This window comes from Tenrec ecaudatus, chromosome 11 (genome assembly GCF_050624435.1).
Source record: "Tenrec ecaudatus isolate mTenEca1 chromosome 11, mTenEca1.hap1, whole genome shotgun sequence".
In the NCBI taxonomy this organism is placed as follows: domain Eukaryota; kingdom Metazoa; phylum Chordata; class Mammalia; order Afrosoricida; family Tenrecidae; genus Tenrec; species Tenrec ecaudatus.
Genome location: NC_134540.1, coordinates 138623190 through 138695278, shown reverse-complemented (window position 1 = coordinate 138695278; position 72089 = coordinate 138623190). Strand labels below are relative to the sequence as shown.

Below are 72089 nucleotides of genomic sequence, written 5' to 3'. Positions count from 1 at the left end.
CACTCTGTCACTTACAATCAATAGGAATTGAGTTGCTGGCAGTGTGTTTGGATTTTTTTGGTTTGTGTTTCAAATGGAATGTAAAGAGTCTCTAATGGGTTGTGTCAATGAGCATGCAGCTACCTTTCCAAAGATCGTATAGCTAATATTATACCATGCTATATGATGTGGATAAATGTAGCTGTTGAGTACAAATGATATGGTTTTTTTTTCTTTGATGCCTGATACCTCAACCTTTCATATCATATCATTGACTGCACACCTCCATGATAGGATCGCTGAAGACAAATGGTGCAAAAGCAAATGTGGCGAAGAAAGCTGATGGTGCCCAGCTATCAAAAGAGATAGTGTCTGGAGCCTTAAAGGCTTGAAGGTAAACAAGTGGACATCTAGCTTAGAAGCGACAAAGCCCACATGGAAGAAGCACACAGCATGTGCGATCATGAGGTGTCAGAGGGATCAGTTTCAGGCATCATCAGAACAAAAAAACATATCATAGTGAATGAGGTGGGGGAGTGTGGAGTGGAGACACAAAGCCCATGTGTAGGCCACTGGACATCCCCTTACAGAAGGGTCTCAGGGAGGAGATGAGCCAGTCAGGGTGTGATGTAGCAACAATGAAACATACAACTTTCCTCTAGTTCCTAAATGCTTCCTCCTCCCCCATTATTATGATCCCAATTCTACCTTACAAATCTGGCTAGACCAAAGGATGTACACTGGTACAGATAGGAACTGGAAACACAGGAATCCAGGGCAGATGATCCCTTCAGGACCACTGGTGTGATTGGTGATACTGGGAAAGTGGAGGGAGGGTGGGGTGGAAAGGGGGAACTGATTACAAGGATTTACATGTGACCTCCTCCCTCGGGATGGACAACAGAAAAGTGGGTGAAGGGCGAGAACTGACAGGACAAGATATGACAAAATAATAATTTATAAATTACCAAGGGTTCATGAGGGAGGGGAGAACAGGGAGGGAGGGGAAAGTGAGGAGCTGATGCCAGGGGCTTAGATGGAGAGCAAATGCTTTGAGAATGATGAGGGCAATGAATGTACAAATGTGCTTTACACAATTGACGTATGTACGGATTGTGATAAGAGTTTTATGAGCCCCTAATAAACGATTAAAATAAAAAATGTAACTGTTGAGACTTGAGCATTCATTAAGGGATTATTCAAATGTCAAACCATTATGGTATGGTAATTTATGCAAGTATGTCTTTATTCATTTATGTCTACATTTGGCCTTAATTATTGAAACAAATCATTTGTGAGTGTACTACTCATATTGAAAGGCATACTTTCAAGAAAAAATTATTTTCAAGATTCTAGGTATCACTCACTGAACTCACTACCATTAAGTTAATGCTGACTCCTAGCAAACACTACCAGCAGAAAGTATTCTAAATGATAATAAAGATATTCTATGAATCAGTTTATACACACACCAAACCCGTTGCCATCAATTAAATCCAGCTCATTAAGACCCTACATATGTAGGTTTCTGAGAGTATCAATCATTACAGAAGCAGACAGCCTCATCTTTCTCTAATAGAACACCTTGAAGCACAATTTTATGCTTAGCATATACAAATTATTTTTTATTTATTTCTAAAATAATTGTGCCACATTCTTTGCCAGGTTTGTTCGCTTGCCTTGCTTCAATTAGCCAATTTCTGAAAGCATATTTGATACAGTTTGGGTTTAAGTATAACCAATCAAATAGTTACCCATTCTTCCTATCCCCTTGATTTTTTTTATTCCTCATGACTAATGACCTCTATAATGTTAGATGATAAACTATTATAAGTTGTGAGTTTTCCAACTTATTTTGTATTTTTCTTGCATTCTTTGATTTAATGATCCTATTGCTTTAGGTAAAATCAAGGCTCATGAACACCCCCTCACAGCTATCCTTCCTGTTCTCATCATGGACTTTAGCAGGTCAGCCACAACCCATCCTCGTGGAGGATGCAATCACTCGTGTAATTTCCAATGATGTTGATGCACTCAAAAATAAGTGCATCTGACATCTCTGTTGAGGTCCAAAATCAAAGTATGCAGTAACTCATTTTCTTTAGTTTTATGACGTGAAACAGCAATCTGTAGGAAATAGAATATTGAAAATTACACGTGCAATTCTGTATTTCAAATGTTACATTTTATACAATCTTCGTGTTTCTTGAGTCTCATTATTCAACATTTTCATGCTCAAAATAAGATTTTTTTTATTATGTTGTACCTTGTTTTGGATCAACATTATCTACAGAAACATAAGAAGAGATATAACCAGTAAAAAAGTAAAAATGTTTATAGAAAATACTTAATACTTTTGTGATTGTGACGATTGGCAAGTCCACCACTTATAGGCCAGGTCGCAAGCAGGTTACTGGATAATGCAGGTATGAGAACCTAAATCTGTAGGGAATTCAGAATACTTTTGTGATTGTGACGACTGGCAAGTCCACCACGTATAGGCCAGGTCGCAAGCAGGTTACTGGATAATGCAGGTATGAGAACCTAAATCTGTAGGGAATTCAGGAAATGGAAAGAGTAAAGAGATAATGTTCCCAAGCGAACTGTTTATAGTCTAAAAGTAGAACACACCCTGAAACAAATTCTTTCCAAATGATTGCTTTTATTCTACATTACATTGCATATGGAAGGTCCCTGTGCTGTGCTGGGCTGTGTTGCATTGCTTTGTATTGCACTGTATTACACTACATCATACTCTACTATCCTACATCACATTACGTATATTAAATTATGGAACAGAAACTAATCTAGTATTTGACCAAACTAATGAAAGCACAGCCTCACCAAACTGACTAGATTTCTGAAAAGAAAATAGCATAAAATATGAAGAATGTAAACATCATTTTAAACACAAACACACCTAAAATGCACAAAATTCACAGGGCTTATATATTGAACTTCTTCATTGTTTTGGATATATATGTACTCTAATCAGTACAGAGGGAAAGAAATCCTTAATATATACTTTCCAGATTTGAATGAATATTGTTCAAAATGAAGAGTTTTACTCGTTAATACAATTAATTCAGTCATCAATGTCAACTTTTTTTAATTAGAAGAGTGTTATATTAAAAAAAATAAAAGTAGTAACCACTCAATTGAAATTGAAACACTGTTGTGATAAAAAAAATCCCAGTACAACCACCACCAATAATTTAAGAAATAAAGTAAATGAAGATATTATGCATTTTTTCTTGAACATAGTGATGCAAAATACTTTTTTATATCTATTAACTATCACCTTCGTATATGAAAATGTCTCATATTCTGGAAAATTGCTTTTCCTAGGATCATCACCATATGCCCCTTCTTCCCGGCCTCCTTCAGGACTAGCCCCATGAAAGTGCATCCTGTGCTCTTGCATGGGATCTGATGATTTGTCAGTCCTGACACTGGATCTAACACTGTCATCAGATTGAAATCTTTTTGAAAAACTGTATATTTTCACGTTGCTTTGGACATCTCAAATGGTGTAAACATTACTGCTAACGTCTTTTATCTATTTTATTTGTTCACAACTAAAATCCTTTTGCCACGATCAGGGAAGCAGTGGACTTCCCAGCACAAAGTAAGCAGGGCAATCCCAGCTGCCACACTTCTGAAGAAAGACGGGTAAGCTGCCCTGGTAAAGACTTAGAGCCTCTGAAACTCCATACAGGGTCACTACGAATGATCATCTTCTCCATGCTAGAGGACTGTATTTTGTTTTGTTTTGTTTTTAGTTCAAAACTAAACTTGGCCAAGTATAAAAGAAATACCTTTCAAAGGAGGACAAGAAAGCTGGCTAAGTTAGAGTATTTTTTTTATCATTTTATTGGGGGCTTGTACAACTCTTATCATAATCCATACATAAATCCATTGTGTCAAGCACATTTGTACATCTGTTGCCATCGTTATTCTCAAAACATTTGTCTTCTACTTGAGCCCTTAATATCGGCTCCTCATTCCCCCATCCCTCCCCACTCCCCCCTACCTCATGAAGCCTTCACAATTCATAAATTATTATTATTTTGTCATATCTTACACTTTCCGAGGCCTATCTTAAGCATGTTGAAAGGATTTGAGTTCTGTTTTGATTAAAAAAACAAACAACAACACAGAGGCTGCAGTTGAATGCATTTTGTAGAAAATTTAATGAAGAAAGTCAAAAGACCTCTGTCCAGTTTGACTTTTCCAATAACATTTACAGAAACTTCCATTTTAAAAGCAATACTATAGGAGATATTAATTTCCCAAAATGGAAACATTTTTTACCACAGGAAATTTCTATAACGTGCTTTCATGTTTCTTTCAAATGTTGCATCCTGAAACATCAAAGTCTATGAGTTGGGGAGCTAACTGCAAAGTTACAGATTTGAAATCATCACAACTATCAGGGGAAAGATGAGACTTTCTAGTCCCATAAAATATTGCATTCTGCTCCATCACCACCTGGGTTACAGCTATACCTCTTCGTTACGTTATCTTACCCTTGATCATTCCCTACCAGGCCTGCCACTCCCACCTCACCACCAATTTGGATCCCATGTTGTTCGCTTGTCCCTGGGTTTGTTAACACCACTTCCTTATCCTCCACCTCCCCCTATCCCAAGTGCCCCCGGAACTGTCGGTCCCATTGTTTATCCTCCAGATAGTTCATCCAGCCTAACCTTATTTAGACAGACCTGTGGATATAATAGCATGCACAAAAACAAGACAGAGGAAAACAAAGCAACAGTATACAGGAAAACAACAACAAACCACTGACAAAGAACAAAAGAAAACACATCAAGAAAGAAAAGTTTGTAGTTAGTTCAAGGATCGTTTGTTGGCCTTTAGTTGTGTTTTTCAGTCCAGTCTGTTGGTGCACCATGCCCTGGCCCCATGTCCATTTTCAGCATTCCCTGGGGACCTTGCCACTCCATTCCCTTGCTGTTCTGCTGCACTCCCGCAATGCTTTGCCTCGGTGTGGTGGGATCAGGTCAGGCGCAATTCCCACACGGTGTCTCTGGTGCTGTCCCTTGTGGCGCTATGGGTCAGTGAGGGACAGCATGTCTCATAGTGGGGCCAGCCATGTTGTCCTCTCTGTAGACTGGCTGCTCTAATCAGTAACATCATCCTCACGGCCTGGTGGGCCAGGCTGTGCTCCACTCTCTCCTCCTCCCCGTTCATCTGCTCCCGTGTGCTCTGATCAGATATGGCCCTCTCCGGGAGCTGCAGAATCAATGTTGTCCTTTGAAAGAAATTCTTCTCAGGGGAGGGGCAGGCATCAACTTAATATTTGGTACTGGGACCAGCCTCCCAGACCTCTCTACTGGTTCCCTACTCCACGCCGGAATGTTGCATTCACACCTTGAGGCACTGGGTTGAAGTCTGGAGTGGGGCAGGAGGAAAGTCAAGGGAAATAGAGGAAATAGCTAGGAGGCAAAGGGCATTTATAGAGGTCTAGACAAAGACATGTACATGAAAAAAATATATATGAGGGTGGGGAAATAGATCTATGTGCCTATATTTATAGGTTTAGTATTAAGGTGGTGGAAGGACCTTGGGCCTCTACTCAAGCACTCCCTCAATGCATGACTACTTTCTTCTATTAAATTGGCATCTATGATGCTCACCCTCCCGACACAACTGCTGAAGCCAATGCGGGTGAACAAGCAAATGTGGCAAAGAAAGCTGATGGTGCCTGGCTATCAAGAGAGATAGCGTCTGGGGTCTTAAAGGCTTGAAGATAAACAAGCGGCCATCTAGCTCAGAAGCAACAAAGCCCACATGGAAGAACACACCAGCTGTGTGATCACGTGGTCCCGAAGGGATCAGTTATCAGGCATCAAAGAACAAAAAAATCATATCATTGGGTGCACAACTCCATGATATGATCGCTGAGGACAAACGGGTGCATAAGCAAATGTGGCGAAGAAAGCTGATGGTGCCTGGCTATCAAAAGAGATAGTGTCTGGGGTCTTAAAGGCTTGAAGGTGAACAAGTGGCCATCTAGCTCCGAAGCAACAAAGCCCACATGGAAGAAGCACTCCAGCCTGTGCGATCACGAGGTGTCAAAGGGATCAGGTATAAGGCATCATAAAAAAAATCATCAAAAAAAAATCTTACCATAGTGAATGAAGTGGGAAGTGCAGAGCGGAGACCCAAAGCCCATTTGTCGGCCACTGGAGATCCCCTCACAGAGGGGTGTAGTGGAGGAGATGACTCCGTCAGGGTGTGAAATAGCGCCGATGAATACAGCTTTCCTCCAGTTCCTAAATGCTTCCTCCCCCCCACCCCCCATACTACCATGATCTGAATTCTACCTTGCAATTCTGAATAGAGCAGAGGTTGTACACTGGTGCAGATAGGAGCTGGAGGCACAGGGATACCAGGGTGGATGATACCTTCAGGACCAGGGGTGTGAGGGGCAATACTGGCAGGGTAGAGAGTGAGTGAGTTGGAAAGAGGGAACCGATTACAAGGATCTACATGTGACCTCCTCCCCGGGGACGGACAACAGAAAAGGGTGTGAAGGGAGATGCCAGATAGGGCAAGATATGACAAAATAACAATTTATAAATTATCAAGGACTCATGAGGGAGGGGGGAGCAGGGAGGGAGAGGAAAAAAGAGGACTTGATGCAAAGGGCTTAAGTGGAGAGCAAATGCTTTGAAAATGATTAGGGCAAAGAATATACAGATGTGCTTTATACAATTGATGTATGTATATATATGGATTGTGATAAGAGTTGTATGAGTCCCTAATAAATTTTTTTTTAAATTAAAAGGAGTTACAATCACTTAGAAGCTATATATATATATCAGTCTGGGAAGCCTGCAGGGGCAGCTCTACTCTATTCTGCAGGGTCTAGGGTCACTATCAGTCACAATCGAGCCCATGAGAGTGAGTTTGGATTTTCAGGTGAGGGTTCATAGGTGGCCTGCGGAATGTCTCTAAAGGGAAGTGATATGTGTGAACAGGCAGCTGCGACTTGGAATCAACTCGATGACAGTGAATTTAATTTGGGAACACTAATGGAATTTCCTACTTAAATTTCATTTCCAATCTAAATAAGGTCTTTATTTTTGTGTAGAATTATGGCTAAATTACAGGAGAAAGAATTGGTTGAAAACAATAGGTTTATTGAAATACAAATATACAAAAAGAAATACGTTGATGAAATGGAAGAATTGAACAAAAACATCCTCTTTCCCCTAGTATTAAGATGGTCTTAAATTTAGGAATGAAGGACATTTTAGTGTTTGCTCAAAGGTAGGAAAAGACAATAGAATCTTAAAAAATTACAAGGCTGCTTTACATGTGTTCCGCTAAGGACTCTAGTCTCTTGTACTTTCAACATGTGCCTTTCCTTTAAAGGAAATGATTGCCATGTGGTTTTGAGTCATGAACACATAGCTCATAAAGTATTACATTTTAGAATGTATTTGATGTCCCCAGATCCACTGAGTCTTTTTATGCATCATTTATTAAAACCAGGAAGTTACAATTTACTAACATTTGAACTGACATACCAAATGTTTCATCGTTAGTTGAACACACACAAATCTGTGAATGGATATATATTGCAGAATGATGTTGTATATCTATTTTCTTGCTTATAGGATTTAATCTACCATGCTTAGTAAAGTAGGGAGTTGAGGGAGTATTCCTGTAGTCAGATTTGAAACTTTTTGCTGGACTATATGTTTGCTCAGTTTAAAAAATTTAAATCTTTTTGTTTTAATTGTCTGTGGTAAACAGGAAGTGCAGCCAGATCCCATTTAGATAGTTGGTTCTTAAGCCTAAAGATAACATAGATAGGAGGAGAGGTTGGGAGAAAATCATGTCAATGAGGATTGCCTCCTCAAATTTGTCATGGTTTTCAAAAAGCTACCTAATTATTTCCCTTGATAATATATTAGTGTCATTTTACCTGAAGTCATGGGAAATTTTCTGACAGTGTTCTAGAAAATACAAGCAAATACCTTAATTCATTTTTTCTTAATAGCTTTGTGGTTTTTTCTTTGAAACCAGTACTGGTAATTGTCAAATATTTTATCTGTATTTTAACTTTATTTAAAAAATCATTAGAATTTAACTTCCTTTCTTTAAGCCCCCACAATCATAATAAAGATGATATTTAGAACTAATCATTGGGAAATGTGTTAAGATAAAAACAAGAGTGCTAATACATTTAAAATGTAAATGAGATATTCTAGAAGCAGAAGTACTTTAAATTCATATTGTGTACTAAATAACTAGAAAAAATTATAACCTTAAGATTAAACAAGATTCTCTTTCATGCATGGTAAACTATAAATAGTCTACATAAATGATGACTTAGGCCATCTGACAATTACTGGATCTTGAAGAGTGGTGTTATTAATAGTCTGGTCATCCATAGCAGCCTAAGTACTTCAGTGTGATAAATCAGTTGTTTTCGTAACCATGTTAAAGGAATATCATTATCTACATAAAGTCTTTAAAGCATGGTATAAAATATAAGTTAAAACAATAAAACCCATAAGGAGAATTTATTGGCATTTTTGAAATATTTGATAATTTAGGGCACATGATTTTTTTCGTGTGAAGTTGAGTCATAACCTGAGAGCACCTTTTGTCTTGTTCTCCCCCGCTTAGCTCCCCAGCAACAATGCAAACCACAGAGCATTCCTACCAACTCACAGCAACACTGCAGGACATGTACAACTGCCCCTTCGGGTTTTCTGGTGTTTACATTTTGACAAGAGCAAAGGTCTCATCTTTCTTCCCAGGAGGTACTTGTAGGTTCCAATGACTAACCTTGATGTTGGCAGCTCCATTCATAACACACGACACTGCCTGGCAGTAATGTGTTCATGGTTGCCATGACAGCGACAACAATAGCGAATAAATAATTGCTGGAGGAATAAGTTTGCATTAAGCAATAAAATGAAAAATATAATCATCACTATTGTACCACTAATATATATATATATACATTTATAATATATGCTAGACTTTGGTTTATGTTTTTAGCTAAAACATACAGGAGGATGATTATATTTAATATTTTAAATTGTTTTGTTTTTGAGTCTATTCACGGCAAAACATACACCAATTACATATACCACTCTTTTAAGTGGTTGTCATCAATTTTATCCCCAACAGAAAAAAAGCATAATTCTCAAGTAAGACAGATTTTACTAGTCATGCTAAATTATTCTTTGTTTTCAAGAAGAAGGAGATCTTCTAGGTTGAAGTTACAAGACTATCTCGAGGCAGCATTGTCAGGGATTCATCCAAACTCTATGGCTCGAGGAAGTTCAAAGTGCATGAGAATTTGAACGCTTGTTCTGTGTTTTTCTGTTTGATCAGAATTTCTCTGTGGAATCTTAATTAAAATGTTGGTAATTATCACCAAGCGTCATTCAGGTTTTCCAATTTCCTGGCAAAGGAGGCAATGCTCACGAAGGCAGTTAGTGAGACACTCCATAACCTCTTGATATTCGTTACTCTCTTTTTTCCTTTCTGGTTTGGTGAATTACTATTTTTAATAAACAATGTTTAAAAATATATTTAATAAAGATAGATATGGACATGAAAGCCAATGATTAGATTTTCATATCAAACTTAAAATATAAGAGAAGTCTTGAAATAATAGAAATTTTATGGATTAAAGTAGACATCATTAATTTATATCTACTCCAAAATAGATCATAAATCCAGAAGAAATAGGATAATTTCTGAAGTTAATTCAAAACAAAGGTCAAAAAAATTAAGGATGCATTTTTCAATGATACTTTTAGTAAAGTCAGATTGTTATATAAACTGTCAATTTTGGGTTGGTTTTTATAGTATGGTGATGATGGTTAATTTTGTTTTCCACTGGTCTAGTCTATGAGTCCAAGTATGATGGGAAAATTAGACTAGCTGCTATGTTAGTGGGTCATCTTCCATAATGTAATCCCTCGATCTGTCGGAAGTAGGGTTTCTTTAAGATTTGGTCTTCTGCAGGCTATAAAGGGGTTTTGGTGGAACTCAATCTCTTTTTCAGCTCTATATGCTTCCAATACCTGGTCTTCAGATTAATCTGTACAATCTGTTTTCTGGCTTACCGATTTGGGTTTTGCCATTGCTTATAGTTGCATAAGCCAATTCCTTGAAATAAATATATAATTATATCTGTATGTTGATGTCATTGGTTATATTATGTTTCCCTACAGACACCCAAGACATAGTCTTTGTGTCACTATCTTGATTGTAAATTTTACTGAGCAAATAGTGATTTTTTTCAATTTGAAAATCTGTGGAACTCTACGTATGTTAGTGACAGTCGAAAATCCCATCCAACCCAACACTGTAGAGCAGATTGCAACTCAAAGTGACCCAATATAGGACAGGTAGAACTACTCGATAGGTGTCCAGAGATCACAAATCTTTACATGAGCCTCATATTCTTCCCACAAACATTTAACCAATGTTTTGCAGCTGGATGCTCAACTCATTGTGCCACTGGGGCTCTTTGCAGCAGATCACCTCCTTTCCTCTGTCACAGAGTCCATTTCAGTGCGTAGTAACCTCTAAAGACAAAACAAAGTTGCTCTCTAGGGTTTCTTTGCCATAGTAGATGGCTCCAACCTTTTGCTTCAAAGTGTCTGGTGAGTTGGAATCACTGTTAGCAGCCTAATGTTTAACCTGATGTGTGCCCAGGACTTGCTTAAAGTAGCATTGGAGATGTTAATCCATAGGCGAGAAAAAAACAAAAACTAAAAAAAAAAAATCAGAATATAATATGGTTCTGTTTGTTTAAAAAGACTGAGTTCTATGAAGTAGCACTGAATTAAATGAAAAACTTAATATAAAATTAAGTTTGAAATGATTATCATGCGAATGGAATTATTACATTTGAAAGTTTTACAAAATTATTATCGATATCACACACATACCTATATTTCTCTTTTCATGAACATCACCTTTTAAAGTTATCTACTTTGCTTTTTTACTGCAGATTAGTTATCTTTGAAAAAATGAAAGGAAATATATACTTATGTGAAACAATTATGAAATAATTTGGAGATGATTAAATATATGAAACAGTTGAATTCGTTTAACTTTTCTCAGGACATTAAAAATCCTTTCATTCAGTTGCAAATGATTTAAAAATGGTATTTTTTAGCATCTATAACACAGAAACACAAATATTTTCTTCCTATTTCTTTTTTAAGAGTTAGAAACAGTATCTATAAAAGTTTTACTTTTGTGCAATTTTTATATAAGACATCTAGTTATAGATAAAAGAGTTGTGCTGATATTGTTATGAACAAATTATGACACAGAAAATATAACATATTTTGTTGTGGTTGGCTTTTGCACTTCAGCTTTTTGGTCCCTATAAACAGATTATAGATTCGGCAAAGACTGTTAACAGTCAGCTAGAGACTGGAAGCAAGGAGCTTAAAGAACCCCTTGTATTTCTTCTGAAGGTAAAAATAAGTTTTCTTATATTTCTCCCTCACTAGAGGGAGAAATGTACCTTCCCCTCTTCAAAGCATGTGTCATCTTAAAAAGAAACAAAACAAAAACCTCTGAGCAATGTGCATTTGCACTCCCAGGAAAACATGCAGCACTATTGCCTTCAGACACACTTCTGCTTTCAAACCCTTACTGGACTCTCGACCAGCATGTTCATCTGGATCCTGTAGGGACCGCAAACCACACACATGCATTGCGATGTTGGTTGTTTCTTATTTCCATAGGAAACACAGGACCAATGGTGTGGTCTGACTATGACCATTTCCAGAGGGCTGAGCAGTAGTCTCCCTCTGTTTTCAAGCATCCTCATCCATTTGCTGACGGAGGAGACAGCTAGAATTTAGTAAACTTGAGGATGGAGGAGAAATGCTAAATACGTGGACCATGTGTCATAAACTTACAAAAGCACTTACACAGAAAAACACAAACAAAAGAGAAAAGCCCTCAGATGTTGTCAATGCACATTTTACAAAAGTCTTTGTTGTCTGTTTTAAATTGCTGAAAATAGCTTAATGTGAATCAAAAGCAATTCCCGAGTAACTGCTGCAAACTGTTTCTTTTTTTTGTTTGTTTGTTTCTTTTAAAATATATATATGCAAGGTACAAAAAGCATCGGCTCAAAAGTCCCATGATGCAGGTGTGTCTGGTCACATCTGTGAAATGATCTGCCGTCTGCACGTCTGTCAGGTCAGTTGTCCAGAGGGACTGCAGACCACAGTCGGCTCAATCTCACAAAACCACATGAGCCACGAGCACGTCACGTCTTTGTCACCATGCATCATGACTGCGACTGTCACGTGTGGAGCTTGTCGTAGGCCGCCTGGAGCATCTCTTCCCGGTGACTCACCAGATTTGTGCTTAACTTCTGTCTTCTGAATGTTGTCTGGGAATGGGCAGAGCTTTGTAAACTGGAGTCGTTCCAAGTAGCTTTTCATTTTCACTCACTTTTCTTGGAGGAATGGCACACGGACAGGAAAACAGGCCCAGAAGTGCCTTAGAAGTTCTCCGGCAGCCACACACAGATGTTTCAATCCGGACTGAATGCCATTTGCCACCCACCATCTGGCTTATGGCTTCCTGTGCCCCTCCCTGACTAAGTCTAGGTGACAGGGATGGGATGGCATTACTAGCGGCACGACTTGAGAGAACCTGAGTTAATTTGGGTGTGTAAGTTTCCATTCCTTGTCCAGATACGTTGAAAATGAATTACGGTAACACTGTCCTGACTGGTTGCATACTGAAGTACTGGATTGGAGTTGGACCCTGAGAATACCTATCTGACTTCTTCAGCTTTAGTGCAATTTTTTGATGGAATTAATTTTTTTCCCAAGTCTTCGTGTTCAGTGAACTCTTGTAATCTCGCCCCTTTGACTGCTGGCTGAAAGCAGCCTGCATTTCAGCAATGTCCATCCACGCTGAGGCGCTCACCTTTCTGTTCATTGTGTGCTTCTTGTTTCCGGAGACCTGCTGCCAACACCATGGCACTGGGGTGGTTAAATCTCTTGATAATGATGCCATTACTCTTCCCCTTGGACTTAGACTTGGAAACAGACGGCACAGAAGAAGTGCCACCGCCCTCGTCTCACGGTCTATTACCCAGAGCTGTCAAATCCAGGGGTGGGTTTTTCACTCCCAATGAAACCATTGTTGTAATCCTTTCTCATCTGTTTCAGGCACATTCTGCAGAGGCCTTGTGGCCCTGTTTTTAGCCTTTACCTGTGAAAATAAAGGGACCGGAAGAAACGTGTCCAGAATTCCTTTTCTGTCGTGCTGTGTGGGGAGTGGGGGACTTTTCTGCATATTTCATTTTTACAGCTAGATGGGTCCTAAATATGGACTCAGTGCTCTCGGTGGTGAAATGGTGTCTCAGATCATCAGTTTGAGGCTGGACATCAACCTGATATGCCAATGTGCTGCTTCTGATCAGACGCGGAAGACTGTCCGCTGTTTCATTTTTAAGCCATTGGCCCAGAAATCCTCATTGCTGATCACTGGACTCACAACAAGGTCTTTATGAAGCTGAAACCAAACAGGGTCTTCTCGCACCATTCTGTGTTTTTTCTTCCAGTTTTTTATTTTCTTTCCTCTGGAATTTGAGAAGCAAGAGGAGGAGAAGGTCCTTGGCGGAGTCTCGCCCCTTCTCTGCCGCACTGTCATTGAAATGTGGAAGTTTGTTGTGTCCCGTGCAGGCAAGGCCAGCTGAAGCTAAGTGTTAGGTTTTCCTTCTGGACTGAGTTTTCTGACATTGAATATCCGCGGACATATGGCCAATTGTAAATCTACCGTTGCCTTCAGGTTCCGAAGCAATTCTGTCAGGAGGCGCAGTGCTCCGTCTTGTGTCTTTGGCCACTCTCTTTACATCAGTAACGCTTCTTCAGATGAAGTTATGATGGCGGGTGAGCTAGGGCTCAGGTCAGGGTCAGGGACTGCACGCCACTGCAATTAGAGCTGCTGCGAGAAGTCCAAGGGCACCTTACTGGAAGTACTGTGGTGGGCTGGTGGAGCACGTGGCGCAAGCATGGCTGCCTTGAGACCTTCCGCTAGCTTCCTCCTGATCCCGCCCCTTCCCACCTACGTCATTTCCCCTCCCGTCTCAAGTGGTGACACTGGGGATGGGTCTTGGGAGCCTGGCTGAACAATCCATTTGGCCCAAAGCTCCTCCAGTCCAGATTGGCGTCGCATTTTCTGCCCTCCAGGGACCACTGTCTGTAGGCCATCGAGGTCATATTTGCAATGGGGGCCTTTTGCTTCCTCTTGCTTAGATGGTTGCTTGTCAGCGATTTCTTCGACATAGCACACTTAACCCCAACATGGTGCTACGCCAAGGGAAGTTTTCGAACTTTTCTTTTGAATTTCCACGCTACAGGGAATGTATCTCACAAGTTGAGGCAGAGAACTAGCTAAGGCAGCCACACACCAGCCTGATCGTCAGAGAGCAAGAGAGAGGGAGGTGAGGCTCCTGGAGCAATTTATCTCTTTGTCCTCCAATCAAACTACAACTTGATTAATCCCACATGTCCTTACTGGCCCCGTTGGCACAATAAACCTACCTATCACACATGGCTTATATGTTTTCAATCTATAGTAACAATAAAAAAAATAAAGCCTGCGACATGGATGCTATTCTTAAGGTTTATAGAGTCAACATATTTTATAAAATCACCGACGTAGATTATGGAATCAATTGTAAGCATAACATTTATGATTGGAGAATTCCAAATTTCAAAGTGTTTCATGAATGACTAAAATTTTTCATTATGGATTGCACTCCAATAGTCTTGTGTACAAAGTATTCATATAAATGTCAAATGACCAAAGGGCATAGTTTGAGCATTGGAATGTGCTGGCTTTGTGAACCTTTCTGGATGTTTTCATTTGTTCATATTTACTCAGGGGAACCTTATCTGGCATGTAGAACCACTAAAGCCTTTTAATGATTGATTTGCTGATAGGATTTAAAAGTGTTACAAGTTAAATACTGTAGTATTCAACGTAGATCTGTTACGAGAGATTTCCATTTTACCTTGCCATCCTATGCCTTACAAAGGACACACCTTGAACTCTTGCTATTCGACATAAGATGCCATTATGCTGAAGAAGTCGCGGGACTAGGGTGGGATCATAGGGGATTTGTGTAACACTCCTGGATAGCAGAGAAAGGGATGCAGATGTCAAGAGTGGAAATCGGTAATTGATTATTCAGTGAAAAGAAACCATAGTCAATCGGGTAAGCAAAATGATTTTACTACATCCAGAAATATCCGCATTCTTTTAAAACATTGGAATAAACCTTACCTGCCCCCATTTCAGGTTGTTTTCCTGCAGGCTGCACGGTTTTCATGTAATTGCTTCCTGCACCATGATATCAAACACTAAACATAGACTTGCAGCCCTAGCATTAAAGCAAAACATCTGTTGCAAAATAGAAGGCTGCCTTTGGATTTTCAAAAATAGACTTTAAACCTGTAGTAAGAAAGTCTTTGAAGTTTTTTTCTCTTTGTCAAAAAGAGATGACACGCACATACATGCATCTACATATACATGTCCCATATATTTATATAATTGCTGTTTACCTGTCTGTAGTAATAATAAATGGATATAGAATATGGAAAAATTATATATATGGTACTTAGAACTTAAAATAATTCATAAACCTCAGATATTGAAATGGAATTGGATTACACTGATTCACATGAATTTTAACTGGTATTTTTCCTCAGACCTCCCCATGAATGCTAATCTGAGACTGGTGTTAAGTAAATTTGCCAATCTAATATTTTTTCTCAAATATTTAAAATATGCATATTTCTAATTACTGACTGATTTTGATCAGTAAGTCAGACAATGTGCAGTGCAAAAAAAGAAAAAAGAAAATTCTAATTTTTTTCTTCATTGTTACCTAGGTTTCACTTTTAAACCCCTGGTGCGTAATAGTCCTGTATATCATGTAGGAGAACCTACATCTATGCATTTAATTCATCTAATCTGTATGGTGATTTTTCTATGTTAGACTCTGTTCTAATACTGGGGACATAAAACTGAGCAAGACAGGACTTGTGTCACGTGGATAAAAAAACAAATTGAGGAAGAGAAAATCAAGTGAAAGGTATTGATAATGCTGTGCTAATTATTAGGGCAGAATAGTAAAGTGCAGACAGAACAGTGACTATTTCCTATTGGGTAACCAAGGCACACTTTTTGAAACTGACATCTGAATATTAAGAAAGATTCATCTATCTGAATTCAGAGCCTTTTGTGGTGGCTGAAAAAAATTGATGGATTCCATAACCATTCACGCCCCTCCAATTTTGTCCTCATGACCCACCAGTTACTACAACCACTGCTAAAGCAACCAGCTTTGTGTAAGTACAGAACTACTCACCACAAACTCTGGTTCTCTTCTGCGATATTAGATGCCCCGTTGTGGGAGCGTTTTATCCCTGCGAGAACTCCTGGCTCTCTGGCACCTGAGCAGAGAGCTGTAATGCAATGTGATTAGCACAGAACTCATTATTTTTCACTCTTTGTTTAAAAATAAAACACCTTTGTTCACTGCTATTTTATTTCCCGTCTCTCCAGCAAGTATTGTCCTAGAAAAAAATGTAGAGTAAAAAACCATATCCTCTGGCTTGTGAAGGCCTTTCAATTTAATTGCCATTTTGTTGCCTGGCTGGATTTGTGTTTTTCACATACATGGGTTAGAGTCTGACTGGAGTTTCTCCACGTTCAACTTTAGGGTTTTATTTAATTGAATGATCATTAATAATTAATTTTTCTGTTTCAGACTAATAACTCCTTATCCAGCTGTACGAAAACATAAAATAGGTGTTGTGAGAAAGCATCTTTACACTATCTTCTCTCTATTTTCCTCATTGTCGTGACCTGGCAGCCCAATACTATAGGTTTATCAGATGGAGATATTGGAATAGAAGACATTTGGGAAGAGATTAAACTCTGAAAGAAATACCACAGTCGACAGATCCCTTCAGATAATTAATGAGAATAGTGGGCCGGTATCTTTTTGCAGAATCCTGATTTTTATCATCCCCTGGTCTGTTAGGTGGAACCTAATTGGTTCTGACTCATAGGGACCCTGCATACTAGAGAACAAGACAGCATCCGGTCGTGCTTCATCCTCCCAATTCACCTAGGGAACACATCATTAGTATTCTTGCATTCACTGCTGATTTTAATTAGAAACCTTTGGGTCCTATCCAAGACCAAGATGCAATCAAAATTATCTATTAAAGTTAAATAAATTTGAATAGCAATTAATAAATTCAAATATACGTATATGAATATATGATCTGGTGGACCACTTAAATTCAAGGCAGAGAGGTTAGCTGAGAAAATTCTGGACACTATGCTTTTAAATTCCAAAGGTAATTTTAATGTGTTTCCTCAAATGATACAGAACACCCATGAGAGTATCTTATGAAAAATTTAAGAACATTTTAAAAACTCCAATAATGAAAAGAATAACCAGGAAAGTGACATGAAATAATTTTTTCCCCATAAGCCCAGAGAACCTATTAATTCTTGGAAGTAAGAGTCATTCTATTCTAATTTTGCTGGGAAGCCTTATCTCATCTACCTGAAATCCATGATTTCCCCTATTCCGTCTTCTTTCTTTGTGATAAAACTCAAATAGAATTTAAAAGAAACATGATTTGAGTCTCCCAAGGATGCCAACCCTTCTCTTTTGACGTGCGGTAAATTGAATTACAAGTGGTTCTTTGGGGAAAGATAGAAAAATGGAAACAGCTTTTAGAAGGAAATAGACCTAGATGTAGGATGCGGTGAGAAACAGAAGCTTGGCGTTTTCTCATTTCTGTTTAATGTCTTGATGATTTTGTAGCAATAACTTTTGACTTATCATCATTTATATGGAAATATATAAAAATATACATACGTTTGCCAAAGTCACAAACATGCTTCATGTACATAACAAGCAAAAACAAACCAACCTGATGCTGGAATTGAAAGTTTGTGTTAGGACATTACACATCATGACTTTGGGTAATTTTCTTCATTTTGGCTTTGGAGGAATTTTTTCAGTAATCATGTTCTTCTAGAATCTACTCAATTGGTTACCACAATGGTGAGAATGGGACCCATGCAGTCAGTTTCTATGAGTGGCTCTGCTTTTCCCTTCAAATTGTTAACCATAATGACAGTTCATTAGCAAATCTACAAAGAGATTTGTAGCAAAATTACAAAAAAAATTAACATTTTTAATAGTATCCAACCAAGATGCTCTATTCACTAGGTTGTCAAGAAATATCAGTAGCAAAGTGAGCCAGTCAGACCTCACTACCCTCTTTGATCTTTATACAAATAAAAATTGCCTTCAAGCTACAGACACTTTTTATAAGCTTATAATGGTTCAGAATAGTCCAAATGGACTCTGTCTTTAGACCTTTCTTCGGAAGAGAAATCCGGCGTGAATCTCTATGTAATGACCCTCTTGGCTGGATGAGTCAAAGTTTAAAAGAACAATCAGGCCAGCATTTCTATTCCTTCTTATAATGATACAATTATCCTTCTGCTCTTGTGATTTCAGTACCCACAGAGATGAGAATACTTTCAGTTTACAGTTATCATTGCACAGAGGGTAGAATTGACTCCATAATGGTACGGGGATGATTATTTCCTTAAAAACAATTCAAATGAATTTATAAATCTAAGTTTTGAAATGAAGAGTCAAGCAAATAGCTAACCTGAAATAATATTAAAAGATATCTGTTTACACGATAAAACTGTTAGCTTTATATTCTTGGCTTTTAGTGACTTCCTTTTTCTTTATAGCAATTTTTTTTCTCCCACCTTGAAACATCATAGTCTCACAGTTGAATCACTTCTCAGGGATTTTATTTCATTATTTTATCTCATCTTTTTACTTAAAACAGGAAAAGTCTGTTTGAGCCCTCCTGCTTGGCACTGAAGCCAGGATTTAAACTTTAGAATGTTCAAAGAAAACAAGAATTATCAGAAGAAGCCTTGGATTTATAGAGAATCTTTTGAAGAACTCAAAGTATGAGCATCCTCTCCGACGGTCAGGGTTAGGTTACAAAGAGTGCAGTATGTAATTTCTCTGTAATGTCGCCAGCCTCTCATTCTTCTGTATGATTCTAAAAGTATCTTGATGGAAATGGTAGGTACAATATTGGTGGAGGCCGCATCAGAAAACAGTTTTTCACTTAGATGTTTCAAAATGCATTACTAAAGGGAATAGAGACACTGGGTTCTGTAAAGAAAACTGAGAAGGAGTGTTGAGAAACTCCAAACAAATATGTCTCTTTGGGTCATATATCAGAAAAGAAAATAGAAGAAATCCAAGCTAGTGGAGGTCAGTCAGAACAAAAGCCTGGAGGGCATTTTCATGAGACAATGGAGAGCGAATTGGGCACAGAATGGACAACAGAATCAGCCAACAGAGAATGTTGCCTATAGCAAGTGGATAACTGAGAGATGTCCACCTTCTCCCCTTTATTGCTTCCTACTGCTACTAACTGGCGTTATAAAAATCTGTGAATCAGCTTCCTATGGAACAAAGAAGAACATTTCATGGGCATGAAGAGTATAAAAGGACATTAATTTTTATTATGATTTGCCTTTACTCAGAGTAAGAAACCCAACTCAACAGGAAGATTGAGCAATTCTAATCAGTCATTGTATTTTGGGGGGATAATGTCAATTAAGTCATATTATAATTAAACCACTAATTATAGCACCCAGAAGTAGTTCTTTTATTTAAATGTAATTTAATCCTGATTCTTGCTTTCCTGCATTTAAGTATCTATTTGATTTAATAGAGGGCTTCATTCATACCATACAAATGGGTGTTGTTAAGTATTAGACTGACTCTTTCTCTTACTGGAACACTTCAAACACATCACTTAGTCTTTCAGAGTAATTCTTCAGTGGATCCATGTACCGGGAGGAAGTAGCGCATCAACCTCATTGCGCATAACCCAGTAAGAACTCAAGACTTCAATGAATCAACAGAGAAAATCTTTCGAACAATGTCCAAGTATTCATTCTAATACATTAAAGCATCGATACCAGTGTTCTTATACAATAAATTCCACCATCTTTTGTCCTACATTGTACTCTCTTTGTTGTCATGGTTGTTGTTGAGGACCATCTAGTCCAGGGGTCCTCAAACTTTTTAAACAGGGGGACAGTTCGCTGTCCCTCAGACCCGTTGGTGGGCTGAACTATAGTTTGAAAAAGAAGCTATGAACAAATTCCTATGCACACTGCACATATCTTTTTTTTGAAGTAAAAAAACAAATGGGGCACAAACACCCAGTGGGCTGGATAAATGTCCTCGGTGGGCCGCATGTGGCTGCGGGCTGTAGTGTGAGGACCCATTGTGACACCAGATACATCTCAAGGTGACATTACCAGCCCTGTGCCATTCTCACAGTGTTCCTATGTTGAGCTCCTGGTTGCAGTCAGGATGTAAATCCACCTCCTTGCTTCCCCTTGAAAGTTGCCCCTCTAGTTTAGCAAACACGACATCCTTCTCCAGGGACTGGTCTATCCTGACAGCATGTTCAAAATACATTAGACAATTGTTGACCATCCTTGTCTGTATTGAATACCCTGACTGTACTTCTTCCAAGACAGATTGGTTTGTCCTTTTGGCAGTCATGGTACTTTTCAATATTCTTCAGCGGTAGCACAATTCAAATGTATTCATTCTTCTACTTATTTAATGTCCAACTTTCATATGCATAGTAGGCAATTGAAAATACCACAGCTTGGGTCAAGAGCCTCCGTCCTGAAGGTGACACCTTTGCTTTTTAAACCTCTGAAGCTGACTTGTGCAGTGCTTTACCCAATGCAGCACATCTTCTGATCTCTTAACGGCTGCTTCTATGAGACTTGATTATGGATCCAAGCAAAACAAAATCCTTGACAACAACAGTGTTTTATCCATTAAACATGATGTTACCTATTGGTCCAGTTGTGAGCATTTTAGTCTTCTTTAGATTGAAGTGTAGTCCACACTCACGGCTGCCATCTTTGATTTTCATCAGCAAGTGCTTCAATTCCTTCGCACGCTCACCGGCAAGTTGTATCATGTTTAATAAGAACTTGCTGGAGTCCATGTTTACTTTTGCTTTCCTGAGTCAACTGATAGAAATAAGAAAGGTCTTGAAACTTCTTGGATCTAATTGTAACACAAATAAAGTCTAATTAAATAAATTAAAATTAATGTTGGAGCCTAACTCTTACCAACCTCTACAGATACAGGGTGGGAAGTTTGGGTCTTAATGAGAATAGAATTATTTTTTATGTAAACAAAATTTTGAAAAGTTTTATTGAAAAGGAGGCTATCTTTCTCAGACATGGATGAATAGGATACATCCGTGTCTGTATAGATAGCAGCATCCCATTCCTTAAGGCATCTTTATATACCTTGCACAAGAGACCAATATACCTACCCCTCACTTATCAAATATCTTGTTTTTCTACTATTGCATTAAAACAATAGTTTACTGAAATCACCTAAATCTAGGTAAGGATTATTCAGCTTTGAATTAAATAATGACTCTTTCTTGATTCGTAAGTCTTTGAGCTCTCATATTCCACCCCTCTCCCAAGTAACAGATGCAAATACAATTTTAAAAGAGAAGAGATTTGAATGCCTATTATCATTCATCTCTCTATGCTCTGGGGTTAGCAGAATTCCAAAATAGCCTGGGGTTGCTTCCTCAGTCTCAGCAGGCCTGCTGCTTTAGGAATGAAGTTTATATGGAATTAGTAAAGAAGTACAAGCATACACCCAGTGATCACTTTACTGAAGACAATGATTCACAATGTACATGGTTGGAAGTGTTGGTGCCAGCAATGGTCATCCTAGGTAGGTGGACTTCTCCACGAAAAGCAAGAACTGGGAGTGAGTTGTGGTGGGGTGGGCCCCTCCTGGTTGCAAATCCTCAGCCAGTCAAGTCTCTGTGGTTTGAAATGCACGAGAAGACCTGCCTGAAATATGAAAGTCCTACGGAGATATTGTTATCCTTGTGGAGCCTTGCGGTGACCCTTGAAGACCAAGGAGCAATTGGTTGCTGAAGATTTGCATAAAACTGAACATTATATAACAACCTAGTTCAGGGAGCCAAACCACGTAGATGAGTGTGAAGTCTGAGTATACACTTAGATGAGTATGCATGTCATTGCTGGCACCTTTGCTGAGCCTTCACTAAGCTATTCCACCAATCTAGCAAGCCATTTGCCTGTTAGCTTGGGGTAACATGGTAAGATTAGTGAATCTTGCTGTCGATAACCCGTTATCTGATGCACTTTGGAATATAAATATAATCATGCATGAACTTGAGATTGTGTCCGTGGGATAAGATGGTCATACATCAGGCACTCTGTAAGCACTATAACCATGTAGCTGTTAGAGGTGCCTCAGACAAGGAAACCAAATTCTCTGCTTGCAGTATATACTGAGGGCTAGAAGGACCTGTTTTTTATCTTCAAGAAGGAAATGGGCTCATTTAATCCAGCTGACACCAGATTGATTGTAGCTAGATGGTATTTCCAGGGATTATGCAAAATCGAGGGCTTCCTTTTTGTCTGTTCTGCTAATAGGACTGACAGATTTAACAAAAACTTGCAGGCTGCCAAGGCAAATTTGAAATTCAAACATAGGGACAACATTTTATTTAAAAAAATGTATGCCACAGGAAAATATTGACTTATTGACATTGAAAAGCTGTGTGTATTTATTTAAGATACTAATGTAGGTAGGAGCCCAGTGTTCTATCTGGCAATGCCCCAAACTGCCTAGTTGACAGTCTAATGTTCTATAGTCAAATTGGCTTGGGGATGGGATACTCAGCTTAGAGTCCATCATTTACATCCGTCTCTGCTCCTTACTTGAGGTTTTTTCGATAAGCACTAGAGATTCAGAGAAGAGGCTCTAAGCTCGAAGTGGTACCTGTGAGGCAGGCTCTTTTGTTCAAGACTGGCTATGTTCTTGGGGAAGCTAGGACTAAATAAAAATGTAGCCTTCTTTCATAAAATTACTAAGAATTACACAATGAAGATGAAAGAACTAAAAGTTGTACATGCCAGACAATCTTGAAACTGGACCTAAAGCCACCCATATAAATATGGAGGTATTATTTCAGGGTGAGTATTATCTCATATCCATGCATGTAAGGAAAAGGTTACACACATTTTACATCAACTGTGATAAGCCTACACACATTGCTGTTTTCAATATGTCTTGATTTGGATCGTTGAGGGGGTTTCTTTCTTTTTTTTTAAAGCTCCTAATACAACTGATAAAGCTAACTTTCACTGTCTATTAGATCTGTATTTCAAGGCATGCTAAATTAAGGACCAAATTTATTGTTACAGATTGTTAAGTGTAAAGATTTCCCGTTAACGCTTCCTTTTAGAACTATGAATGGGGCTGTAATATTGGAGAAGTTCATTTTAGCTGGTGCTGAAATATTAAACTAACCCATCTGTTATCCAAGACAGGTTGTCAAAGAAAAGTCTCAACAAGGCTATGTGTATTTTTCAAAGCAGAAAATCTGAGGAACTTGATGTAGGACTCTGAGTCATATATTTATATAATTTATCATAGCTTCTGGATCCCCGTGGGCTCAGCTTCTTAGGAAGGATGCCTAACACGCAATGGATCTCAGCTGTCATTGCACGATAAAGACAGCAGGCAGCTCTAGTTGTACTCGCTTGTTGTCTTTATTAATTGCTGATGGAATGACAAAAGGTATTTTTTCAAATAGAGGGAAAAAAAGCATACATAAAATACATTATCTTGTTGGAGAAGCCTAGGATTCCGTGATGTATTTTAATGAGGCTTGCTGGTGGCTCCACACAGCATGTTTACATATCACTCATATTAACCCACAGAAAGTACATTGTGCCATATTGACTAAAGCCAGCTTTCACTTAGTGTACTATTTCTGGATCCCATGCTAAAAATAACACTTGAAGAATTTCTCAATAAATGAATCTTAAATTCATTTAATGAATTCATTTCTTACCTTGATATGTCCTGTTTACAAAAACTAAAATGACTTATCAGGTACCAGTCCTCTTTCTTTTTTATAGGACTTTTTCAAAGTGCATAAACTTGTCCTTGATCATAGAGAGCTTCTTCTGACACATCACGACCTACTGGACTCCTAATAACTTCATCAGAATGTCTAGCCATTGGATCTTTAATACATTTTTTTGTTGCCAATCTCTAGCACATATTTATCTTTCTTCACTATAATAGAATTTGCACTTCCACTTATTCAATCAAATTATCATGATATCATCAAGATACTGAGCCAGTGGAATGTCCTGTGTAGTATCAAGATGATCGTGGTAATTAAAATCCCTATTAGGCAGGGTTGTGTCGATGTGGGTTAGTCATTAGGCTGTTCACAGTAAGGTTAGCGGTTCAAACCCACCAGTCTTCTATGTTGCAAAACTATGAGATTACCTTGTTCCTTAAAGATTGACCAACTCCAAAATCTTACACAACAGCTTTGCTCTGCCCTATATGGCTGCTGAGAGTCAGAATTTACCTATTTAAATGGGCTTGTTTGTAATTTTGAGGAAAGAAAATGATTGTTTATGACTGTCCTCAGCAAGTATCAATTAAGTCTTTGATCCTTAAAAGATTTTGTCTTGTTTAAATCCACAGTCAATTCTCGTGGAAGTAGTAGTCAAGAGATGAAAGGAAAAGTTGTATTAAGTAAATATGTTATACCAGACCTCTTTAAATTGTTGAGAACCAAGGAGTTATGTTTAGTTTCCAAGGTGCACCTGACCCAGCCATGATATTTTCAAGATCCTCATACGCATGTGAAAGTTGGACATCAGATAAAGTAGACCAAGGAAGAATTTGAATTGTGATGCTGGAAAAGAATAGTAAAAGTGCCATGAATTACTGAAAGGATAAATCAATCTGTCTTGGAAGAAGTACAGCCAAGAGTGCTTCTTAGAAGGAAGTGCATGTGGCGCGACTTCATCTTACACGCTCTGGACATATTGTCTGGATAGACCAGCCATTGGGGAAGACCATGGTGTTTTGTAAAGTAGTGGGGCAGAGACGAATAGGAAGGCCCTCAAGGGGATGGATTGACACTGTGGTTACAACAATGAACTCAAGAATCGAAGCAGTTGTAAGGATGGTATGGACTGGTCTTTGTTGTGTGGGAACTGACTTGAGAGTCCCTAACCACAACAATAATAACAACTGATCAATTTAGAAAAATAAATTATTAATGAATAGTTCACACACATAAAAATTGTCAGAAGCAATGTTTTCCTGTAACCACTAAAGGTATATCTAATACTGCAGCTGCAAATAGGGCTAACATTTTAGTTGTTTCTGAGTTGCCCATTTTTATCTATGATTTTTACAGAGGCCATGCAGAACTTGAATAGGGTATATACTGAGTACTATCATGCTAACACTATTAGCTACAAGTCTTTGTATGATGCATTATTAGTTCTAAATTGCTATGCTGCCCAAATCAGATTAAATGTCTTAGGGTGTTACCTAGTTCTTCTTACCCATTTTAGCTTCCTCTACATATCAGCCAGTAGTGCTTTCCTCTTATTGCTGGATGCTAAAAGTCAATGTCAACTCATTATACTTAATATGCTCAGAAGCTTCTAATACATCAATTTTAATTTATATTTTAATTTGAGGGCAGGTGAATATTTGGTAGCAGTAGTATCATGTGGTCGCTGCAAACTTCTAGCTGCCTGAAGAACCATGGATGCAGTGTCCTGACACAGTGTCAAAGACAATTCATGAAAATATCTCTGAAATACTTTATATATATATATATATATATATATATATATATATATATATATATATATATATCTCACATGGCAAAATGACTGCCTGTCCTTTGCCGTTACACAACTCTTCCTCAAGGGACCTAGTCTCTAATTCAACAATGAGATATGGATCTGTGAACTAATATAAGAAATACCAGGAAGCCAAAAGAAGAATCATCGGGTGTTTTTGTTGCTTTCATTTATTTAGTTGCTTTTGTTTATATAAATAAAGTTGTACCTTCATTGGCTACAATTGAATCCCTCTGCTATGAAAACCATTATCTAGTTAGTCATCAACACCAACCAAGTAAACCTAAAGCCATTCCTGTCTGATCAATCAGAATAGTAATTTTGTCCTCCTTGTTCCTAAACACAAAAGGCTTCCAACTATTTATACTGTCTCCAAATCCCCATATCCATTTTATTAAGTAATCCAACTTCTACCCACAACCTAAGCACCCAATGGACAACCACCAAAGACATCTGAGTCACAGAGATGTTGGTAACCAAATGAGTACATTTCTTATCATCTACACAACATGAATAGTATTTAGTTACTAATGTTTCCTTAAGTAGATGGTAGGTTGTCTGTTTTGACATAATACCTTCATGCTACAACTTCTCCCTCACCCTCCTTTAGAAGTCTTTCTCAAAAATGTGTCTCTCTTACTCAATATATTGAAAATATTCATTGACTCTAATGCAAAAGGGCATTAATTACTTTAGAGTCAATTTCAAATTCAGGTTATCCAAGGATAGAGTACAATTACTGCTTTGGATTTTCTTGACTCTATTCTTTGTAGAAGAGGACCAGTTCTCCTCTCACTTACCCTAACACTCCAAGTGATCAGGTATCCTTGAACTGCCAAACTTTAGATTAGGAATTTGCATAAATCATTTGTGACACCAAAGGGTCTTACTAAAGATGTACAAGACTAAGGATAATGAACATTGTATCAACCTGGCTCCAAGGAAGTATCAATATTTAGTGTACAATAGCCAACAATTTTGTGGAAAACTGAACTTTTATTTTCCACTTCGCTGTTCAAAGAGATTTGACTTAAGGAACTTGGCATATAGGTGTGTTTAAGTTTTGAGACTATATAGCACATTGACTATCTGAGCATCGCTAAAAGCTTCAGCTGTGGGCCTGTCAACTCTCTCCATGAGAAGGAACAACTTTCAAAATAATTCCCCAGGGAAGGAAGTGGCTAAAGAGATTTATCAAAGTGGTCACAGGTTTAAGGAGATAGTTTCTAAGCTATACCAATAAATGATTGATAATCAGAAAATCAAATGCCAAGTCATAAAAAATGAAACAATGTAGAAAAGTAGAGTAAAAGATTATTGCGTGCATCCATTCAGCAATGGCTTGTAAATTAAATTGAAAAGAAATATTTTTTTTCAAATCAATGCTGAAATGAAAAATCAAAACTGTTCACATTTCAGAAAATACATTAGCAAATGTAGAGAAAGACTAACACATTTTGGCAGGTCTAAATATTAGCAGTGGAAAGAAAGTTTTTCTCCTTAGTTTATCTCTTTTATGCATTTTATGGTTGCGTTTTCACATGAGTGCATCCCAACCCACTTCGATGCAGAAGTCTCTGCCTAGCAACTGTGCGTAGGGTTTGCCAGGTAGTAAACATGGACAGCAGTAGGTAGCCTCGTCTCTCTCTCTGAAGTGTCTGCTGAGGGTCTGAGAGAGCCGCCTGGCTAGCACACCACGTAGGAGCACCTACTACACTGCCCCATACAAAGAAGGCTAACTTCAAAACAACATCTAAGCAAATTCCAACTCTACCATTTTTCACAGAAAAAGAATGGAAACAAATTTCATTGTTTTTAATACGCTATTAACTAATCGTGTAGAAGATTTCAAAAAAAATATGTAAATCACAAGTCTTTTAATTAAAAATTTCAACTGATTTTTAATGTCCTCTCTAGCACAGAAATAAGTGATAATTAACCACTGCCTAATTTTTGTAACATTCATTTCCTTACTGAGAATGCATAGAAGCAGGAAGACATACTCTGCCTTTTGGACATATTTTACTGTGGCCCTGGACCCTGAATACAGCTTTCCTTGTGTTCCAGATCTTTGAATTTGGAATTTAACTATATTCAAAACCATGGACACAATTTACTTACAGCAATAATATTAGTCAGCACTGAAACTCCACCCGTGTTCTATGTAAATGTCCCATGCAAAAGAGTTTCTGGGGACCTAGTTGCTAGGTTACAAGTAGAGGAAGACCTTCTAGAGACAACTTAAAACACTCACACACATTTAAAAGGAAACCTTACACTTTCAGAAAATAGCAAAACAAATGAAAAGATCAGGAGAGTAAAGTTTCTCAAAGTCTGGGTTACCCTCACACCTGCACAGAGGCACCGGGCGTAACCACTAATCCCAGCAAGGAGCTTCTCTTTCTTAGCTCCCACTGTCCCCCGACTCAGCTTGCCTGAAAGACTACTGTGACCCTGCATGGATCTCAGCTGGTGCCAATTGCTGGGCATAGAATCTCTTGCTCTCATTCCATATTGTTTCCTCCAAACAGTGCTTGCTCTGTTTACTGTTTTGTTTTCTACCTTTCTCCTCCTGTGTAACACCCACTTCCAGGACACACATGCTCCAGGGACAGATATGCACACGAATGCTGATACCCCACAGAACTGTGTATTCCACATCAATACACATTTTACTCCCGTCTTCTGTCAGTGCAACCTCAATAACACAGATTCATGTATACACATTTTCAAAGCAACAGAACTTCACCTCCACAAGTCACACCTGGCCTATAAACTTTTTCTCCTCTTCTTCTCTACCTTTTACTCTTTAATTATGTTCCTTTTTTCTCTTTAATTTTCTCTCTCTTTTCTAAGTACTCTCCATTACTTAATAAATTTGTTATATCTGTGATTCCATACTTGGAAATATATTTCAAACTCATCTGTTTGGATGGCAGACAGCAATTCCCTTTGTTTGTTTTTTTTTTCTTCACCTCTTCTATATCATTTGATCCCTCTCCTTTCATATCCTTCTTCATTCGTGGAAACAAAAGGAAATTCACAGGGAGCCAGGTCAGGTGAGTATGGTATATGGGACAAGAGAGGCAAGTAGTTTTTGTCAAAATCTGGTGCCCTGAGAAGACTGTGTGACCTGATGAATTGACGTGGTGGCACAGTAAGGCCCCCATCTGAGATAAATTAGGTCTTTTCTGTCACACATTGCTACAAAATTTTCAGAACCACTAAATATAGAGCTTAATTAAAATTTTGACCTGATGGAAGGAACTCCAAATGCACTATCCCCCGCACATAAAAAAAATACAACCTTTGATTTCAGTTGATGGATTCATCGGGGGAAGGGCAATGATGGAGTTTCCACTGGCTTGATTGATGTTTGCTTTCACAGCCTTTACCTTCCCGGACATAATTGCTGATGACAAATGTGTGCATAAGCAAATGTGCTAAGAAACTAATGGTGCCTGGCTATCCAAAGATACAGCATCTGCGGTCTTACAGGTTTGAAGGTAAACAAGCAGCCATCTAGCTGAGAAGCAACAAAGCCCACATGGAAGAAGCACACCAGCCAGTGTGATCATGAGGTGTCTAAAGGATCAGATATCAGGCATCAAAGAGCCAAAAAACAGATCATTGTAAATGAGGGAGAGAGCAGTTAGGGAACCCAAAGCCTATCTGTAGGCAACTGGACATTCTCTTACGGAGGAGTCACAGGGAGGAGAGGAGCCAGTCAGCATGTGGTGTAGCAATGATGAAGCTACACCTTTCCTCTAGTTCCTAAATGCTTCTCCCCCACCCCACTCCCACCACTATTATGATCCCAAATCTACCTTACAAATCTGGCTAGACCAGAGGATGTACACTGGTACAGATAGAAAATGGAAACACAGAGAATCCAGAACAGATGACTCCTCCAGGACCAGTGGTGAGAGTGGTGATACCGGGAGGGTAGAGGGAAGGTGGGATAGAAAAGGGGAACCCATTACAAGGAACTACATATAACCTCTTCCCAGGGGACAGACAACAAAAAGTGGGTAAAGAGAGACATTGGAAAGTGTAAGATATGACAGAATAGTAATAATTTATAAGTTATCAGGGGTTCATGAGGGAGAGGGGAGCAGGGAGGGACCAGGGAATGAGGAGCTGATAGCAAGGACTCAAGTAGAAAGCAAATGTTTTGAGAATAATGTACAAATGTGCTTGACATACAATGGATGTATGTCTGGATTGTGATAAGAGTTGTATGAGCCCCCAGTAAAATGTTCAAAAGAAAAAAAGAATAGCACCCTTTCTTGTCACCAGTAATGATGTTCAAAAAATATTCTGGGTCTCTTCAGAGCTTTAATTTCAAAGCACAGCATGTTTCCATGTAAGGCTCTTTTTGCTGGTCAGTCAGAGCCAGAGGCACACATTTCACAGCGACCCTTCTCATTACAAAATCTGAACCAAGCTCCAAGATACCCCAGATAACATCGCCAGCTCTTCAGTGGCCCGGTGTTGGTCTTTGACTACAAGTGCATGGAATCTGTCAACGTTTTCATCCATTGTGGAAGCTGATGGATGTCCAGAATGAGGTTTATCATCAATCAATGTTTCACCTTCTTAAAATGAGAAAACCTCTCCTTCACTTGAGTTTTTCACATACCAGTGTTCTTATAAGTTGTGATCAACATCAGAGCAGTTTCTGTATCATTTTTCCCAAGCAAAACCAAAATTTATGTTCTTTTAAATTGGCCATCAAAAAAATTAAGTTTTCAGCGAAATTTCTTTTATAAAAAAATTTGCTGTGAACAGAGAGAATCTTCACATAAGATGCCACTGGTTTCAATAACTCAGTGAGTTGTTTGATGCTCTCCAAGTGGAAAAATGCATACTAAGGAATCTCCTCCCAGCGGAGCACTTTTATGGTTTCTTGGGGGGTGGGGGGGGTACACACTTGTGTGTGTGTGTGTGTGTGTGTGTATCAAACAGTCGAGTTTCAGGAAAAAGAATTGAATCCTGAGAGAAACGAGGGAAAAATGAACATTCACCTACAAAGGTAAATCCATAAGAATAAGGTTGAATTTCTCAACAGAAACCATGCAAGCAAGAATATTGAGTGGCATATATATATAATCCTGAAATAAACTCCCAATATCCTTCAATTAAAGGCAGAAATAAGGTATTTCCTGCACCTCCTTCCCCCAATAAAGATTAAAAAACAAAATAATGGTATAAAGATAAGACCAATTTTATCCTTTCCGACCCAAAATATTAATGGAGACAATATGGACAGAAAATCAAGAGCAACAGCAGACAAACATGAGAGCAACATGCAGGAAAACACCAGCCAGAAACCTACCCAGTACACACAGCTCTGCAAAGAACACAGAAATAGAGGAAAAATAGATACCAAATTTAAAAAAAATCAAATATAAAAGAAATGGCAACACCAAACTGGATGTCTCTAAAATAAAATTGAATGCTATGGATCAAATGTATCAATAAAGAAGTGAAGAGTAGCACACTGGAGTGAAAATTGATTCATTTTTATGCTGCCTATGGGAGACAAAACTAAAGATCAAAGAAAAGAACTGAAAACTCAAGGGATCAAGAAAAGTTTGCCAAGCCAATGGCACCATAATAAAACAAGAATGGTAGTACTAATTATTTTAAAATATAATTCTAATGATATCATGAGATATTAAAATGTACTCTATACAATAATTAAAGGAATAGTACAAGAATTTATAGCCATGTTCCACATATATATTCCCAATTAAAAACACTTGAAATACATCAATCACATTCTCACAAAGGGGGATAAATTAATAGCACAACAATAATAGAAAATTTTGAAATACCATTTTCAAGAAAAGACACATAATAAGGAGGAAAATTCAAAAAAGAAACAGAAGAACTAAACAACACAGTCAACTAGACAGATACAGAAAACTACACTGAATACAGTCAGTGGCATTCTTGTCCACCACAAATGGTACATGCTCTAAAATAGACCACAAAACAACTTTCATAAATTGCAAAGCACTTAGACCCTACAATCTATTTCCACCTACCTAGAAATCAACAGTAGATAGAATCAGGGCATAAAATCAGGCACAAGGAAACTGAACAGCATAGTATTTAAACAACTATGTAATAGATAAGTGATAGCAATATTAAAATTCCTTGAAACAAATGAGAACAAAAACACAATATACCCAAACCTTTGAGAAACAACAAGAACAATCATCAGAAGACACACACGATAAAAAGAGGAGAAATCATAAATCAACACCTTAAGACATCTTCAAACAACCAGGGAAAGAGTAACAAAATAAAGCCTCAGCCACCAAGAGAAGAGCAATCATAAAACTTAGGTCATGATACATGCTTTGGAAAAGAAGACCAAAAAAATGGTTCTTTGAAAGCGCTAACAAAAGTAACAGCACACTGGTAAGTTTAACAGAAAAAAATGAAAGATACAAATACCTAGAATTAGAGATTAAAGTGTGACATCACAACAGATCCAACAAGATTTAAATGGACACTGTAACCAACACACATACCCAAATTAATGCAAATTGACAGGGTGAACCTCAAGAGATGCATTACAAAAGAAGATATAAAGTGAGTTAGCAAAAACTTTGAACCAAGAAAATTCCAGGACTAGGTCAAGTGACAGGATAATTCTATCAAGTATTCAGAGAAGACCTGTCGCCAATTCTATAAACTACTCCTCAATACAGAAAAGGACACAGCATTATCAAACTCATTCTACGAAGTAAGCAAAATCCTGATACCTAAACAAAGACTCCAGAAGAACAATATCCCTCATGAACATGACAGAATCATTCTCAACAAAATCCCTAGCAATAAAATCCAACAGTACAACAAAACAATAATGATAATAATACACCAGGACCAATTAGAATTTGTATGGGTAAGCAAGGATGGCTCAACATTAGGAAAAACAATGAACCACCACATAAACTAGAAAAGGAATGAGAACCTTATAATTATATAAATCACACAGAAAGGCATTTGACAATATCCAATACCCATTTCTGGTAAAAATACTCAATAAAATATGGATTAAAGGGAAATTTCTCACCACAATAATAATAATAAAGGACATATATGATAACCCATTGACCAACATCTCCCTCACTGGGGGGAAAACATTTCCACTGTGAATGGGAACCAGAAAACTATGCTCTTTAGCAAATAAAGGAACAATAACAGAGTAAAAGTGTTATCAAGTCCATTTTGACCCAAAGCAATTCTGTAGGGCAGGGTAGAACTGTCCTGTGTGTTTCCAAGATTGGAATTCTTGAGAGGAGTAAAATAAAATGCTACACTTCCCTTAACAACTTAACAACTTAGGGCAGAGGGGCAGCTGGTGGTTTCAAACTACTGACTTTGATGTTAGCATCACAGCCACCAGACTGTCCTGGAGACCCCTCTGATTCAAAACCAGGCCCAAAGTCAAAGCCAGAATCATTACAGAACAAAAAGAAATCAAAGGTGACAATAATAAAGTTCAAATGTGATGAAGCAGAAAGTATTGTAGCTAAAATTGTGAACAACCAGTTGTTAGGCTGTGGAGGACAGAGGGAACCCAAAACCCAACTGCAGAGGGTGGGTCATGACCCCTTTGGGAGCCAAATGACCCTTTTGCAGGGGTTGCCTGATTCATAACAGTAGCAAAATTACAGTTATGGTGTAGCAACGGAAATAATTTTATGGTTGGGGGGTCACCACAACATGAGGAATTCTATTAAAGGGTCGCAGCATTAGGAAGGTTGAGAAGCACTGTCAGATTAAGCTACTGGCAGATCCCCTCTAGCCATGGGGAAAGGTCTAGAACCTCCCCCTCTCTTTGCCTTCACCTTCCTGTTGGTGAGCACAGTTGAGACCTGCCTGAGTCCTGTGATGCTTTCAATGTCGTTGGATACACAAGATATTGCACTCGCTGGCCTGTGATCTTCCTTCATTCTGCAACATTGCACATAGCTGTGTAAGTCTGAAGAGGTGTATATGGATTCGTATCAGACTTCTGGACTAGTATTGGGCTTATGGACTCGATCTGGACAGGGCTTGGATGTTTTCCTGCTTTATAATGATTTTTCCACTTGAAGCACTCCCTTACACATGCATGACCGTGTCCGGATTTGTTTCTTTAGTCAACCTGGCATAACACGGGATCCAAGTCAGATAAAATCCTTGACCACTCAAATGTTCCTTCATGTATCATGATATTACAGATCAGTCCAGTTGTGAGGATTGATTTTTGCAGCCATAATGTTAATCCACCCCCTTAAGGGCCTTCCTCTTTTTTGCTGCCCGTCTACTTTCCCTTCTCCAGGGACTGGTTTCTCCCTTCAAAATGTCCAAAATAACTGTAAAAGTCTCATCACCCTTGCCTCTAAGGAGCCTTCTGACTGTGTTTTATCCAAGGTAGCTTTGCTGTTCTTTTGACATCTCATGATATTTTCACTATTAATTGCGAGCACCATAATCCAATGCGCCAATTTTTCTTTGTTCTCCCTTATTCAATGCTTATGAACTATCACTTCCTTATTTGTATATTTTCAAAACCATTTCCCCGTAAAATGCCTCACCTCAACTAGGTTCTTTTTTTCATATCATGGGGAGAGGGAGAGAAAATTCCTGCCACATAGCATTACCTAGGATCACCCCAAATAAATATAAGCTCCTACAATGGTGCTAGCTAATTTCTATGGAAATTCATGACCAGAAAAGGCTGGGTACTTCTGTCTCTGAGCAGGTTACATATTTGAACACTGTTTATAGGTGTGCCCGACTTGCTAATCTAGAAAAAACAAATTCATGGACACTGATATAGGTATAAGAAAGAGCTTTATACACATGAGCAATTGAATATTGAGAAAGCATCCCAGCCCAATCCAGATCAAGTCCATAAGTTTGATATTATCCTGCATGTCGATACCAATCTATAAAGTCTTCTTCAGACTCATGAAATGCATGCAATGATGCCAAATGCAGGACGATCACAGGCCAGCAGTTTGGAAGTCCTGTGGATGCAATGGTGTTGTAAGCATCTCAGTGCTGACGGGTCTCCACATGGCTCCTTCAGGTCCGACTGCCTTAGGGTAGCTTCAGAAATGCCTCAGAGGAAATGAGCCTTGGCTATAGAGAGTCTCCAAGGGAGTGAGAAACGAAAGAGTGTCTCCTGCCTCCAAGGAGGAAATACAGGAGTTCGCAGAATCCTCAGGGGAAGGCCATGCCCACACACAGCCCTTACTGGTTCTATCCCAATTGACAAACTAGACACCACCCCTTCACTCTTAATCCTCTCAAGTCCCGAATTGACACCTGATTATGTAACTGCCACAGTAGGTAACTCAAGTCTGGGCACATGGCATTGGGAAAAATGATTGATTACTTTGGTAGACCTCCCCAGTGTGAGAATCCAGCCATGAGTTATGTTCCTGTGCATGCATTTTTGACAGTGTCTGTTCAGTCCTTTGCGAACCAGGCCAAATGCTGTAAGCAACCTGGATCCTTGAGTTTGTTTTTCTAAAGTACACAGCACTCTTCATAGGCCACACCAGAAGGATTCCATTAGGAAAGCCCACGAAGGGAACCAAATTACCTTAAATACACCTGTAGCAGATTAAATGAATTAAAGTACTCGTTTGGCCTTAAGGCTGAAACAACCTAGTGTGAGAGTTACGTCACTGCTATCCCAAGAATGTGAGTTTATAACTCATTGTACTTTGGTCCAAATTTCTTACTTTTGAGGGTGCCCAATAGTTAGCAATTTAAGACTACAATATATTTGCTACTGTCATACTCTCTTGGCTGGTTATGACTCGTCAAAATCCTACAGATGCAAATTTGACATCATGAATTAAATTGTTGCCTTTTGCCCAACCCTCACTGTTTTCCTATACTGTGTTCAGTCACTCAAGATTTTAATGTGTACAAGTCAAATATCTGTGTAATAGGGTCCTCAAAACTTTCATACTTATATATTATTTTTGTCAATATTTTAATGATTTTACTATTGGTTAAATTTCTGATATTATTAGAATTACCAAATGTCCCAAGGAATTTGTATATTTTCTCAAGAACTGATGATGGTGTATCTGAAGTGTACAGGGGGCATATATAAATTTTAGATATACTAATGGATATTTAGTTCATACTTAACAATAAACCTTATCCTTGAACAATTAGTTCTTACAAGTGGCCTTGCTCATTACTTTTCCTCATGTAGTGATCGCTGAAGATATGATGATGATCAGATATTGCCTGACTATGACAAAGAAGAACATTTTAGGTCTTAAGAGCTTGTATTTAAACATGCATCCATCTAAGTCAGGTATCAGCTAAGTATTCATGAAGAATCAAACCAGGCAGTGTGATAATAGGATTATTAAAATAAAATCCAAGATCAGAGAGGAAGATTATGTTAAAACTTAAATGCTGAGCACCTTGTTTGAAGGAGGTGAGGAATGACAGTAAATGACAGTGAAATCCATTTTCAAAGCCCCATGGTCTAAGCATCCTCAGAACACCTTCAGTACATTTACCAAGGTTATGAGTAGTCTTGTGCCTGGACACAGTGTCTTGAAAGTGCATTACTGAATACACAGATTACAAATTTCATTTCTTATTATTTGTTTTCCCTTGTAATCCATTTTTTTATTTTCTATTTTTTATTTATTCTGCTATATTTAAATTGAAGATTTTATGGGTTTTCTTTTGTTTCTATTGTTGCTTTTCATGATTTTCTTTATATGAAACTCAGGATAGTTAATCTAAAGAGAAAGCAACTAGATTTATAATTATTTGGGTTATGACGGGAGATTGAAAGAGAATGGGTAGCTAATAATACTGGATATAAAAATGAAGAACATATAAAATTGATTGTGATGATGAATGCTGAACTCTCTTTAATATATTAAAAGCATTTAATTTTTAAAAAAACTTTATTTGAACTCATATGTAAAAAATCAATGGTCTGTTCCGCAGTCAGCCCTGGCCTGGTTTGAGCTGCTAATATTGAGATTCTCCATCGTGTTTTCCCTTTGCTGTAGGCAATTTCATTTCTGTGTATTGCATCTGGAGAGGTCCAGGTATGTCGTAGCCTTTTTTGCTCTTGAAAAAAAGACATTTGCTATAAACAAGTCATTTGTCTTGCACAATTTTCTCTGGAATATCCAGTTTTGTTTCCATCACCAAGACCATATTTTCTAACTCCTGTTCCCTCCTCTGCTTCTAACCTTCTCATTCCAATCACCAATAATTATAAATGTGTCTTGATTTCAAGTTGATCAAATTCTGACAGAAATGGCTGGTAGAATTATTCAATGTTTACTCACTAGCTTTTGTGGTTGGTGCATACATTTTAATAGTAGCTGTATTTGGTTGTTTTGTTAGCTTGAAGGCTAATGGATATAATTCTATTATATACAGCATAGTACTTTATGATTGATTTTGCAATATCCCTTTTTGGCAATGGATGTCACACCATTCTCTTGATTGTGTTATTCCTGGCATAGTAAATCTTATTATTTACAGACTCATGCTTTATTATTTACAGACGGATGTGAGACTCCACTTCATGGTCTTCATGCATTCATCATCATTAAGGGACTAGTGCCTAGAGAGGGACATCATGCTTGCTAAAGTGGATGTCAGCCCCACAAGGGCATACTTGAATGAGATGTGTTAACGCACTGACTGTTACAATGTGCTTAAATATTAAAACAATTTTGAGGAATGTGCAGATCAAGAAGTTTTATTGATTGATTATAAATAGGGTTGCTATACGATTGAATCAACTCATCAGTACCTAACATTAAACACATGTTTATGAAATAGTGTGAGTATTTTATTGTTGTGTGATGTGTGTATCTCAAGTAGAAATAATAAAATCCACGTTCTGAATTATGATGAACAAAAATGTAGAGTTAGCTAAAGCTGGCTTGAGGACAGCGAATAATAGTGCCTCTTTAACACAGTAGATGTGCTTTTCATAGAAATGAGTAAGCTTTTTACTATTTCTCCCTACCTTAAAAGTTTTGGATTTCTGACATCATAAACTTGGAGAAATCTTTGATGTAGTGAGTAGATATAAGAAGCAGTATCAAACAGGAAAGGCATTCCAGATGAGAACTATAAAGAGAAAGAAAAAAGTAGATTTATAGCTCTGTTAAAAAGAATTTAATATTCTATAAAATTTACTAATTCAAAAGAAGTAAATTCCTGTTGAAACTTCTTCATAGGGTTTGCTACTTCTTCACTCCATCTTTTAATATTACAGATTGAAAACTAATATAAAGATTAGATGCTTCACATTTTATAGACTGAAATATGAGTCATTTTAGTCAACTTGCATGCATAAAGGTATCCTGATTTGATTCTCTTCTTTGAAGGATTTGGAACACATCCTTCAGGGGCATGATAGTATTCCTTTGTTTGAGTTTAGCAATGCTTTTCAGATATATGGAAGAGTAGCTAATGATGTGTCTCTTAAATATGTAACAAAATTAATAGGGATATAAAACAACAAAATAAAAACATTTTCGGACAGCTAAGTACTAGAAAATGAATACATACTTATTCCTGTTGCTCTGGATTTAAAGGCATTTCATTCAGCAGAGAGTTGACACACAGCAGGAAACTACAGTGCACACAGATGGCCCAGCTTCCTCGTCAGCACCAACATCAGCACCTACTCATTGAAGAACCCAGCACCTTCTTCTATTTTCCATGGTTTCTGCATATTTATTTGCAATGTATAAAGAAATGTTCATTTTCATTTTATCTCAAACATTTTAGATTTTATTCATCCGAATGCTTTGAATCATAGTTATGATTTCACTGATATAAGAAAGCCTCACTTTTTCATCACTTAATTTGCTCTTCTCTGTAAACCTATAATGTAGTTAGGGGAAATTGTCCGACAGGTGTTGGGCCAGATTGTCTAAAGAAACAAATCCAGGGACACTCATCGAGGTTAAAGATAGAGTTTTATAACAAGAAATCATCCCAGCCCAGTCCAACTCAAGTCTGCAAGTCTCATGCTAACCCAATAGTCGCTCTTCTGACTAATGCAGCCACATACTTGTGACCCTGGAAGATGACTGCTGATGGCCCAGGCAGTAGGAAGATTATAGACCTGTGGATGCAGTTTCATGGCTACAAAATCAGTGGAGACATGGCTTGGCACCAGCAGCTCTCAGTCAGGCGACCTACATGGGGATAACCCAGGAGATTTCCGGCAGGGAAGAGAGGGAAGGGTTAACTGTGGGAAACAGAAAGATTTCTCCCAAGTCATCTCCCCCAAATAGGAGACTGCTTGTAGTTAATGGTAAACTTCCCTGAAGACAGTCAGCTACCAGACTACTGTCTAGTCCCACCACTGGTAGGCCTGCTCCCTGCTGCTAAGGACAATGGGCTACCTCTACTTAAAGCCTTGTAACCATTAGCTTGGTCCTTGTAGGTGGGGTTCACACCCTCCTGATAATGGTTTCTATGGAGATCCAGAGAACAGGTCAAAACAGCTAAGTGGCATCCTAAATTAGACTGCCATCCTGAATCTAGGATCTGCCCTTCTTGTCACATGCATACCCCCAATCCCTCCTCTTCCTATTGCTTGTATACCCCTAGAACATCCCCCTCACATTACTGTATTACCAATAGCACAACACTTTCCTGTGAAGTATGTCTTCGCCTATAATTAGGGGGGTTGCATATCCCCAGAGAATATAAAAGACTTGGTGGGCATTTAATCAATCTCTCTCTCTCTCTCTCTCTCTCTCTCTCTCTCTCTCTCTCTCTCTCTCTCTCTCTCTACCACCAAACGAGACTCAGGTGAGCATTGCTACCATGAAATGTGTCTGACACCATTATTTCAACCACTCCTCTATCTCTCATGCTCTATATGACTTTACTATAATGTTTACTTAATATCGCGGTACAATTGTGCCTACCCGACCTGTAATGATGTGTTAGGGGCTGGATTTATCCTGACAGTAGAGAAAGAGTATTTCCAGAGGTTCTAGCTCTTATACAAAAGGCCACACACCCCAAAAGATGACAAACGACCACTTGATTAGCAGCTTTGACTATACCCCTAGCAAGGAATCTCTCCAAAGAGCCAAACTCCCTGCCTTGAGCTTGATGCCACCTTATAGCAAACATATAGGTCAAGGTAGAACTGCCCCTGTGAGTTTCTGAACTTGGAAATCCCTGTCTTTCTGTGTCTCCCACACAAAACTTAGTTGCTTGGAACTTCGGACCCTCTAGGTCACAGTCCAGTGAGTAAACAATACATCACCAGAGAGTGTCTAGTTGACATAAAATCATCTGTCGACTGCAATACATATGCAAGGGTACCAAAATTAACCCAGAACTCCTGGGTGAGCCGAGATTTCGGAGTATGGATTCCCACTAGACAAGCATCAAGCAACTCGTTCTGAGTTAGTGCACGCAGTGGCATCGCCTGGGAAGGGTCTCTCTGGTCAAAGTGACTGTTTTTCATGCAAGTACTTTCACTCAATCCTCATTTTTTGTGATGGCCTATTTAAGAGAACAGTGCAATTTTTTCTTTTCCTTTTTATTTTTTTTGCAATTTTTTTCTTTCTCTGGAAAATGCCCCAGAAACTGCTGTGATATTAAACACAGCTTACAAGGACAGTGCTATGAGAAAAACTCTAGTGGTTTTCTCATTTCAAAAAGGGTGAAATGTCGATTGATGACAAACCTTGTGCTTTAGATCCGTCAACTTCCAGAATGGACAAATATGTCAACTCACAGTGCATTTGGAGTTCGTTTCCAAACAGAATTCCAAATAGAAACTTTTTGCCTTTTCCTGTCTTTTCACATTCTCTGGACCAGTTTTCAAAGCTTACTTTGTATTCTTAGTTTGTGTAACTTACTTATTGTAGTTAGCCAAAAGGTATCTTCAAGAAAAAATGGAGAAAACGTGAATGTTGTCAAAGATTTTATCCTCTTTTCATCTACAATCAATGCATGTGGAAACATCAGTCAAAAAGTCAAATACATTTCATTGGGTAAATCAACTGCAGAAGATCCCTTTAAAGTGTTGAAGAGTAGCAAAAGTTCCTTTAAGTATTCAGGTATCCCTGATTCAATAATAATATTTACAATTGTCCATCTGCATGTGAAAATTGAGTATTAATACAGAAAACTGAGGAAGAATCAATGCATTTAAATTATGGTGCTGGAAATAAATATTTAAAATCCAGGGACTCCCCAAATAGCAGACATATCTTGGAAAAAGTACAGCCAAGTGCTCCATAGAAGAAATAATAGTAACACTTTGTATCTGGTACTTTGTATATGTTATCAGGAGAGAACAGTGCCTGGGAAAAGACATCACATATCTTCATAAAATATAAGGGATATGAAGAAGAGGAAGACACTTGACAAGGTAGATTGACATAGTGGCTGTACAATGGGCCCAAGCAGATGAACCTAATTTTGAGGATTGCATAGGGCTGGACAGAGTTTCATTCTGCTGTACATAAATAGCTATGATTTGGAACTGCTGAGGTGACACCTAAATACACAATTATCCTTTAATATCCATTCTCTCACCTTACAGTAATATAACTCTATATTGTTAATTATTTGAATGAATTGGAGATATTGAGCTAGATATACCATTTTCAATGTCCTTTATAAATGGAGTATAATTATGTGAATAATTAATGTATTTAAATTTTCACCAATGAAAATTAATACGAGTTTTGTGTGCAAAAGTTGCTTTAAACTATAAAAAGAGCTTAGCAAATGCAGAGAACCAGCAAAGCTTCCTGCAAAACACAGATACTTGGCAACAAATGATACAGATAATATCAAAGAAACATCTATTATATAAAATACAATAACAAATGAAAGAATAGAAAAATAATAGATAAACCAATTCAAGAGACTCTGTTGGGTGAAAATAATTTTACAATAAAAGCACAGAAAACAAAGTGTAAACATAGGAAATCATTTTTAAACAATTTCTGATATGTGAAGAAATGTACTTTATTTCATAGGGAAAAAAGCTAATTGTTCAGGATCTGTCAAGATATTTCTAAACTGAGTTGTACAATTCATCACAAAATCACTGGCCATACAACAGAGACTAATTTTCACATAGTGTTTTCATACTATTAATCTTTGCAGGAGCAGAGTGCTGTATCTTTCCTCTGTGGAAATGTTGGTGGTTTTGAATCATACATTTTGTAGTTACTAGCCAAGTACACATAATGTTTTGTATGTTTTGTTTGTACATAGAAAAGTACTCTTAAAGCTTTCAAAGACATTAAGCATGCCTTAGAAGAAGACATTCAAATGATGCAGTATGCACTGTCTGCAACACATAGCAAATGGGTGGAATACTGAATGAAAGTAGCATGTAATGACTATAAGATGGTACAAACCACACCAATTGCTATAAAACTACTGAGAAACTCTTTCCAAGGTGTAATATACGTTACTATGAAAGTACAGCATAATTCTAAGTTAATTTGTAAATGTAAGAGGAAAATAACATTTTCAAATAATATTTTTCAAGAACACGTGATGAAGAGTTCTCCATACATATTTCGAGGGATACATGAATATCAGCAAACAATAGAAGAGGAAAGGGAGAAAGAGGAATGTTCTGAAAGCACATATTCAACCAAAATTTAAATGTAAAGTGAACATTAGTATTCACTAATGGAACATAATTGTGCATAAACATAATGAATACAAGTAAAAGAAGGTTTTCAAAATGTATAGGAGAGATAATTGTGAGAACAGAGTTATAGCACTAGTGATGGTAAAATTTAAAAGATAGATATGCATTTTGAAGGTAGTAATATTAGGGATGAGTTCTGTTAGCATATTGAGCAAGATGATTGAAATAAATGGGTTAATGGTCAGGGATGATACCAAATTGTTGCCTGTTTTTGTTTGTTAGTTTACATCTTACGGTTTTTGTTGTTTTTAACCAGAGGAAATTTAAGGTGAAATTGCCGCTAAATGAGACAAAGCAATCTATAAGGAGACAGACTATAAAATAAATGGAGTAAAATCTTAATGTCTATTAAACACTGAAGTGAGACTAAACCTATAATTGACATTTAAATCCAGAACACTAGAAACACCTCCAATATTTTGGGAGGAAGTAAAGGAGAAGAGAGGGAAAGAGAGAAGAGGAAAGATAAGGAATCAGAAAGTTAGGAAGGCACGTGTGCGTATCCTAACACATGCACACACAGACTGTTAAAGTGGGCAGGAAATAAGGAGGGGCATTTGTACTAAAACCAAAGTAAACATAATTTTCAGGAAGGCAAAACATTGCCTGTGTTGAATCAAAGTATGGAGTAACATTTTTAATGATGTAAGATTCCTTAATTAGAATTAGGATTATTTAGATTGACAAAGGCACTTTTGACAGATTGATAAAAGAAAGATGTTTTGTGTGGATTTACAAAAATAAATGTTAAGGACACATTATGAGCAGATAACTTCAAGTGTTTGGTAATAAAATGCAGAAGAAATGTTGCATGCTAGCTTGAGAAATAATTGTGGTGAAAATTTCCATTAATGAATACATTTTTAATAAACATGGTTTGTGTTATCTAGTGCCTATTTATTTTATTGCCTATACTTTTTTTTAAGTTCTCCAATTCATTAAAAATCTTTCCTTTATTTCATGATTTCATTGTTTATTAACTTTTCTCTTATTTCTACAAAATTCTTCCTAGATGGTTTGTTATGGGTATATCTTCCCTTAAAGCTAACTGTGTTTTTCTTGGGCAACAAATCTCCCACTAGCTATAATATATCTCTTGTATATTTTTTGGTGTACATTTGAAAACATTGTAAATTAATTAAGATAGTGCATTTTTAAAGGGAAAGACAATTTGCTCTTTCAGAATATTGCTTCTAACATTTGGGGTACCATGCCTTGAAGATCACCAGCACAACCCTCTTTCTTGTGCATCATCCACAAGTCTACCTACGGATTAACTCTACTGGACTTTGTGGAAAAAGGAGAAACCATGCGATTTTCCTGTTGCCCCACTTAAATGATACAAATTCTCTTTCAAGACAATTTTTCTAATACTTGATTTAGATTACTGAAATATCTTCTTCATACCATAGTAATGTATTAGATGTCCCTCTTTTTGTTCTCAAATATGCAATCAACTTTACTAACTTACCAATTTACATTAGATTATTCAAATTTGTACATTTATTATTAACATATTTAAATACTATTGGTTAATGACTATTTTAAGAGAAAATATGGATAGTTTCTACAAACACGGTGCTCTGACTAAACTGAATTCCTTGACTCTATTGATTCTTTGGGATTTTAAAAAAACTTTGATGCAAATAAACAGTCTGTAGATGACAGCAGATGCCCCAAATGCATTCTCAGGGGCCCACAGAAATAAGCTTCCAGTGAAGCCCCTCGGACCACAGCCTAGGAATGTGGTTGGCTTTGCTAACAGACAGAGAGAACTAGAAAGTGGATGGTGACAGATGTAGTTAGGTTAAAATGTAACACATTATCCTTTCATCTCCCGTTGGCCCTTTTAAAATATTTATTTTCAATGTTTTCTGCTTTCATTTACACTGATATTTCGCTGTTGTGTTTTGTCATGGTTGTTTTGTTTGTATTTTGCATGATTTTCTGTATATGAGATCCAGGATGGGTAGATTTACATATACAGTAAAGTGGATTAACAATTACCTAAGAGAGTGGACCTGGGGAGCTAAACACAATAGGATAACATGTTCTGAAACTGATTATGGTGATCACCACACAACACATTTTTAATATGATTGAATGATTGAACTGTATGTGAATTGTCTGTCAAAGAAATGTAATAAAACATGTAAATAAGAGATAAAGTAAACATAAAAAAAGAAGAGAAGGGAGAATGGCATTTTTATCGATTATAATAACACTTCATCTATTTCAGAGAGTCCAGAAATAACTACATAATCTAGTGTAGGTTGTTAATCAAAAAGGCAAGAACTAGGAGCCTTATAAATTATCCATTGATATGGGGGTCAGTATAAAGCACATTGTGGTGAAGAAACTAGATGGTGTCTGGCTATCAGAAAGATTAGCATCTGGGGTCTTAAAGGCTTCTTTTTAAATAAGCAGACATGTAAGTGCAGTGTCAATAAAGACCACATGGAAGAAGCACACTAGCTTGTAAATAATAAAGTCCAAATCTGAAGGAGGGATGGTATTCAAGCTTAAATTGTGAACACCTAGTTTACCAAAGTTATGGAGAACAGTGGAAGCCTAACATCCATTTCCAGGTCCACGGATGTATTAAGTCTCCTGTGAATACCTTCTGATCACAGTTGCAGGATGTGAATAAATCTTTTTTATCAGACAAAGAACATTGTAAAGCCAATTATCTTAGACATAGGTTAAAATATAATAGTTCATCATTTGACCGCCTTTTTTTTTTTTTAACACTGTCGCAGAGTGTCTTCCAATCACCAGCTACTGAGCAAACTGGGAACGGAATGGGTCTCTGACAGGCTTGTTTTCCCTCCCATCTCCGAAGCTGGCAGAATACTAGCTATTCTCCAGATGCGATCCTGGGAGGTCCATTTGACCGCATTTTTGACCCATTTAAAACTCTTTCCGTTTTTTGTTTGTTTGTATTTTAAGTGAAAGGGAAGCACATGGATTAATCCCCAGGGATGTGAATAGTCTTCTTTTCAAGCAGAATGGATCAGAAACTGGATTGTTGGGAATGCAGTCAGGTTAACATTTAGTACCCTATCATTTGATCTCCCTATGATCCATTTAACTTTTAATATTTTTGCTTTCTTTTTATTGAGAGATTTATCTGTTTTACTTTGTGATGGTCATTAGTTTTTTGTTGTTGTTTTGTAATGTTTTCTGTATAAGAATGTGAGACTAGGCAAATCAATAGAGGCAGTGACTGTAATAATGGTTCCTTGTGGGTATAGCAGTGGAGAGAATAATTAACTAGAAGAATGAATTATGAAATATGTAAATCATATGTAAATAATAGTGAAAATAATAATGAATAGATGAGTAAATTTTAACATAACACTAGGAGATTTCAATAAGTAACTTTCAACTACAGATTGATCAACTAGAAAGAAAATCAAACCTTAAAAAAATAACTCAACTTAATCTCAAAGATATAAACAATTTTACCAAACAAAAATTCATTTCACTTTCTTCTATAGCGCCCATACTACCTGTTCTAAAATGCATAATATTTTAAGTAATAAAACAAACTACAGAAGATTTAAAAAATGAGATAATGCAAACCATCTTCTCAGATTATTATGCCATACAATTAAAAATCAACCAAAGAGCAATCAAGTCCAAACCAGCAAATATATAGAAATTTAACAACACTCTACTTAAGAGCCAATGTCTAATTGATGAAATAAAGAACACAATCAAAAGGTTTCTTGAAAGAAATGAGAATGAAAATAAAGCATATCAAAACCTTGAGAAACTTGAGACCTGCATACATACAACTAATCTTTGGTCAACTCCAAAAACCATAAAATGGGAAAAGGAGTTAATAAATGATGTTGCAAAAGCTAGATATCCACTTGCCGAAGGAAATAAGAGTCATATCTCACTCCACGCACAAAAACAAACTCAAAAGTGGATCCAAGTTCTAAAGGTAAAAACCAAATTTATCAGGATCTTTAATGAGAAAACTGGGACAAAACTGGAAGCGCTTTTGCAGGGAATGCACAGGCTTTCAAAACAAATACGAAAGGAAACACAATCCATGGAAGGTAAAATAGATGAGTGGGACCTATTAAAAATAAAGCACCTGTGTACATTGAAAGACTTAATTAAAAGAGTAAAAAGAGAGCCCACAGACAGAAATCATATTGAGTAAGAACATAACAAAGAACTAATTATCAAAATCTATAAAATTTTAGAAGTTTACAACAAGAAAACTTGTAATAGTCCTCTTAGAAGAAGGTGGGCAAAAGACCAGAACAGAGCATTCACAAAGGATGACACTTGAATTGCTAATAAACACATGAGGAAATGCTCCTGGTCATTAACTATACCCAGAATGCAAGTCAAAACAACCACGAGATACTACTTAATGCGCATTACTGTAGCCCAATTAAAAACAAAATAACCCCCAAAACAAAAAAAAAAAAACCAAAACCCCTGAGAATAGCACATGTTTGTGAGGATGTGGTGTGACTGGAATTCTCATCCACTGCTGGTGGACTTGTAAATATGTACAACAACCGTGAAAGGCAATACAGCAAAAACTAAAGCAGAGGACAGTATAATTTTCTGTTGTCAGTAAATGAATCCCAGAAACGTTGAGCCTATAAGGAAAGCAAAAAGAACACAGGTTTCTGGGGTAGGGGAGATAGAGGGGAGTGTGGGAGATAAAGAGATGATGTCAAGAAGCCCAGGAAGGAAAAGTATGTTTGGAAACTGATTCTGGAAGCAATTGTACAATTCTGCTGATGTGATTGAACTATGGAATGCTAAGACATATGCATTAATTCCCAAGTTATAGCAAATTAAAATTAAATTATTTTTTTTTAAGTTTTGATCTGGAATGGTTTGGGGGCTCACACTAAATTCTAACTCCAACTTAAGAACAATTAGTTTTGCATCATGGCCCAGCTCAATACTTGCCCTCAGAAAGGCAACACAGAAGATATAGGAGCTATAGCAAAATGTGGTGAAGAAATTAGATGGTGCCTGTCTATCAGACATAATAGTGTCTGGGGTCTTGAAGGCTTGTCTCCAAACAAGCAGCCATATAAGAGCTAAGTCAACTAAATCCACATGGAAGAATCACACTATCATTAGTCACCAAAACTTCTGGTCCACATAGTTTCACTGGGGAATTCTATCAAACATTTAATGAAGACAATAGCAATTTAATGTAAACTATTCCACAATATACAAGCAACCAATATGCTGCCAAACTCATTTTATGACAAAACTATAATTCTAATGCCTAAATCTGGCAAACGACATTCCTTAGAAATGAAAATTATAGACCAATGTCTCTCAATATATACCAACACCTTCAATAAAGTCCTAGTCAACAAAATTTGACAATGCATAAACAAACAAACATCTTGATCAAGTGTTGAGGTAGTTAGTTTATTGTGCCAACCTGGGCGATAAACACATATGGGATTACTTGAAGGGTGGAGAGATAAATGGCTCCGTGAGCCTCGCCTTTCTTGCCTCTTGCTCTTTGATCACTGACCAGTGTGTGGATGGTTTGCTTGTTCTGTGCCTCAATTTGCAAACCACTACCTGCAAAATACTTAACTCCTGGACTGTGTCACTGTAATTTGAGGTTCCTTTGACACCTGCTTCGCCACAAAATTGGAATATACATCTTTTGAGCTGGGGACTGTTGGACTCTGTCATCTGGCTGACTGTTGGTGACCTGCCTTGCTGTTTGCTGCCTGTTCCCGGATAGCCTGAGTTGCTCTGCAGAGAACTACTCGGTGGCCCTCAAGACTTGAAGGACCGCAAGTGTCTCAAAACTGTGTCACGGGAGTGAGTTACACTGAGCCCTTTGTACTGCTTTATAATTTAATTGACTGTTTACTTCTTTTGTTATACATCTATCTATCTGTATATAATGTATTATAATTAATAGTATTCTGGTTTTGTTTCTCTAGAGAACCCTGTCTAACACAATCCTCCACTGAAGAATTCTGCCCTCTTTGATTTACATCACATCAAAAAACAGTCTTGGTGTGTTTGAGAGACACACATCTTGTCCGTTTGAAGTTTCCCTTGTGTGTGAGGAAAAGGAGTTTGAAGGAGGAGATGGCGCTGTAGCGTGAATGGGGTGAAGCGCTCCAATGAAATTCTCATAGTACAGTTCTTGCTAATCTCAAAAATGAACATCAGGATGGTGTGGGTAGGGGGCGAGGGAGGGAATTCCTCTGCATATATTCACTTGTTTTTTTTCTCACCAATGTAGTTTCTAATTTTCTAAAAAATACTTAATCATTAGCATGATAATTCTATGTCCTTCACAAAAATCTATGAAGATGAACCTTTGGAAACTCCTTAAAAGCAGGTAACCAAACTGAACAGTTAAATGCTTATTAGTAGCTTTATTCCATGTGCAGTATATGTTAGTTTCACTTAACATATAATATAATATTGTTAATTCAATATTATATTCAGCCACTCCCATCGATATGATCATCTAAATTTTTTATCATTTAAATTTTTATGACTAGGCTGTGTAATAGCATTTATAGTTGAACTACCACTACATAGTCTTCATCTATGATTACCAAAAGCCCATGTAGCCGCCGCTATTGCAGGCTCAGTAATACTTGCCACAATCCATAGCATTGGGAGGTTACAGAATACTACGAGTCACTGTTCCTCTTGATCCAATAATATCACCCTCACTAACCTTTCTTAGCTCACTTCTATATTTTGAACTTTACTAGTCCCACAGATTCCCTAATAAGTCACTGTTATGGTTGGATTTTATTCTCTGGATTGTATTGGCAAATTCAAGATTTTTCTAGGTTATTTCATTGTATAAAAGTCTCTTCATTAGGGATCAGGCATCATCAGAACAAAAAATCTTACCATGGTGAATGGAGGGGGGGAGTGCGGAGTGGAGACCCAAAGCCCGTTTGTAGGCCACTGGAGATCCCCTTACAGAAGAGTCAAGGGGAGAAGATGAGCCAGTCAGGGTGCAGTATAGCAACAATGAAACGTACAACTTTCCTCTAGTTCCTAAATGCTTCTGCCTCCCCCACTATCATGATCCCAATTCTACCTTAAAAATCTGGCTAGACCAGAGAATGTACACTGGTACAGATAGGAACTGGAAATGCAGGGAACCCAGGCCAGATGATCCCTTCAGACCAGTGGTGTGAGTGGCGATACTAGGAGAGTAAAAGGAGGGTGGGTTGGAAAGGGAGAACAGATTACAAGCATCTACATGTGACCTCTTCCCTAGGGAGACAGACAACAGAAAAGTGGGTGAAGGGAGACGTCAGACAGGACAAGATATGATAAAATAATAATTTATAAATTATCAAGGGTTCATGAGGGTGCGGAGAGCAGGGATGAAGGGAAAAAACTGAGGAGCTGATGCCAGGGGCTTAGGTGGAGAGCAAATGTTTTGAGAATGATGAGGGCAATGAATGTATAAATGTGCTTTATTCAATTGATATATGTATGGATTGTGATAAGAGATTTATGAGCCCCTAATAAAATGGCTTTTAAAAGTCTCTTAATTAATTCTGTTATTGATTAAAAGACTGATAGAAACATGAGCTTTATAAAATTGTTTCAGAGCTTCAGTTCCTTTAGAAGATGTCCATTTGAGTTTTGTTAAACATTGTGTTATTCCTCTTCTCAAGGTCATTTTGTCCATGAAAAGTATCCTTTAATATTGGTTGGGGAAAGCTTAGGAGAGAAAGATAAGTGTATTTCTGAGAAGAGTTGTCTGTAACCATCCACTTATCACAGTCCTGCTTTGTGAGTGGTTACACTTTTGGCTGTTAACTACAAGCTACAGCACAAAAATGGGGGTGACTCCACAGGAGAAATACAGGCATTTATATTCCTCTAAAGAGGTACCGTCTCAGAAATTCACAGGGGCAGTTCCATCCTGTCCTATCGGTACACTTTGATATCGAAATCCAATCAATGGCAGTAAGTTTGATGTAGCATTCGGTCTCTGTTTAGGACAGAACAGGGGGCTCCTGCATTCTAAAGGAATGCCAAAGGACCCTGCGAAACAAGCTATGTGCAAATGACTCTGGAGAACTGGCTTGGTCAGCACCTGATGGGGCCTCAGGGAAATCCTGACAGAGGACTGTGCCCACATGATTTTTCTGAAACACCCCGACCAAGCACTGGCCAGATAAGCCTGAAGGCAAAGATGCATGAGACCAAAGGAAGAATTAAATCGCTCAATAGAAAAGTGCTTGACCATCAGTAGAACTGTAGCCTCCTCTACTAGACAATGTCCCTTCCCAACTCTCAAGGAGAACATGCTTCATGTCCGAGGCAGACTCTCTCTTATCTACCTGTGAGAGGGAGTTGCTTCCTTTCTGTTGAAGTGATTCTTTGCTGTAATAAAAACAGTGGATTAACTATATGGTGCTGTGTCCAAGTTTATGTGAGCATTGCTTACCTTTGGGCCCTGAAAAAACACATTTGATCGGAGTTTGCTGGTTCCTTATGGGTGACAGCGTACGTGCTAAATTTCATAGTGCCTACTGGTAGCAGAACCATGTTTAAACATGTTGTGCAGAATTAACTGCACATGTATGTACTGAGTCCCTAGTATCCATTTTTATTACATTCATAAACACATCACTGAAATATGTGTTGTTAGGGATCCTTATTATTAGGTATCATCAAGGAGGCTCTGATTCATCGTCATCACAGGATGAAACTCTTCCCAGTCCTGTGCCATCCTCAAAAGGGTTGGTAAGTTTGAGCCCGTTACTGTAACCGCTATGGCAATCCATCTGGCGCGCTCCATTTAGAATGCCTCTACGCATCATCACCTATAAAACGGAAGCCCTATTTTTCACTAGAACGGGATTTCTAGCATCACTCTTATATATTTAAGCGCATAATGGATAGTCACTTTTACAAACCTCTTTGTAATTCAATTGAGAGTCCACAATGACACAGACTCCAGACTGATGATGCGGAGTCTTTTCGACAGGTTCTTGGACCCCCTAAAAGGCAGCGTATTACCTGTAGGAGGTTAATGGCTGTGTGTTTTGTTTTGTGTGTTTGTGGCTTTAATTTCATCTTATCCCATTTTATGAAAATTGTCTCTGTTAAATTATTTAGGTTATTAAGATAATGCTTTCTTTCAAAAACTGTTGAGACTATGGAATTTTAAAGATATGTTCCAGGAATATACAGTTTTCATTATTCCCCCACTGTAATATGCATTGCCATTCCCCATAGAAAGAAATTAATGAAAACATACCCTGACACTGTGATCATAGACATCTGCTTTTGTTTGCATTCATCTCAGTTTAATCCAGAGCATGTCAAAAAGGAATGTTGGGCAAAAAATTGTATATCTTTCAGTTTTGCTTTCATTGCTTAAAGGGGATAAAAAAATCATTGTGCTTCTTGGGTGGTAAGGCTTTAGCTGACGCATGTTATAAAGCAAACAAAGTTGAAAAGAAATGTTTCATTGCTCCTTTATGGGCCATATGAATTTTTCTTGTTCTTATTATTGTTTTGCTATTGTTGTTTAAATAATTATTACTTTGAAATGTCTGGAACTTCACCAAAATTTGCATTTGTCCCAATAGAAAGCTAACACTTGAAGTCCCCCACAATGTTCATTTTTGTGTTGCCAAGCAAAAGAAACCACACATGTTTGCATAGCACTAGAAAAGCCAGAGTACTAAAAATAAAGGAGACAAAAAGCTGTTTTCTTATGAAAACACTTTAATTGCTTTTGTCCTTGTAAAAAAATTGCACGATGAAATGATGAGAATGTTTTGATAAAGAGTCTATCAATATAGTAACAGATTTATTTCACTAATATGAAATATAGTGCTAATGTGTATGTGCTAATGTGTATGTATATTCATATACATAGTCACATATATGTATGTACACAAACAGTTGATTTTTTTAACCTAGGTAGGCTTCTTAAATACTTAATAATTCTTTTTTTAATTGAAGTACATTTGGAATCCAAAGCTCATATTTTTGCAATGATTGTCTTATTGATATGTATATTTCCAAAAGCCGATGTTATTTGACTTCAAGGTTTTTAAATAAACCCAACCCAGAGAATCATCTGGACTCTTTTTGCATTTCTCTGCTTCAATTTAGAATATGAAGTCAATCTCTAATTTCAAATATTTCTACTAACTAGTAATTTTCTTTTCAATATAGTATAATAATATAAATTTTATGGATTTAAAAAATTTAATAAATGGATGACAGCAATCAGCGTGCTATCTTTAGAATTATTATATTGAAACTTCATCTATTAATCAAAACGACTGTTAATGTTTTATGCATAACTATTCATTATATTAGATTGATTTTCTATTTTAGGGGAAAATATATCCTATTCTGAAACAAAACAAAGAATCTCTGTAATAAAATATAGAAGCATGCAAATTTCATCCACTTCTAATAATGTTTTGATGCAATTTAATCAAGTCACAATCTAGTTATTGCTTTTCTGTAAATGTAGTTCTCTGTTAACCTAGGAAGATCGGGTTAATCAGTGCTAACATTCTCAACCTCCCTGGGTAACTTTAAGTTGTGTTGATAGGTCTACAGTGGATGACTGAAATTTGAATTGCTTTTTGCATTTCATCAGTGGATGACTACAATTTGAATTGCTTTCTGTATTTCATCAAGAGTGTAGCTATGTTTCTGAAGATACTAAGCATATATCAAGAAATGCACAGTATCTTTATATATATATATATATATATATATATATATAGAGCGATGCCAGAACGGCTATTGCTATTATTGCTATGTAGGTTGTTGCTGTATTTATTTATTTTGCATAGAGCTTTTGCTAGTTATTATCACTTGGTTTTTTTTCTTGCTTCTTTTCATATTTTATGGTGTATTTTTGGAAGACTAGTAATTTAGTCCTCTGCTTTCTGACAAGAATACTCAACTTTTATGACAAAATTCAAAATCCTTGCTGTACTAGAGAAATTGAATATAGACCAGTTCCTCTTTGTCCTTTAGGGAACCAGATCCAACCAACCAGATGCCTTCCTGTATAATCTGACACCCAGAGACCCAACGGGGCAGAGTTGAAGGACACCATATGCTTCTGAGGCCTTCAGGAGGCCTTTATTCCTGTAGAGCAGCTGCTGTTTATAGTTTAGCAGCTAAGACCTTAACGGCTGTGCTCTATGGTGACGCTTTCAGGGAAACTGAAGCCAACTCAAATCCGCTGCCAGGCATTTGGTACTGACTCATCGCTGCCTTGTATAGCAGTTTAGAAATGCTCCCTTGGGTTTCTGAGACTATGATCTTTAGTAGAGCAGGCAGCCTCCTCTTTCCCCGAAGGAGCCACTGGCAGGTTTGAACAGTCGACCTTGTTAATTCTGTACATCCGGGGTCTTGTGATAGCTATGTGCAAATAAAACAGCAGAATTTAAGCCAGTGAGCCCAAGGGCTCAGTCGGTTAGCAAAGGGTTCCTTGAAATCCCCCTGTGATTGTTAGGCTTTTTGTCAGTTGGGCTGGGTCAGCGTTCTCAGTGGTTTGACAGGCATGGCCTAGTAATCCCTCATATGTGGCCGTTCACAAGGTAAACAGCTTCATGACAGATTTGCTGTGAGTAGTGAATCCACTGTGAAATTAGGGTGGAAGGTAATCACCTTACCCAGGTCCTAGCACTGATGGAATTGAAAAGGAGGTTTCCTAGGGCCTGTGGGCTACTTCCTTATAAGGGTTCTGTGGGAGAGCATTGTCTTTTCTTTTTCCTTGGCTTGGACCTTGCATCTGGATCATCAACCTCTGGTTCTTTGGACTTGAAGCAACTGCTTGCCATATTGCCAGTCGACCCCAGGATCTATCCACAGGTCCCCCCACCTACCCAATCAACCTGTGCTCCGTCCCTTCTGCAGTCACAAGCCTGACCTGCTGACCCAGTGCTCATCGATGTCTGAAGTCGGCTATCAACCTGTGATCAGGCTGAGTTGTGTTCATCAAACTTAATGGGAGCACCATAGAACTTTCTTGCAAGACATTGAGCCTCCTCAAAAGAAGCAAACACAAGAAACTCCATTTCAGAGAAGAAATAACATGTAACATGAGGGCCCAGCCAAGAAGTTGGACCATCGCCAAGAATGAACAGCTGGTCCAAGGAGCCACCGCAAAAGTGTGGGGAACCCCAATAAACTTGGCTGAACTGGACCGACGCCCAAAACCCAGCTGAGCCACCTAAAGTGTGGAGAACTCCGATAAGACTTGACCGGGACAGTGAATACGTCAAAGAACCAGTCAAGTTGTCCATTTAAACCTGGGTAGAGACGGACACTGACTTTTTAGAGAGCTGGGGACCAAGGAGACATCAACTCCTGCTCTGCTCTCTCCAACTCTACCCGGGGTGAACGCACTGATGAAGGCAATGCTTGTTGGGACTATGATGCTAGAATGATACGTGTGCAGAGTGCTGTTATTATGGTCATACTTAGGATCACGCTCGCTCCAATCCTTTTATCCTTAGTAGTTTGAGTTATTTTTAGATGGTTTGATGTGTGTTTTCAGTGAATAAACCGAGCATTCAAAAATGTCTAAGAGCATTAAGTAATTATGTATCAAGAGAAGGCTCCAGCTTAATATCTGATCCTTGGAACTTGGATTGGACATGCTAGCTACTACAACTTTATAAGACACTTTATAAATGCACACATTTATGTCTCTGTGTTATCTATCTATCTATCTATCTATCATCTATCTATCATCTATCTCCCTTTGTGTGTGTATTTTGTTTTCTTCCTCTAGATGACTCAGCCTAAGACACCTCCTAAATCACACGCAACCTTCATCATTGCGAAACAAACTCTAGAATGTAAGGCCCACTGAAAAGTGATATAAAAGGTCCTTTCAAAAACCAAGAAAAGTTCCCTTTTAAGTACTAAGGTATTAAATGTTTATCTCTATGTGACTTTTGTGATTTTTGTTTCTTTCCTTACTTGATATTTAATGTCATAAATAAATACTCAAATTTCACAATTCAGCTTTATATTGATTTCAAATGAAAATGTAAATTCTGTAATTCTTATGAGCAATCATGAAAATTATACAACTATTAATTTATAGCTTATAAATGTGTACGGAATACATTTTTATGAAAACTACCAAGACAAAATCCTAAACTAACTCAAAATCTTATTTCACTGCTTGATACATGCAAACTAAAATTACGTTCCATTGTGGGCTTACTGATGAGTTAGAAATAATTAAAAAGAAAAGAAACTTTAAATGGACCTAGGGAACTTTTTCTTGTGATATTATTTTATCATAAATTGTTGCTAATAAAGGAAAGATATATTGGGGGAAAAGTGGAAGTGGGTTCTCTAGTTTTTCCTCTTTCTTAGAATAGCATTACTTCATTCATATGTTGAAAGCAAGGTCCAGTTTAAACAAAAGTGTCCTGGGTGTTTCAGTGCCCTCCTTAATCCATCATAAAGGTAACAGATTTACACAGAACTCTCCTGCATCTGCTGTCCTCTGAAATTCTGCACTTTCAGGGTAATGTGGTAACAACTAATAATTACCCACTTTCAGAAATGCATATTTCACATATCTTCTCTGCTCATGTGCATAAATCATTGTACAAGAGATTTTCACTGACCCAACATAAGTCGAACATAAAAGTATTAAGAATTCCATGAGAATGAGTTCAGAGCATGAAAAGCAAGTTTAAGGCCCTTGACGTGTGATGCCATACAAGTAGCATGCACAAAGCCTAGACCTGACTAGTCAACAACCTATTGACTTTTACTCTTATGTTCAATCGCTACACCTCATTGCCATGCTCCATCACCAAATGTCAATATAGCGTAACTTTTAAGACTAAGCTACACTAAAGGACTTTGAACATAGTCAAAGCCAGGCATTGATGTCCCTTGGTCAAAATGCTATCATTTAAGCAAAATATGGAAAACTTCATTTAAGACATAAAACATCTACTTTACAATATTTCACTGTTTTTTTAACTAGCTATCCAATCTCCATTTTTCTACATGTCCTATTTTTCTATTTGTCTCATCATGTTCAGTTAGTGGACAAAACCCAGAGGTAAGTATAAGATAGGAAATTACCATGAGCAGTTCTCAAGTGGGCAATACATCTATTAAACAGTTAATTATTTTAAAAGCAAATGAAAAAGACTTACTTAAACTCATAGAACTGGGTGAAAACAGGAGATATAGAAATACTAAAAACTTGAAGTTTGTTGGTAAAGTCTAAGGAGCTGAAGTTCAAAGCTCTCAGATGTTGTGTGCTTTTAGTACAGCTTCCTTGACCTTAGAATCCAAAAGCCTTCTCTCTCCTACTATAGACTGACGTGGTTTATGATCTCTTCATTGAAATCAGCGGCAGACAGGAATATACTGGGAACCAGTAGTATTTACCAGAAATCATCCTGTAAATTTTCTGGTACCTGAATACTCTAGAGAGTTTCTCTCTAGCTTGGAAAAAAAATGAGGGAAAAACCAATTGTCACATAAAAATCTATGCTGATATTGTCATATTGAAGAAGTCATCCAAGTAGATGTAGGTACACCCAAGTAGTAACCTGGCTGAGCTTGTAGGAACCTTTAGCAATATAAATGGGCAAGCTTAGATATCAATCCATAGTGCATAAAATGCTTGCTTCAATACAAGCTTAGTCTTGCACCAATAAAGCAAAATGAAACAACAACAAAATAATTATTTTTCAAATCTATGGCTAATAAATTGATACCTACTCACAGGGTTGCTCAGAATTGAAATCGACGTCGTAGCAGTGAGTGGGGCTGGGGATATTGTTTTATAGAGCTTGGTGATGTTGTAGGTTAAAGGACCAGCTGCTAATTTCAAATTTGCAATCCATTGGCTGCTGCATGGGAGGGAAATGAGATTTTCTGCTTCCATAAAGATTACGGTCTTGGAAACCCTCTAAGATCACTAAGAGTCACAATTCACTTGTTGACAGTGGTTTGGGTATTGTTTGGTTTAAATAGGGTGTCAGAAAATCTTTGCGACTTAAAGTTTAAAGATTACCAGGGCAATAATCTGAGGGGTTCACTCAGACTCAGTAGCTCATTAAAAGCTGGAAATGAGAATGTTTTACTTTTGATCAGTAGTCAATCTTTCATCAAAATGCTCAGTAATTGTACCAGCCATCATTCAATTCTGGTTTCTTAGCAAAGAAGGCAGTTGGTTGTTCATAAAAACAATCATTCGTGTATTCCATTTCTTTCTCTTGACTCTCCTAAATGCCCTTCAGATCCTTTAGCTTCCTAATTTTTTCATACAGACACGATTTTCCATCCATATGAACTTCGGCTCCTCTCTTAAGTGGCTTTTACTTTCTACTTCAGATAATTTGCACAGAGATTTACCTAAAACAAAGTATCCTATTTGTTGAGTTCCATTTTTTAATCTCAGTAAAACTCCTTTTATAGTTCTAAGTAAAATAATATAATTACACATCAAGGTATATTGAAACGATGGCAATGAGTTTGCTCATTTTGGATGAACAAAATGATTTCTTTCTTTTTTTTTTTAACAATTTATTGGGGCTGATACAATTCTTTTCACAGTTCATACATATACATACATCAATTGTATAAAGCACATCCATACATTCCCTGCCCCAATCATTCTCAAGGCATTTGCTCTCCACTTAAGCCCCTTGCATCAGGTCCTCTTTTTTTTTCCCCCTCCCTCCCCATTCCCCCCTCCCTCATATGCCCTTGGTAATTTATACATCGTTATTTTGTATGTATGTGTATATATGTGTATATGTATATATGTATACATATATCATATTAAATGAAGGGGGAAGTGCAGAGTGGAGACCCAAGGCCCAAGTGTCGACCAATGGATATCCCCTCATAGAGGGGTTTAGGAGAGGAGATGGGTTAATTAGGGTGTGAGGTAGTATCGATGAAGAACACAGCTTTCCCCCAGATCCTGGATGCTTCCTCCCCCCAACTACCATGATCCGAATTCTACCTTGCAGGGCTGGATAGGACAGAGGCTGTACACTGGTGCATATGAGGGTTGGAGGCACAGGGAATCCAGGGTGGATGATACCTTCAGGACCAAGGGTGTGAGGGACGATGCTGGGAGAGTGGAGGGTGAGTGGGTTGGAAAGGGGGAACTGATTACAAGGATCCACATGTGACCTCTTCCCTGGGAGAGGGACAGCAGAGAAGGGGGGAAGGGAGACTCTGGATAGGGCAAGATATGACAAAATAACGATGTATAGATTTCTTTCTTTTGTAATTGGGATTTAATAGGTATATTGTATCAAGAGATCAAAAACCATGTATTTGGTAAATCCGCTAAACAAGACCTCTCTATGGATTGGGATGCAAGGCTGTTATTTTGAGGACTGAAGCGCAGTCCATAGTATTTTTAAGGTCTAACATGCATGTGAAGTTTGACATTGAATAAGGGAGATGCAAGGAGAGTGGACCCTGTGAATGCTGGTGCTGGCGGAGAACATTGAAAGTACCACGGAATGGCAAAGGAACCAATGCAGCTGTCTTGGGAGAAGCTCAGCCAGAGTACTCCTTAGAGACAAGGATGGCGAGACTTTGCCTGACATTATTTTGGACTAGTTGTCAGGAGAGACCAGTCTCTGGAAAAGGACATCCATGGTTGGTAGAGAGGCAGTGAAGGAGCAGAAGGCCCTCAAGGGGATGATGCATAGTGGCAAGGATGGCTAGACTTGTCTCATGAACTTTGCATTTGCTCTCTATTGAGACTAGTGTCTGGTAAAGGACATCATTCTTGGCAAATTGATCGGGCAGCCAAAAAAGGGAAGGATTTGATTAGATAGATTGGTAAAGTGGCTGCACTGATAGGCTCAAAAAAAGTGAAAAATTTTGAAGTTGGTACATGACGAGGCCTTGTTTTGATGCGCTTGTTATGAGTAAGAACTAACTAGATGGCAGCTACCAACACGGGCAACCATAGAAGAACTGTTCTTCATTAGTGAACATGAATTCACCTGCTTGCTCAGCATACCAACTGGAATGCTAGGTGTTATCAAATTTTAAATGGTTAAACCATTCCTTAAATGGTTAAAGTGGACATTTTCAATTAAAGGACTCAGTTTTTACTCCATTCACTTTTTTCCTTGTGGTTATCCAAACTAAGCCAGTATTCACCTTCGTGTTTGGTCAGAAAGCTATAAATCAATCGCCAATCATTCCATGGGGAAAAGAGGAGGCTTTCTATTCTTCTAAATCATTGCAGTCTCAGAAACCCAAGGGCAGCTCTACCCTACCAGTCGGGTCCCAATGCATCAGAGTATACTTGATATCAATGAGTTCGACTGCTTATTCTCCATTGGATATGTTGTACTAAAATTCTCCTTAGAGGGAAGGATGGAGAGATTTTGTCTTCCATCATTTGGACTTGTTGTCGGGATAGACCCGTCTCTGGAGAAGGACGTCATGTTCCCTGAAGGAGAGGAAGACGCTTCAGGAGATGAACTGCCACCGCAATGCCATAACAGGCTCAAACATAGCAACACTTGAGAGAGTGGCGCGGGACCGGGAGGGTTTCGTTGCATTGTCAAAGGTGGCGATGGGTGCTAGTTGACCCGATGGTTCCAAAAAACAAAGCTGGGGTCAAGAGCCAGCTTCTGACATCCGCTTTGATCTTTCCTTTCTTTCCTGCGTTTCTAACGATCTTTAGCTTTCTTCATGAGTGATGTTGTTGCTGTTTTTGCAATAAGCGTTTTAATGTTACGCTTGTTTGGGGTTCATGATGACAAATAATGTTCAGGCTTATTTTCTTCCCTTTAAACAATAGGTATAAGCTACAGTAGTTGTTTCATCTCAGAAGTAGTGGCTGCTGTGGGAAACCTCCCACTTGCTTGACTGCTAGGCAGGAGTGTGGGCTGGAAAACTGGGCGTGGGGCGGACAGGAGCACTTTCTTAGGGAGCACTATCATGCAGCCTGGAGGAATCAGGGAGGACAGGCTCTTGGAGGCATCTTCATCCACATTTGCCTGGTGGCAGGGCATGGCTCTCCTGGGCTGAAGGTCAACAGTGAGAGAATCCGTTCCCTCGGAGAAGGGATGGGAGAGAATGAGCCATCATGTCACAGTAAAGGTGAAGTCCTGTCATCTGTTTCCACAGGAAGCCCTCCCCGAGGTCCTGCCACCCTGAGCCCCAGCCTTGTGGAGGGGGGTGGGGGTGGGGTGGGCCCTCCTACGTCCAGGCTAGGAGACTCACTTGTCTGTTCACGGCTGCTCCTTTTCAGGAAGGCCACCAAGTTGTCGTGTAGCTTCATCTGGCAGCTGTCTGGCAGCTCCCACCCTTGCTGGGGTGATGCTTCGCCCCAGCTGGCCAATTTCTTGGATGACGTCCACGCAGTAGGACGTTTTGCTCAGACGCTGGAAACGGCACACGTAGCCTCCCCCGCACCCACGGCTTCTTGGCACCGGTAATCGAGATGAGGTTCCCACGATCCTCCACCACAAATTCACCCCAGGAGAACTGCCTCTGTCATCGATGGAATCACTCTTCCGTCCTCCTTCCTTTCCACTTTCAATCAGGTCGTCGTTTCTTCTTCTTTCTTCAGACTCCAGCTCTGCTGAGCTTTCTGGCTTTCTCTCTTCCTTCAGTCTGTGAATTTGCCAGTCTGTAGCATTTTTTTTCCTTGAGCTTTTTTCTGATTTTTTTTTTTGTTTGTTTTTTACCCTTAAGGAGACTTTGAGGTGAGGTTGGTTATGGCTGCATTGGTGCTTGTGTGTAATGAGGAGTGGAGGTTTTTAGAAATTCTACTGCTTCATATTTTTGGATTGGTAAAGGGTTAAGGGGCATTCTCCTGGCATCTCTGAAGTTTTGTACCTTAGACATCGCAGGGCTGCTGATGACATTCGCAATGTTTCTCTTCTCTTTTCAGTTATATTCTAGCTATGGTTTTCCCCTGGCATTTGATTTCCTGGGGTGCAATTCTGGGGAGCATATCCCAAAGCATCTGGTCAGGCTTCTGCAGGAGTAAATCTTGAATTGTCTGATAGACAGGATCTTGTAGACCCTGCACCCTCCCTGCAATTGGCGGGCCATCATGCTGCCCCTACTGTGGTTGCCACCACTACCACAGCTCTCTACAGCCCCAGGAGATGATTGGCAGTGCCCCAAGGCACCTCCTGCCCCATGGCCTTGGAGGGCACTCTGCCGTGCCCTGTGGCACCTGGTAACTGCGAGCCAGATCAGAGGATGCATGAAGAGGCCTGAGGGTGGCCAGGAACCTGGATGATGTTCTTGATGGCATTCCACAGTTCACCAAATCTTTTCTGATTAGTATTTAATGTATCATATCTGTTCTTGAGAAGTTGTCAGAAATCATGGTATTTTGACTCTCCTGAATTTGTTTTAATTTTCTTCAGCTTCAACCTGAGTTCACCTAGATAGGAACAATTGATGAACTGTTCCACAGTCAGCCCCTGACCTGGTCTTAACTGCTGACATTGCGCTCTGTGATGGAATCTCCGCAAACGTGTAGTCACTTTTATTGCTGGTTATTCAATCTGGAGAAGTCCACATGTATAGTTATGCTGTTGACAAAAAATATTTGCTCTGAAGAAGTTGTTGGTTGTGTAAAATTTTATCACAAAATCTCCAGCATCATTTTTAATCACTAAGACCATACTTATCAACTACTGTTTCTTTCTCTTTATTTCCAACTTTTGCATTCCAATCACCAATGCATCCTATTTGCATGTTTGATTGATTTCAAACTGAAGATTTTGGTAGAATGCATTCATTTCTGCCCCCTAGCTTTAGTGATTGGCACCTAAATAAGAATAATAGTTGTGTTGACTATATTTCCTTGTATTCAGACGGACATTATTCTATCATAGACCCCATTATACTTCAAGATACATCTTGAAATGCCCCTTTGGACAGTGGGTATGATGCCATCCCTTTTGAAATTTTTATTCTTGGAATAGTGTTATATTTGATCATCTGATTCATTTTTTGATGACTTCTATTATTTCTAGATTTAAACTTCGTGTATGCCAAATTCCGTTTGGTAATAGTTGTGGGCAGCTTTTATGGTTCTTCTTCTCATCTTGAGTTGAGCCCCATCAGCAAATGAAACGTCTGAAGGCTTTCCTTACCCTAATTTGAGAAGACGGCTTCCTTCCCCAGTGGTACATTCAATGTCTCCCAACCTGAGAGGCTCACCTTCTGGCAGTATCTCTGATAATGTACTGCATTTATTCATGATTTTTTTCCAGTATCGGATAAGGTTTTAATGCCATGCTTAAGGTTTTCAGTGACATGGTGGCTACACGTTGTTACACATTGGGGGTACTAACCAAAGGGTCAGCAGTTTGAAACAATCGGCTGCTCCTGAGGAGACAGACAAGGTTTTCTACTCCTGCAAAGAGGTGCAGTCTCAGCAACCTACAGGGTCAGTTCTATCATGCCCTATAGGCGCACTGTCAATTGGACTTGACTATATGGTGCTGAGAATTCCTCAGAAGTGTACAGGCTATTTATTCTTTATTCACAGTCTGTTCTTAATCTGCAAGCTCCACTGAAACCCGCTCACTTTAGGTGACCCTGCTGGTATTTGAAATACTAGTGCCATCACTTCTGACATCCCAGCAACACACAAACAACCACAAAGTGATAGACAAATGGTAGTATTCTATGGCAGATAATCCATAGACATAAGAAAACCTTGCTTTGAAGGGAAAAGAGGCAAATAAAAGTTTAAATACAAACGCTTTGAAAATTATTAGGGCAAAGAATGTACAGATGTGCTTTAGACAATTGATGTATGTATATGTATGGATCGTGATGAGTTGTATGAGCCCCTAATAAAATGTAAAAAAATGAATTAAGAGTTGACAGATGTATTAAGTAAAATGGAGTACACTTGAAGGAGTACTTTCTTGAAGGAGATATGGTTGTTTTGTAAAAAAATAAAAATATATCGCTTTGAAAAAATATATATATATTTTAAAGTACAAATATAACTTGATAACTTTTTAAAATGGGATTTAAAAACTATATTATATTAAATTATATTATAAGAAGAAGAATGTGGAAGACTGAAGAAGGATGAGTGCATTTGAATTACACTGCTGATGAAAAATATTGAAAGTATCATGGACTCTCAAAAGAACCAAAAGGTCTGTCTTGGAAGAAGTACACTCAAAATGTATCACAGAAGAGAGAACGATGGGACTTCCTTTCAGGAACTTGGGCATGTTATCAGGACCAACTGGTCCCTACAAAGGGGCATCATTCTTGGTAAAGTAGAGGAAGTAGTGACAAAGAGGAAGACCCTCTATGATATGACTGCAAGTGAACAATGGACTCCAGCATACGAACAAGTGTGAGCCTGGCACAGGACCAAGAGCGGTTTCATTCTGCTGAGGAAAGGGTTGCTCTGAGTTTTAACTGACTCGGAGCGCATACCCAAGCAAAAACATATTATACTGCTCATATAACTATACTGTGCACATTTGTACAATTTGGATACTGATTAAAATTTCATTGCTATAACAATAATGTCCCCTAAAAATAATAAACAGATAAAATTCGTTGGTGTAAAATGCTTTCTATAGTAGTCAAAAATATAGAAAAACATATATTAGTTTCATAAATGTTATTTAAGACATATTTGTATTGTTGAGTTACTTTTGCAGCGTAGAATATTAGTAAATTTGTGTCACACAATGATGGACCTCAAAATACCCTAAAGTATTAGAATACATTCTTATGTTGTATGATTAAGCTATTTAGTTCTAGTAAAGCCAACTCCCTTTCACATTGTTACAAACCTCATTGGAAAGTTTAAGCTAGAAAATTCTTATGTGGATCCTCATTTGCTTCCATTTCTATGACATTAAATTCCTCAGATAACCATTATGAGATAGCAGATAATACAATTTTTAAGAATGTAGCTTATGGAAAATGAAACAATAAATGAATTCCACTTTTATAAACGTTGTCATAATTCATAGTTTATAGCTACTTTTTGAAATTGCACGTTTTGAAATGCCCAAACTGTAACCAATGTAAATCTGGTATACAGTAGATTGCTTCATGACATCAACTCAAACTCATTGTATTTATCTATACAATCTAGCCTAATATGAACATTGGCTAAAAAGTCTCAAATCATTATATGAAAGAACTTTACATCAAGAATTAATTTTACTAAGGATGCATCCCAACCCACTACAACTCAAGACCATGGTTTTTTTTCTTATTTGAAGTCCTCCTCAGACTCATGTAGCTGCAGGTTGCTGAAGTGCAAGGTTAAGTGGAACACAGAGAGATCTTAGCACGGTGGGTGAAGAGTGGCTTGGATCCCTGGTCGATGGGCACATGGTGCCATGCTAACAGCTCCCAGGTTGTTGGCCAACACAGGGCTGTTCCTGGAGGCAGACACAGGATATACACAAGCAGGAAGAGGAAGGGCAAATGATAAAGAGAAAGAAATTGTCACTGTCTCGCTTATAAAAAATCTCCACCTGCCAACGAAGCATCCCCAGGCCACCCATGTTGCACTCCGCTCCTGCCTCCATGCCAAACAAATACCAAACCCACTGCAATTCGGTTGTGCAGACACATAACGACCCAATAGATACTGTGAGTTTCCAGGACTGTAACTCTTTACGGATGTAGAGACCCTTTTGTCCTGTGGAGCATCTGGTCATTTTGGACTGCTGATGTGAAAGGGCTTGCTTTCAACACAAACTATCATCCATTTGGCATAAAATCTAACCAGAAAATGTTTCAATATAATTCAGGATAAGTGAACATGACAATTTAAATATACTGAACAAATTTAGCATTGATTCATTCTCACTGAAGGGTCTAAATATCTCTCATCTATCAATTTTATTAACCATGGTGATCATCTTAAATGTGAATGCAATATTGTCTATAAAATATCAAATTATTTGCAAGAGATAACTATGGAACCAAAGGTTATTTTTCATTTTAATAATAAAAAATTACTCAATAAATTATGGATTCAATAAATAACATTTTTGATGCATGCCTATGTATACATACTGTCTTTAGTTATAGACACTGACTGATAATGAGGTCCAGTTTATGCTTGTTATGGGAAAATTATCAGAAAGCTCCAAATTTTCTGTTTCCACTGAGCTGATGAATCATATATTTTCATCATCATTCTACTGCAACGTGGAGTGCATTCGGTATGTCATTTGCATAAATAGTTTATTTTCAATGATAAATAAATGAGCACTATCAGCTAGGATTATACTTGAAATTTCTTTTGTTAAAGAAATCTGCAGGACATTGGGCTCAATTAGAAAATGTTTTGGAAATTCTGATGGCAACATATGTACAAATATGCTTGATACAATTGATGTATGGAATGTCATAAGAGCTGTAAGAGTCCCCAATAAAATGATTTCAAAAAAGAAAAAAAGAGCAAGATTTGCTTACCTTTTTTATACCATTGTATCTAAAACAAAGCAAAAGTCTCTATGCCTAAGTTCAACAATGTATCAGAATCCCTTCCTACTCAGGGTGAAAAATGTTAATTCCATATTACTCACCATATTGAATTGTCAGCCTTGTATAATCTCCAGTGGATTTACTTTACTATATTGTCTACTGATCCACAAGCATGTGATATTCTTCCATTTGTGGAGGTTACGTTTGGTTTCCTGTAGTAGGGTTCTATTGTTTCCTTGTATAAATATTTTTTAGTTAAATATATCTCTAGATATTTTCATTTGTTCTTGGCTATTTTGAAGAGTACTGCCTTCTTGATCTCCTCTTCCATTTTATTGGGGGCTCATACAACTCTTATCACAATCCATACATACATCCATTGTATGTCAAGCACATTTGTACATTGTTGCCCTCATCATTCTCAAAACGTTTGCTTTCTACTTTATCCCTTTGTATCAGCTCCACATTTTCCCCTCCCTCCTCACTGCCTGCTCCCTCATGAACCCTTGATAAAGATCTAAGTCTTGCCTAAGGCACTTTATAAGTTTAGCACTATCCCAATACAAATACCAGCAAACTTTTTCAATGAATTAGAATAAAAAATGGATCACCAATTTCATAATGGAGAGAGAAGGAACCCAGAAGTGGCAGCGAACTCCTCAAGAAGAATGACAAATTTGGAGGGTTTGCTTTAACTGACTTTAACACCTACCACCCAGCCACAGTGGTCAAAACAGTGTGGTAAGAGAATAATGACAGTTACACAGACCAAGGGAAAAGAACAGAGAATCCAGAAATAAAGCCATCAGCATATAAATAACTGAACTTCGAAAAGGACCCAAAAAGCATCAAGTGGGAGGTGGATGCCTTCTTTAACAAGTGGTGCTGGAAGCAATGGATATTCATTTGTAGAAACTGAAACAAGATTCCTATTTCACCCCAGACACAAGAACAAACTCAAGGTGGATCACAGACCTAGACATAAATCCCCAAACTGTCAATACTATCAATGAAGGAATCGGGGCAAACCTAATAACCTTGACTCAGGGAATACATAGGCTACCTGCAACAACAATAGGCTAACTTCAGGTACACACAGGGGAAGTTGAAGTCAACAAGTAGGATACACTAGGTACAAAACAACTGTGTGCATAGAAAGACTTCACTAATAGAGTAACAAAAGAACCCACAGAGTGGGAGAGGATTTTTAGCAATGACAGGCCACACAAAGGGCTTATTACTAAAATCTACAATAGCCTCCTAGGCAGCAAAAAAGAAGAAACCTCCCTGAAGTAGTGGGCAAAATACCTGAAAAGAAGTTTCATTAGGGAGGAGACTGGAATGGCCAAAAAACAAATGAGAAAATGCTCCTGATCAGTAGTCATCAGAGAAATGCAAATTAAAGCAACCAAGAGATACCACCTAACACCCTTGAGACAACCAAATCAGAAAATCAAAGAACAACAAATGTTGGCAGGGATATGGCGTGATAGGAACTCCTCCACTGCTTGTGGTTGTGTAGATATGTACAGCCTCTGTGGAAAGAGAACAGGGGGTATTTATATAGACATAGGAAGCAAGCTCGAGGAGAGAGTAATGGAACTCATGATTCCAGAGGGATCTGTGGGAGGAAGAGGCAGGGGAAGGGAGTAGTGAGTAAGCAACACCAAAGACAGGGAAACAACTAGGGAATTAAAATCAACAAGAGGGGCATGTAAAGATCCTTGGGGTGTTGGCACAAGAGCAATCGAGCTGATAGGAATTACTAAGATACGAAAGAGGGGCAAGAGTGATGGTGGGGCAGGAGGAAGGTAAATGGAGACAGAGGAGAGCTAGAAAGCAAAGTATGCCTAGAGGTATAAACGTAGGTGGGTACATATGTAAATATATTAATTCATAAAAATAGAGGTATTGGCCTATCTACATATATTTATATGGCAATACATGGAAGTAGTAGACATCCTTTGGGCCCCTGCCTCAATGCAAGAACACTTTGTTCTAACAACCTGGCATTCTGTGATGCTCACCTTCGTGGAATGATTGCTGAAGACAAAATGGGTGCACATGCAAATGTGGTGAAGAGAGCTGATGGTCCCAGGATATCAATAGATACAGCATCTGGGATCTTAAATGCTTGAAAGTAAACAAGCAGCCATCTATCAGAGAAGCAACAAGCCAACAGGGAAGGAGCATGCCAGTCTGTGTGATCATGATGTATAGACAGGATTGGGAAACAAGCATCAGAAGACTCAAAACAAACAAACAAACAAAACATATTGTTGAGAATGAGGGGAAGTTGGAGCAGAGATCCAAAACCCTTCTACAGACAGTGGGACATCCCATCATAGAAGGGTCACAATGAAGGGAAGAGTCAATCAGGGTGAAGTATAGTACTGATAAACCCACAATATTTCTGTGGTTACTTGAGGCTTCCTCACACTACCCCATTATCATGACACAAGTCCTGTGTTTTCTTGTAGTCTAGTCTGGAACATGGACAGGTTTCATGGAATCCAGGTCAGATAACCCCTTAGGAACAGAACTGGGAGCAGCAATACCAGCAGGGCAAGGGGAAAGTGAGGAGAGGAAAGAAGAGGAGAGGAGAGGAGAGGAGAGGAGGAGTGGAGGAAGTGGGGGACTGATTGCAATGATTGACACATAACCACCACAACCCCCATCATTCCAGGGGGATGAATAACAGAAACCATAGGGGAAGGGGGACAGCAGTCATTGTAAGATATGAAAATGATAATAATTTATAATTTATCAAGGGGTTATGAGAGTGGGAAGGTTGAAGGGGGGAGGAAGAGGAGCTGATACCAAGCGCTCAAATAGAAAGTAAACATTTAGAAAATGATGATGGCAACATATGAACAAATATGCTTGATACAATTGATATATAGATTATTATAAGAGCTGTAAGAGCCCCCAATAAAAATTATCTTAAATAAAAGATGATAGTATCTAAGGCACAGGTGGGATAGGCGGTTTTGGGTAATAGAGTGAATTAATATTTCAAATGTATGGCTATAGATGGAGAGAGAATGATTGTTAGAAAATTCACAAACTTTAGTGTTTTTAATGTTTTACTTTTTAGTAAAATAAGTATCAAGTGTATCATCCTCGAGACAGATGGTACTGAAAGCTTGAGGGAAAATGATAGTGAAATGCAGCTTAAGCTGAAAAGAGAAAGTTATTCAAAGGGGTGCAGTATATTTCCCAACAAGAGTGCATAGTAGTTTTGGTAAAACTCTTGACTACAGAAAAATTAAGATAACAGTGGTTTTTTTCTCCCTTGTTATGATATATTCAGTAGCTTGGCAAAGGAGCAGAGAAGGAGACAATTTGGATGGAATTCAGGCTAACCCCAGAGCCCCAGTGGTGTCATCTGGTAAGCTTTGGACTGCTGACTCAGAGATCAGGGTTCAAGGCCACGCGAGGCTCTGTGCTACAGGTCAAAGATCCGCTACTCTGCTCTTGTCAAGATCAATGAGCTTGGAAACCCTCATCCGGTAGCTATAAATTGAAATAAACTTAATGACAATGGGTTTGGCTTTTAGTAAGGCTATCACATCAAACAATAAATTGTTGTAGAAATTAAAATATGTAATAAAATTTGCCAACTTTTTAGATTCCACTCTGAGATATGCAATATTATTGCAGCTTTTGATAGAAACAATCTATACATGAATAAGTATTACTATTCTTTTTCATTTTAATTGAGAATAAATGAAGTTAGAAAAAACAGCATGTGTATTTAAGAAAATAGCATCAAAGAATAAAGCATACAAGAAAATATTCTTTTTTATTGAATAGTACTATGATCAGAGCAAATAGGTAGGAGTCATACAATTGAAGAAATAATAGAAGAAAATATCCTAGAAAAACACAGGTGGCTATCCATCACTAAAAGCTCACATTAGGATGAATTGCATTTTTATATATACAGTATTTTTTTAAAATCACTTTATTGGGGGCTCCTACAATTATCACAATCCATACATACATCCATTTTGTCAAGCACATTTGCACATTTGTTTCCCTCATCATTCTCAAAACATTTGCTTTCTACTTGAGCCCTTGGTATCAGCTCCTAATTTTCCCCCTCCCTCCCCGCTGCCCCTCCCTCATGAACCCTTGACAATTTATAAATTATTATTATTTTGTCATATCTTACACGGTCCATTGTGTCCCTTCAACCACTTTTCTGTTGTCCAACCCCCAGGGAGTTGGTTATATGCAGATCCTTGTAATTGGTTCCCACTTTCTACCCCACCTTCCCTCCACCCTCAAGGTACCACCACTCTCACCACTGGTCCTGAAGGGATCAGGAAGAACAAGCATAGTAGACAAAATATTGTGGAATTTTACAATAGCCTAAAGCAAACGCTTATATGATGGGGGGGGGATGGCTAGAAACGTTATAATCTAAGCATATCATATTTCTGACCAGAAAAAATAGTTGATAGATGTAGAAAGCCAGGTGATTAAATATGAATTAAAAAGATATAAGAATGTGAAGATAAAATGGGGCACCATTTATTATTGTTAATAAAATATTTTTAAAAGAAATTTTCAATATGTTATTAGGCAAAACGAAACACTGTGGCCGTACTTCAAAATCCTGTCTTTCCCTTGCACTCCCCTAAGGGCCAGATGCTGCTGTTAGGAACGTCGCTATGAGAAACTGGTGTACTGCCTGGAAATAAAATGCCTCCAAATGTCAGGGCATTGGCTCCCGATATTTCTTGCTCTCTAATTAGACTGAATGCAGTCTTCAGAAATTCATCAAAATTGCCATGCTTGTGTTCTTAACAGCTGTTAACCTCAGTAGTTGTCCCTTCAGATAAAGTCCTATTAGATGCAACTTTGTGTAATCTTCTTCAGAGACATACTTTCAGGGGGAGGTTCACCCAACAGTTTCCATTATTTGAAGAATTCAGGTAAAAAAAGTCACTGGTTTTCAATTTTTCTGAATTTTATTTCTTTTTGAGAGGATATCAATGATAACTATTAGGTGCTTTATATATTTATGCTGAAATCAGAGGCCCAAAACTTTAAAAACAATAATAAAATATGTTTACCTCAATTTCAATTGCCACCTAAATGAAATAATGATTATTCTTTTAATCTCTTATTTACTTGGAAATAATGACTCAGGCTTAAAATTTATAATCCTATTACTTCTCTGGAATATTAAAGAGGAAGATAAGAATTTAATTTTGTTTAGAAATTACAATGATAAGAACCACTATTTAAATTCCTACTATACTTTGGGACTGCTATTATCTTTTAGAAATTTATAGATTTATTTCAGCAATCCTGTGTATTCTTACTATTATCTACACTTTGTAGATAGGTGTCTCCTTTTATTTTGTGTTAATATTTAAACAGATAAATTATTTTACAAGTTCACATAAGAATCCGCCTAAGTTTAACTAAAAATGCTTAATAGTCTGATAAACTATTAGGATACTTTTCATTTATTATTTTGATTAGATCACTTTGAGTTGGTTCTGACTTATAAGTACTGTAAGTGCAACCTAACAAAACAGTAATTGGTCCTCCATCAGTCTCACAATTCAGGTCTGTTGGTCACAGATTTTTCATCTGATATTCACAATTGAGGTACATTGTGACACAATAAAATTTTGCACCTTTATTTTTTTACTATTTACTATTATCAGATTTGTTCACTGTGCTTTGAACTATATTATGAACTTTTATGAACTTCACAGTGCTTAAATCATTAAATAATCCAGCAATCTGATCCTGAGCAAATGGTTCAAGATCATGAACAATGTTAAGGCAATGAAAAAAGACTACAACATATGCTTTGTTTCCAGTGTCCATACACAGTTAAATTTTTCTTAAAAAGAAATTGCTAAAAACAAAGTATTAGAGTTTGTGTACAGTTTGATTACATTTCATGTTTTCAACAAAAACATAGAAGTGAAAGATATGCCAAAAATAATAATACTTTATAAATTAT

The 72089-nt window shown here is 37.9% G+C and overlaps 1 non-coding gene and 1 pseudogene across 1 annotated transcript; both read right to left on the bottom strand.

The window, feature by feature from the left end:
* Positions 1-12295: 12295 nt before the first annotated feature.
* LOC142461085 (general transcription factor IIH subunit 1 pseudogene) lies at positions 12296-60657 on the bottom strand (annotated as a pseudogene).
* Positions 45368-45505, bottom strand: LOC142462028 (small nucleolar RNA SNORA7). The gene has a single exon (XR_012787177.1). It is a non-coding gene; the product is annotated as a small nucleolar RNA SNORA7 (small nucleolar RNA).
* Positions 60658-72089: the final 11432 nt, after the last annotated feature.